Source organism: Lycium barbarum, chromosome 7 (genome assembly GCF_019175385.1).
Source record: "Lycium barbarum isolate Lr01 chromosome 7, ASM1917538v2, whole genome shotgun sequence".
Classification (NCBI taxonomy): domain Eukaryota; kingdom Viridiplantae; phylum Streptophyta; class Magnoliopsida; order Solanales; family Solanaceae; genus Lycium; species Lycium barbarum.
This window is the reverse complement of record NC_083343.1, coordinates 15626830-15698918: the sequence shown is the minus strand read 5'-3', so window position 1 is coordinate 15698918 and position 72089 is coordinate 15626830. Positions and strand designations below refer to the sequence as shown.

At 36.3% G+C, this 72089-nt stretch overlaps 5 protein-coding genes across 6 annotated transcripts; all 5 read left to right on the top strand.

Annotated features, from left to right (window-relative positions):
• Positions 1-16066: 16066 nt before the first annotated feature.
• LOC132603206 (uncharacterized membrane protein At1g16860-like) lies at positions 16067-21787 on the top strand. The gene is made up of 5 exons (XM_060316146.1): positions 16067-16238; positions 17857-18845; positions 19567-19722; positions 20668-20879; positions 21213-21787. Exons 2-5 carry the CDS (start codon positions 17988-17990, stop codon positions 21403-21405), a joined length of 1419 nt encoding a protein of 472 aa, XP_060172129.1. The 5' UTR covers positions 16067-16238; positions 17857-17987; the 3' UTR covers positions 21406-21787.
• A 7448-nt stretch (positions 21788-29235) lies between these two features.
• On the top strand, positions 29236-37726 carry LOC132603205 (RNA-binding KH domain-containing protein PEPPER-like). Its single transcript, XM_060316145.1, has 6 exons — positions 29236-29630; positions 33927-34185; positions 34272-34420; positions 34509-34892; positions 36646-36846; positions 37205-37726. The coding sequence occupies exons 1-6, from the start codon at positions 29289-29291 to the stop codon at positions 37394-37396; spliced, it is 1527 nt and encodes a 508-aa protein (XP_060172128.1). The 5' UTR covers positions 29236-29288; the 3' UTR covers positions 37397-37726.
• Positions 37727-39172: 1446 nt separating this feature from the next.
• Positions 39173-48466, top strand: LOC132603204 (pentatricopeptide repeat-containing protein At3g14730-like). 2 transcript variants are annotated; one of them, XM_060316144.1, is made up of 7 exons: positions 39173-41957; positions 43581-43656; positions 44524-44787; positions 44874-44924; positions 45110-45465; positions 47272-47464; positions 47821-48466. In XM_060316144.1, the coding sequence occupies exon 1, from the start codon at positions 39925-39927 to the stop codon at positions 41839-41841; it is 1917 nt and encodes a 638-aa protein (XP_060172127.1). In that variant the 5' UTR covers positions 39173-39924; the 3' UTR covers positions 41842-41957; positions 43581-43656; positions 44524-44787; positions 44874-44924; positions 45110-45465; positions 47272-47464; positions 47821-48466. The 2 variants fall into 2 exon arrangements, with proteins under 2 accessions (XP_060172127.1, XP_060172126.1); XM_060316143.1 differs by having other exon boundaries at positions 44435-44787.
• On the top strand, positions 44637-50645 carry LOC132601322 (RNA-binding KH domain-containing protein PEPPER-like). The gene is made up of 6 exons (XM_060314423.1): positions 44637-44787; positions 44874-45022; positions 45110-45191; positions 45401-45465; positions 47272-47464; positions 50602-50645. The coding sequence occupies exons 1-6, from the start codon at positions 44637-44639 to the stop codon at positions 50643-50645; spliced, it is 684 nt and encodes a 227-aa protein (XP_060170406.1).
• A 15783-nt stretch (positions 50646-66428) lies between these two features.
• LOC132601321 (uncharacterized) lies at positions 66429-66935 on the top strand. The gene has a single exon (XM_060314422.1). It carries the CDS (start codon positions 66429-66431, stop codon positions 66933-66935), a length of 507 nt encoding a protein of 168 aa, XP_060170405.1.
• Positions 66936-72089: the final 5154 nt, after the last annotated feature.

The following is a 72089-nucleotide window of genomic DNA, read 5'->3' as shown; positions in this document are numbered from 1 at the left end:
TTTTTCAATATTTGATTTTTGATTTAAAAAACTGACAAAAATAGAAACTAATCTAGAAAGCGAATGAAATGATCAATGGCCATAAGCTGGATATAAGGAACTCTCAAGTAATGATCCAATATATTTTATGATTTTACAACTAAGAGCGGGTTTATGTTAATAGATAATGGTTTCTAAAATCTCATTGAAAGTCTTCCAACCAAATTAATGAATTTCACTCTAAGATTTTCCAAGACTTAGAGTGTGATATCAAGCACAACCAATTGAACTCAAGTAACTTTCCTATTCCTAGCTCGAGTTATTAGATGGGTTTAATGACCCAAATTCTTGTTAATTAATCTTTCCCAACTTAGATTTCCTCTTCCGAAGATTAATTAAATCAACAAAGACCCACTTCAATAGCAATAAAAATCATTCAATACATAAGCAAAATAAGAGTTTCATCCAACACTTTAATCATAGAATATTTCCATAAACAAGATTCGAGTGAAGAAAATAACTACTACACACTTAGATATTCATTACAAAGCAAGGAATCAAAGAAATGGAAAAAAGTTTAAGAAAGTTCTCAACCCAATCTTCAAATCTTCAACCTCAAAGTGTGGTGTAAAAACCCTAGCATCCAATACTTGTAAAAATGGCCAAAGATAATGTTTTACAAACCCTAAAAGAGTATTTATAACATTAAAAAACGGGAACAAATTGTGGACAAAAATGCCCTGCGTGCACAACATGCTGCAGCAAGTGCTGCTCGCATGCACAACATGCTGCAGCAAGTGCCACTCGCAGTTGCTGCATGCATGACATGCTGCAGCAAGTGCTGCTCGCATGCACAACATGCTGCAGCAAGTGTTGCTAGCATGTGCTGCTAGAAAGTGTTGCTTGTTCTATTTTTGCTCTATTTTGCTCCGTTATGCTCTCCGGGCATCTTATCCTACAAAACAACATAAATACACAAAAAGTAACACCAAAAGTGCTTGAGGAGTCACAAAAGCTTAAGGAATTAGCATCGATTATCCCGTAATTTCACGGCATATCAGTTAAGTAGCCAAACCATACAATTTCCTTTCTTTTCTTATATTAGCCTGAGATCTGATCTAGATATTTAAATGTTGTATTTGCTATTCCGCCATGCCATTTATTTGTTATGTTTAGTAAATAAATATACTTAAAATAATTATATTTCTACAATAATATAGAATTTAATTAGTTTTTCATTTTTATTTTTACTCTAATAAATGTGAAAAGAGATTAATGTCATAAAAGAAAAAATAATATTAAATGGAAATCAAATAATTAATAAGGTAAATTAGTTAAATTATAATTCTAATTGACATTTCCTTAAAAAATCATGCAAAAGACAACATGACAAGTAAAATGAGCTTAACAAATATTTACCAAAAATTAAAAAATAGTAGTTTTTCGTTTAAATAGAAAATAAAATGTAAAATGAGCTAAACCAAGAATATTTACCAAAAAATAAAAAATAGTAGTTCTTCGTTTAAATAGAAATCAAATTTCTACTTTGTTTCGTTTTAAACATGCAAAATTAATATAATAATTTGAATTAGAATTATCCAAATCAAAATTTGATAAAAAAATAATAAGTATTGTTTAGGTCCAATCTACATACATTAACAATAAAATATTTTATATCTTTAAATTAATCGAATTAAAATTCAAAGTATCAATTGATGCTTAAATATTGTTATTGTTTTATCTCAAAGAGAGGAAAATAGCTTCCTTTTAAACAAGTCTTCTCTTTTAAAAAGTATTAATAAATTTTTGCCAACTTTGTATTCGTAGTAAATACTAATATAATAAAGTTTGAATACGGAGCGCAAACTACAATGTTATATTAATCGTGTTTTGAAAATAGTGTGTATATATATATATATATTATTACTACCCAAACACAACTATATACACATAAATACACTATAATCCAAAGTGCGCACGGACATACACCGTCTAGTCCTAAAATACAAGTTTTAGTTTTCAACGCAGGTATAAGGGTCATACTCTACGGTGTTCAGTACGGTGGAAAATGAAAAATATTTTCTTCGAAAATATTTCCATGAAAAATATTTTCTTAAAAAATGTTTTCCAGAAAAATATGTGGTTTGCTACTTATTTTCTTGTGTTTGGTATGTGAGCAAAAAATAAATCCTAAAACCATTATATAATCTAGAGAAAATACGTTAAAACCCCCCCAACGTATAGCCGGATTAATTATGACGCACCCAACCTTTGCGGGCGACCTATTACCCCCCCAGTCTTTTCGGCTGACGTGGCAAAAAAAAATAAATCTGGCGAGTGAAAATGAACCAAATGTAATATTTTAATAAAAATTATTCTTTAAAAATTTATTTCTATTAAAATATCTCACCCACTCCACCCTCCCTCTCTTTCTTCTTCTTTCTCCTTTTTGTCTTTCTTCTTCTTTCTCCTCAACCACCGCTGCCGCCGCCACGCCTCCGCCCTGCCGCCGCCGCCACCGCTGCCACTTCTGCCACCGCCGCCGCCAGCAGCAGCAGCAACGGGCGGAGACGTGGGGGTGGGGGTGGGTGAGATATTATTAATGTGTTATTTTAATGTGTTAATTTAATTATTAATGTGTTATTTTAATTATTAATGTGTTAATTTAATTATTAATGCGTTAATTTAATTATTAATGTGTTAATTTAATTATTAATGTGTTATTTTAATTTGAATTATTAAATGAAAAAAAAAAGTGGCAGTGACATGGCGGTGACGTGGCAGAGAGTGTGCAACACTCTCCACTGTGCAACTGGGATTCAATTTTTTTTTGCCACGTCAGCCAAAAAATGCTACTAAAATACTGAAAAATTAAGACTGGGGGGTAATAGGTCGCCCGCAAAGGTTGGGTGCGTCATAATTAATCCGGCTATACGTTGGGGGGGGGGGGTTTAATGTATTTTCCCTTTATGGAATGCCACTTGTAAAATTTATTTTCCCTACTTGCACTAGGAAAGTCATTTTCCTCATTTTTAAGGAACTTGTTTTCCTAGATAAAATATTTTTCAAAACTTTTGACCAACCGAAAATGAAATAATTGAAAAAAACATTTAATTTCATCCATACCAACACACCCTACAAGTACATAATTGTGTTAAGAAAATATGTCCTAATTTATGTGATTTTTTATTTTATTTTGACAAGTTAGATGTCGCAATATAATTTATCTAAGCTGCGATGACACTTAATCCGTACGCGCAATATGAACCAATCAACAATAAATAACCAATTAACAGGACATAACATAAATCAGAATAAATAGCTACCATACATGACAAAAGTCTAATACAATAATCTATGAATTGGCGTAACTAGTCATGAGCGGGTAGGAATGATGGTACAACTTTATCAGTATAATACAAGTCTGTCTCGAAAGAAAATACAACAAAGAAAGTTAGGAAGACTGTATAGCCACTACAGGAATAGGGCAAGCGATCATCACTCATTGGTACCCAGATCAGTATATGCACACACAATGTAGAAGTGTAGCATGAGTAAACCAACACGTACTTAGTAAATATTATCGACCGTCCACAATAAAGAAATAGCGAGATTTTGTATCGAAAAGACTCAATTTACAGCTTGTGTAGTATATAGATAGATATAACTGTATACGGTAAAAACCGGATGCGAGGCAAACCGGTGGAGCGAGGGGGCCGACTGATCTGCCTTCTTCGTCATTGGAACGACCAAGCCCGGTGACCCGAGCATTCGTGGCCGTTGGTCCGTATAGCCGTCGGTCCGTACGGCTGTTGGTCCGAGTAGCCGTTGGTCCGTGTGGCCGTTGGTCCGGGTAGCCATTGGTCCGGGTGGCCGTTGCACGCGGGTCACGCGCCAGTAACATCCTGTCCTGGTCAACTACCCACCATGCGTGTGTCAGACGGCGCCGTCAGTCTAATCCCACCAAATCCGTGGAGAGCTTTCGTTGTTGCTATTATTTTATTAGTTCACATCATATGAGACCCATGGAGGTCACACTATAAATAGAGCACATCCCACTCCTTTGTAAGGGTTGGCTTCTTCATCCTCCAAGAACACTTGTAATAGAAAAATATATATGCAATCTCTCTCTCAATATCTGATCCGGCCAAGGCCGTTTGTTTCCATTTACGTTGTGTTTCTTCCATTAAGTATTCAACATGGCTTCTAAACGTTCATGTCCGTAGCAAATTAAGCAAATCACCGTTACTAGCCGTTTTATCGCCAAATACTCACACGCTTATTTTCCGCTATCAAATATACATCAAGATCCAAGCACATATCCTATACCCGCGTACAAATTCAATTGATTTCCCAAATTCGGGGTAAACAGTTTGGCGCCCACCGTAGGGCTAGGATAATAGTGGTCTTTGATCTTGATCTCTATCTTACCCATCAAAATCAGAAACATCTGCTGTCCGTCTCTGAAAAAACGGACCAAATGGCTAACAGTGGGAAATCTCGTCACGTCAACAACAACGAGATCGTGGCCGAAAATGAAGGCAGCGGGCCACGAGGATTGCCAAACCACACTAACCCTTTAAATACTAACAATTCAATTACTTTGTCCGGGACACAAGTCCGGAAAGAACCGGATACCCCGAATGATAATATTGACTTGCGTTTAATTTTTGAAATGTTGCAGGAACAAAGAGCGGCGATTGTCGAACAAGGAATCGCAATAGCCCAGCTGCAGAACGGAGGAGATAAAACGACCCCGGAAAAGGCGAAGAGTGTTGCTGAACCCAGAAGAGATGAGGCACGGATGGTTGAAAGCAATGGCTCCGGAGCTCGTCCATCCACCGAGGTTCTGAAAATGCTCGAAACGTTGGCGAAGCGGGTGGACTCGACCGAAAAAAGGGTGGAGACATACAACTCCCGGGTGGATCAAATCCCGGGGGCTCCGCCTATTTTGAACGGGCCGGATTCAAAGAGGTACATCCAAAGGCCTTTTCCTCCGAGTGCCGCTCCGAAATTGATCCCGAAGAGGTTCAAAATGCCGGATATCCAAAAATATGACGGCACAACGGACCCTCACGAACACGTGACCTCATACGCCTGTGCTATAAAAGGCAATGATATGGAAGATGATGAAATCGAATCCGTGTTGCTGAAAAGGTTCGGGGAAACTCTGTCAAAAGGAGCATTGACTTGGTACGATCATCTGCCCGAGCATTCAATCACTTCTTTCGAAATGCTCGCCGATGCCTTCATAAAAGCACACGCCGGAGCCAAAAAGGTGCAGGCTCGAAAGACGGATATTTTCCGTATAGCCCAAAGAGACAAGGAGCTATTGCATGAATTTGTCAACCGGTTCCAAAGGGAACGAATGGAGCTCCCCCCGGTTCCGGAGGAATGGGCCGCACAAGTTTTCACAAAGGGGCTCAATGTTCAGAGCTCGACGGCTTCGTTCAAATTAAAGGAAAGCTTGCTGGAATACGAGGCTGTGACCTGGGCGGATGTCCATAACCGATACGAGTCAAAAATTCGGATAGAGGATGACCAATTCGATCTTCCCCCGGGGCCCGAAAAAATGGACAAAAGCTCGGAGGGATCACGAAAGAATTACGAACCGGGGGCCGAACCATCGAGGGAAAGGTATCGGCCATACTCTCGAAAACCAAGCTTCAGGTCGGAAAAATCAAGGGATGGCCCGAGTCATTTCTCCGGGCGGGGGTGATAAACGGGTCGAGTCCCCGGTTCAGGTATACCACCGAGGAGTCAAACGAGGAGGCCACGACTGTGAAACTCGATCTCACAGATGAACTTCGCGAAAACGCGTTGGTCCGTTTGGCAACCCAGAAGCAGAGAATGGGAAGGTACAACAATCGGAGAACCAATTTTTGACATTTCTAAGTTGGGGACTTGGTGCTTCGGAAAGATACCTTGAGCACCAAGAATCCCAACGGAGGAAAACTGGGTCCGAACTGGGAAAGACCGTACAAGATAACCAAGGTAACGAGCAAAGGTTCGTGTCAGCTGGAATCCGTGGACGGGCAGCGATTGTGCAACAACCGGAACGTGGCTCATTTGAAGGGATATTAGTGCTAAGGTATGGACACCTCATGTTTAACCTTTTTCTTTTTTGCAGGAAGTCAAGTACCGGATAAAGTTAGGATCTAGGTCTGAAAACGCGTGTTGCACTCTTTTCCTTAGTACAGTTTTGTCCCAAAATGGGTTTTTCGACAAGGTTTTTAATGAGGCAACAAGTACAACGTGTTACTTAACAAAATAAGGACAAACGGTCGGGAACTCGGGGTCATGGCCTACGAGTGAGGGCTTGATAGCGCTCGCCTGATCTTGCAGCTCGGATAAGCACTAGGGGACTTATACCCACATCGAGGTTTACCCCGGTTAATGGAAAACGGAGGAGCTTAACAAATCAAGACCGGACCTTCTGCATTAGGTTCCGATGTAAGGACCAAACGATCATAATGAATCGTGTCCCATTCAACATTTGCTACGGCAAAACTAAGGCCCGGCCACCGGCCACAGCCTCCGATGTAAGGACCAAACGATCATAATGAATCGTGTCCCATTCAACATTTGCTATGGCAAAACTAAGGCCCGGCCACAGCCTCCAATGTAAGGACCAAACGATCATAATGAATCGTGTCCCATTTTTCATTTACTACAACAAGGCAGAAAGAATTAAAATTCTCATATGTACAAACATTTTGCAAACGCAAAGTCATCAAAAACTGGTATAACAAAATCTTGGGTGTCTTTCTGTTAAAAAGACTTCGTCCCGATGGTAACCGCCGTATTCTGGCACTGCCCCACTCACATACTCTATATCGAGGATTGTGCCCGAAATTCGACAAGGTCACAATGACCCAAGCCAAAGCTCGGCAAATTCCCCCAAAACGGGGACTGCTACATCAAAAACTTTGCCAAGGTTGAAAAAATACCGACCCTGAAGAAAATGCCTATCGTAATTCGGAGACATCTGAACTTATGAAGCATCGGATAAGTCCCACGGGCACGGTGAATTAACGACTATGAGTCGACCTGTCCTAAAACGGACCAACGATCATGACCAAAATAAATGGCAAACATTCAAAACGAAGAAATAAGAAGGTAACAACGAGCTGACAGGGCCACCGGTTTCGGAAGTTATCCACTCCCCGTTACTCCGATAGATCGGAGATCCGGGAAGTGTGGGGCTATTTGTATACGGTAAAAACCGGATGCGAGGCAAACCGGTGGAGCGAGGGGGCCGACTGATCTGCCTTCTTCGTCATTGGAACGACCAAGCCCGGTGACCCGAGCATTCGTGGCCGTTGGTCCGTATAGCCGTCGGTCCGTACGGCTGTTGGTCCGAGTAGCCGTTGGTCCGTGTGGTCGTTGGTCCGGGTAGCCGTTGGTCCGGGTGGCCGTTGCACGCGGGTCACGCGCCAGTAACGTCCTGTCCTGGTCAATTACCCATCATGCGTGTGTCAGACGGCGCCGTCAGTCTAATCCCACCAAATCCGTGGAGAGCTTTCGTTGTTGCTATTATTTTATTAGTTCACATCATATGAGACCCATGGAGGTCACACTATAAATAGAGCACATTCCCCTCCTTTGTAAGGGTTGGCTTCTTCATCCTCCAAGAACACTTGTAATAGAAAAATATATATGCAATCTCTCTCTCAATATCTGATCCGGCCAAGGCCGTTTGTTTCCATTTACGTTGTGTTTCTTCCATTAAGTATTCAACATGGCTTCTAAACGTTCATGTCCGTAGCAAATTAAGCAAATCACCGTTACTAGCCGTTTTATCGCCAAATACTCACACGCTTATTTTCCGCTATCAAATATACATCAAGATCCAAGCACATATCCTATACCCGCGTGCAAATTCAATTGATTTCCCAAATTCGGGATAAACAATAACAAAAAATGATATGTACGAAAACAACATAGTCAGATATGCACAGATTTATCATTTAAATGTGTAGTATTTAATCGAAAATACTAGTCAGGAGACTTACAAGTTTCTTTTTGGCAGAAAAGGATTTACAACAATCATGACTCGTGTCATCACAAGATTCATGAATTCTTTCGTTTTCACAGTCTAGATATCCTCTAGGATATGCAGAGCGTATTTTGTGTGCAAACCCTAGCTGTTATAGTATGGTGTTTTTTCCAACGCTCATAATAGTGTATTAATACATTATAGGTAGGATTTAAGAGGACAAGCTAATAAGCCAACGGGCTAATTAGCATCCTTACGGGTAGACCGATGAAATAACTATTTTCAACGAAAATAAATGCATCAACAAGAGTCTACGTACGAATCAAATGCATGATGGAGACTCAAACATTACTCATAAACATGTATTTTCAAATGCCACAAACATAAAACTAGAAATTTGCCTGTTACGAATCAAACTTATGCGCACGCTGTCCGTAGAGATCGAAAATGTGACTGATGAGGAATGAATTCGTATCCACACGTTACATCCTGAGTCTATTGGACCCGCTCATCCAAACGTGGAGTACTCAACACATTTGTATCAATTCGCATGGATAACTCACGTGTGAAGTTGCATGGACAACTCATATGACAAAACCACATATGCAGATAGACATATATATGTATAATACATGACTAAAGAAGTTCAACCATGTAATCTGCTATGCGACAAATATATAATGTTAACTAGCATATGAGAGATGCTTATAACATTGTACTAGCATATGAAAATGCACAACTTAGTTATGGTGTGAAAATAGCAATTAAAACATAGAATAACACATATGAAACCCATATGTGTATACGGTAAAAATCGGACATATGTTAGAACTGGTAAGACCAGAGATCGAAGGAAAAGAGGGAATATCGTCATCTGGTCCGGTTCCTCCATAGCCGAATTGATCGTGGCCGTTGGTCCGAACTGATTGTGGCCGTTGGTCCGGGAAATCGTGGCCGTTAGTCCGGGAAATCCTGGCCGTTAGTCCGTTTTGGCCCGGTCTCTATGCCACCGATGGTTCGGAGACTCTTCCTGAGGGTTCATCACCGTTGATCCGGACAGTCGTTTGCCCGTGTATCCGTTGGTCCGTTATGACCGTTGCTGAAGCGCATCAGTGGTGTCACATCATGGTCGGCTACCAACTATGCGTGTGTCAGACGGCGCCGTCAGTCTAATCCCACCAAATCCGTGCAGAGCTGTCCTTGTTGATATTATTTTATTAGCTCACATCATATGAGACCCATGGAGATCACACTATAAATAGAGCACATCCCTCTCCTTTGTAGGGGCTGGCTGCCTGGGATCATCAACATTTTTGTACTAGAAGATATATACAAATCTCTCTCTCAATATTAGATTTTGGTCCGGAATCATTGTGTTCATCTCTATTACTTGTTCAAACAAATAATATTTATATGTTAGTAGGTGTATAAATCCACAGTGGTCCTCTAAGCATCATCGTTTTCTTCACATCTTAACCATACGAATCTTGTATCCATCAAATATATCGAGATTCAAACACATATCCTATACCCGCGTATAAATTCAATTGATTTACCAAATTCGGGGTAAACAGTTTGGCGCCCACCGTGGGGCTAGGATAATAGTGGTCTTTGATCTTGATCTCTATCTTACCCATCAAAATCGGAAACATCTGCTGTCCGTCTCGGAAGAAACGGACCAAATGGCTAACAGTGGGCAATCTGGTCACGTCAACAACAACGAGATCGTGGCCGAAAATGAAGGCAGCGGGCCGCGAGGATTGCCAAACCCCACTGACCCTTTAAATACTAACAATTCGATTACTTTGTCCGGGACACAAGTCCGGAAAGAACCGGATACCCCGAATGATAATATTGACTTGCGTTTAATTTTTGAAATGTTGCAGGAACAGAGAGCGGCGATTGCTGAACAGGGAATCGCAATAGCCCGGTTGCAAAATGGAGGAGATGAAGCAACCCCGGGGAAGACGAAGGGTGTTGTCGAAATTGGAAGAAACGAGCCACGGATGGTCGAGAGTAACGGTTCCGGAGCCGGTTCCTCCACCGAGGTTCTAAAGATGCTCGAAACTTTGGCGAAACGGGTAGACTCGACCGAAAAGAGGGTCGAGACGTATAACTCCCGGGTGGATCAAATACCGGGGGCTCCACCTTTGCTAAAAGGGCCAAACTCGAAAAGGTACATTCAAAGGCCTTTTCCTCCGAGTGCGGCCCCGAAATTGATCCCGAAGAGGTTCAAAATGCCGGAAATCCAAAAATATGACGGCACAACGGACCCTTGCGAACACGTGACCTCATATACCTGTGCTATAAAAGGCAATGATATGGAAGAGGATGAAATCGAATCCGTGTTGTTGAAAAAATTCGGGGAAACTCTGGCAAAAGGAGCATTGACTTGGTACGATCATCTGCCCGAGCATTCAATCACTTCTTTCGAAACGCTCGCCGATGCCTTCATAAAAGCACACGCCGGAGCCAAAAAGGTGCAGGCTCGGAAGGCGGATATTTTCCGTATTGCCCAAAGAAATGATGAGTTACTGCGTGAATTTGTCAGTCGGTTCCAAAGGGAACGAATGGAGCTTCCCCCGGTTCCGAAGGAATGGGCTGCACAAGCTTTCACAAAGGGGCTCAATGTTCGGAGCTCGACGACTTCGTTCAAATTAAAGGAAAGCTTGGTGGAATACGAGGCTGTGACATGGGCAGATGTCCATAACCGGTACGAGTCGAAGATTCGGGTGGAGGATGACCAACTCGAGCTTCCCCCGGGGCCCGTAAATATGAATAAAAGTCTGGAGAGACCAAGGAAGAATTACGAACCGGAGGCCAGATCGTCAAGGGAGAGGTATCGGCCATATTCTCATCCTGAGAAACCAAGCTTCAGGTCGGACTAAGGTATGGACTCCTCGTGTTTTTCTATTGACCTCTTTCTTTTTTTGCAGGAAGTCAAGTACTGGATAAAGTTAGAATCTAGGTCTGAAAACACGTGTTGCACTCTTTTCCTTAGTACGGTTTTGTCCCAAAATGGGTTTTCCAACTAGGTTTTTAATGAGGCAACAAGTACAACGTGTTACTCAACAAAGATAAGGGACCAGCACCCGGAAACTCGAGGTCACACCCTCCGAAGTGGGGGCTTGATAGCACTCACCCGACCTCGCAGCTCGGATAAATACTAGGGGACTTATACCCACATCGAGGTTTACCCCGGTTAGTGGAAAACGGAGGGGCTCAACAAGTCATGACCGGACCAAACGATCATAATGAATCGTGTCCCATTCAACATTTGCTACGGCAAAACTAAGGCCCGGCCACCGGCCATAGCCTTCGACGTAAGGACCAAACGATCATAACGAATCGTGTCCCATTCAACATTTGCTACGGCAAAACTAAGGCCCGGCCACCGGCCATAGCCTTCGACGTAAGGACCAAACGATCATAACGAATCGTGTCCCATTCAACATTTGCTACGGCAAAACTAAGGCCCGGCCACCGGCCACAGCCTCCGATGTAAGGACCAAACAATCATAATGAATCGTGTCCCATTCTTCATTTACTACAACAAGGCAGAAGAAATTAAAATTCCCATATGTACAAACATTTTGCAAACGCAAAAGCTGGTATAACAATATCTCGAGTGTCTTCTTGTTAAAATACTCTACCCCGATGATTATCGCCGTATTTCGGCATTACTTCATTCGTATACCCTATTCCGGGCACTACAGTCGAAATTCGACAAAGGCAACAAGGTCATAGTGAACCGAGCCAAAATCGTTAACCCCTCAAACGGGGACTATTACATCGAAATTTAGTTAAGGCTGAGATTCAGGTGTCCAAAAAATACCGGCCCTAAAAATGCCTGTCGTGATTCGGAGACGTCTGAATTCACAAAGCATAAGATAAGTCCCACGGGCAAAAACTCCATCAAATTTCCGGACAAAACATACCGGATGAAGAGAAAAGCCAATATTCAGGCACAGCGCGGAATAATGACTCCGAGTCTACTTGCCCTTAAATCGGACCGACAACTCGGGCGAAGGTCATAACAGATATTCAAGCAAAAGAATAAAGAAAATCAAGAAAAATGTGTGTTCCATTTATGCGAAGGTCTTTACACCGGAAACCCCTACAAAAGCAAAAAACAAAAGGCTAAGTACAGCCCCTGGTCTATCCGATATGGATGAATCTGGAGTGTTCGGACATTGTCCGCTCGGAGTCGCGGGAGTCAGTCTCGAGGACTCTCTTAGCTTCTTCCTCGACCCTCTTAGCCTCAAGTATCAGGGCCGGAAGATCCGCGAAACTATGCCCGGCTTGCTCAAGGGTGACCCTCCGAGACTTCCACCATTCATAATACAAGCGATGAACCAAAGGGGATAAACGGTTAAATCAGCAACAAACCTGAGATGGAAGATGATTAGAGGTGACGAAATGAAGAGAGAATAAAGTGAAGTGAAGAAAATAAAATGGAGGAAGAATGAAATGAAGCCGTGATTCATCCACTTCCCGTACTCCGATAAAACTACGGTCCGAAAAGTGTGGGGGCTATCTGTATACGGTAAAAATCGGACATATGTTAGAACTGGTAAGACCAGAGATCGAAGGAAAGAGGGAATATCGTCATCTGGTCCGGTTCCTCCATAGCCGAATTGATCGTGGCCGTTGGTCCGAACTGATTGTGGCCGTTGGTCCGGGAAATCGTGGCCGTTAGTCCGGGAAATCCTGGCCGTTAGTCCGTTTTGGCCCGGTCTCTATGCCACCGATGGTTCGGAGACTCTTCCTGAGGGTTCATCACCGTTGATCCGGACAGCCGTTTGCCCGTGTATCCGTTGGTCCGTTATGACCGTTGCTGAAGCGCATCAGTGGTGTCACATCATGGTCGGCTACCAACTATGCGTGTGTCAGACGGCGCCGTCAGTCTAATCCCACCAAATCCGTGCAGAGCTGTCCTTGTTGATATTATTTTATTAGCTCACATCATATGAGACCCATGGAGATCACACTATAAATAGAGCACATCCCTCTCCTTTGTAGGGGCTGGCTGCCTGGGATCATCAACATTTTTGTACTAGAAGATATATACAAATCTCTCTCTCAATATTAGATTTTGGTCCGGAATCATTGTGTTCATCTCTATTACTTGTTCAAACAAATAATATTTATATGTTAGTAGGTGTATAAATCCACAGTGGTCCTCTAAGCATCATCGTTTTCTTCACATCTTAACCATACGAATCTTGTATCCATCAAATATATCGAGATTCAAACACATATCCTATACCCGCGTATAAATTCAATTGATTTACCAAATTCGGGGTAAACAATATGTACAATTATGGTACCTGAACATATACTTATCACGCCTCATATATATGGGAGCTCCGAATACATAGTATGTGATAAACAATAAAAATTTGGAAAAAAATTTATTCATTGAGCTCAAAGTCTTAACTTATATCGGTCCAAACGTAATTCCATTCTTTTAGAACCGCTTTTCCACGTAAGGAACCCCTCCAAATGGTTCAAATCCATTCCAAAGAATTATTTAGGCCGTCAAATAATGCCACTAAACTCAAATCATATTTTACTACGCAATCAAGGTCAAAGTCAATCCAAAACTCAACTCCAAGCCCATATAATCAAGCCTAGAAATAAATTACAGTCCTGAATCACTCAAAACCCGAGTCCAAAGCTACAAGTAGATCTTTAGTTCGACTTTGTTTACTAGATCAAATCCTTAATTTTCAAATTTTAGGACTTAGTCCAAAAAATCCCTCAAATTCTCATTCAAATATGTGTAGTTCATTGGGCAAATTCGAGTTTAGAACACGCAGATATTTTTACTTTATCAAATTATTTAATTATAATAAATTAGCATGCTTTAACGTGACGTCTGAGGCAAAGGTGGAAGTGAAGATTGAGGCACTAGTCATTCCTAAGAGAGACAACTTCAAGTATCTTAGGTCCTTAATCCAAGGAGATGGGGAGATTGATGTTGACGTCGCATACCATATTGGGGTGGGGTGGGGTAGGCAAAATGGAGGCTCGCCTCTGGGATATTATGCGATAAGAAAATGTCGCCAAGGCTTAAAGGTAACTTCTACAGAGTGGTGGTTAGACCAACACTTTTGTATGGGGTAGAGTGTTGGACAGTCAGGAATGCCACGTTCAGGAGATGAATGTGGCGGAGATGAGGATGCTTAAATGGATGTGTGGGCGTTCTAGGAGGGATAGGATTAAGAATGAATTTATACGGGAAGGAGGGGGTTGCTTCTTTGGCGGACAAGATGAGGGAAATGAGGATGAGATGGTTTGCACATGTGAAGAGGAGGTGCGAGGATGTACCAGTGAGGAGGTGTGAGAGGTTGGCTATAGAAGGAGTTAGGAGAGGTAGAGGTAGACCGAAGAAGAATTGGGGGGAAGTGATTAGACGGGATATGACAGAGCTCTAATTGACTGGCGACATAACCTTGGATAGGAGGGTGTGGAGGTCGAGAATTAGGGTAGATGGTTAGCAGGTAATAGAGTTGTTATCGTATGATTTAGGGTGGTCGCGTAGTTTTTTTTCCGCTAATGTGTATTGATATATGTTACTGCATTTATTTTATTCATTTGACTATATTGCTGTCCCTTTTTTTTTTTCTACATTTCTGCATCGATTATATTTCTTTTTGAGTTGAGGGTCTATCGGAAAAAAGTCTCTCTATCACATAAAGGTAGAGGTATGGTCTGCGTACATCTTACCCTCCTTAGACCCAATTTGTGAAATTATACTGGGTATGTTGTTGTTGTTGTAGCATGCTTTAATGTAAATATCGAGTGCATATAATTATTTATTCAAATTAATATCATAATATGTCGGTAATTATATAGCGTCACACTCACATTCCTAATGCTTTGACCCGTATAATACCTTTCAAATGGTCTCTACTCTCTAGTAAGAACTTATTATACAAGTCTATTTTTTCAAAATATTCTGTAGTAACGATATAAAATATCCTCCGGTGAAACATGTTGAATATTTCAATTCTAAATATTAAAGAGGTACGTGTAATTATTCCATCAATTATTTGAAAATCAAAGCGCCTCCTAACGAAAATCATCCACCAAAATATTCAATAAACAAAAAAAGATGTTACTATATACCTCTTTATTCAAAATTTGATTTCTCTTCTATGGGTTGAATAATTTTCATCCCTCATTCATATTCTCTTAGAAACCCCACGATATGAGATTTCACTGGGTTGTTGTTGTTGTTGTTGTATTCATATTCTCTTAGAAGTTGGATCCTAGATTTTCTTTTCTAAATTTTTCTTCTTTGAAAAAAACTAAAATAAAAATGAGAAATCTTATAATTAATATAATATAAATAATTTACATGTTTAAAGTGTAGGAAAGTAATAGTAACAAATAGTTGGTATATCTTATTAAGTAATTTTTGTTCATTTCTTCTTATTTATAAGTTTTAGAAGATACATCTTTCAAAAACGTTTATTCTCTATTTCAATCAAATATGTGAATAAAAATATTTTAACAAAAATGTTTATTTTCTTTATTAAATTTCATAAAAGTAAATACGTAAAAACTTCTTATTTATAATTTTAATAATTATATATTAATATACATAGTTACGGTCTTAACTCTTACGGATAAACCTCATAGGTGCAAGTGTAGGATTTCTATATTATAAGGGGTTTAAGTGATTAATTTTCAAATACAAGGGATGCATCTGAAAATGACTCATATTACAGGGATGTTATTGTAACTAACTCAAAATTTATAAATGACAGATCCCTAAATTTCATCATCATTGATTCCCTTTTGGGAAGTTTTCCAAACTTAGAGCAAAAATCCAATGGCAAACAGAAATATAACTTTACTTTGAAGGGTAAAATTGTCATTTCACATCTCATTTGAGAGAACCACCAGAACGGAAAAGGAAGGTGGAGGGTCCATTTTCAGTTTCCACTTTTCATTTTTTTTTTTTTTTAATTTTTAATTTCAATTTGTTTTATTTTTTATTTTTAAGTTTTCCTCTCCTTAAACACTTTTCCCTCAGCAAACAAAACCACCAAAGACCACCATATACCCCCACCCCCCTTTTACCCCCACCCCCACTTTACCCCTTTTACTCAAACCCCACACCCACCAACACAACAACTACTCCTACTGCTTTATCATATCTCAAATCCCATGTTAAACAAACTGGTTTCTTGATCCAAACATCATGTTACAACTCCTTGCTATTATTACCAACTCATTTTGTCCAAAGGTACCCTTCACATTTTCTTGAAATGACAAGTGTTTTTGAGCTTTGTTTTGTGAAATGACCTTTTTGTTAGGAATGTGAGTGTGGGGTGTTTTTGCTTTCTTGATTAGTACAAAGGGTTGTTGATTTTATGGGGTGATTTGGGGTTACTTGGATTCTGATTGGGAACATTTTTTTTTTGTGTAAAAATGGAATCTTTATATCTTTTGAGCTTTGTGATCTGTTTCTTCTGTTTTGTGCAGTGATCTTTTTGTTAGGAATGTGAGTGTGGGCTGTTTTTGCTCTCTTGATTTAGTAGAATTTTCAGTATTTATGCTGATTTGGGGTTTCTTGGATCCTGATTTGGGACATTTTTTGAGGTTGAAAATGGAATCTTTATGTTGAGTTTTTGAGTTTGTGATCTGTTTCTTCTGTTTTGTGCATTAGCCTTTTTGTTAGGAATGTGAGTGTGGGCTGTTTTTGTTTTCTTGATTTTAGTACAAGGGGGGTTGATTTTATGGAGTGATTTTCAGTATTTTGGGTTTTCTTGGATCCTGATTTAGGACATTTTTTGTGTGTAAAAATGGAATGTTTATTTGAGTTTTGAGCTTTCTTGATCTGTTTCTCTGTTTTGTGCATTAACCTTTTTGTTAGGAATGTGATTGTGGGGTGTTTTTGTTTTCTTGATTTAGTACAATTTTATGGGTGATTTTCAGTATTTTTACCCATTTTGCTGATTTGGGACTTTTGTTTGTGTTTAAAAATGGAATCTTTATTTGAGTTTTGAGCTTTCTTGATCTCTGATCTCTTTTGGGTTGTTGAGTATATCTGCTTTTCTTGATTTAGTACAAGGGGTGTTGATTTTATGGGATGATTTTCAGTATTTCTATACATGGTAGATTCTTTTTGCCCATTTTGCTGATTTGGGTTTTCTTGGATCCTGATTTGAGACTTTTTCTTGAGTGTGAAAATTGAATCTTTATTTGGGTTTTGAACATTTTGGTCTTTGGGACTCTTATTTTGTGTGTAAAAATTGAATCTTTATTTGATTTTTGTAAATTTTGGTCTCTGCAGTCGGGTTGCTGTGTGAACACCCACCACATAGTTAGTTTAAGGATGTTAATAGCTTACTACTGTTATTCAAGGAGACCTTTTAATAGAACTGATTGAAAGAGATATATATACTTCAGATTTGCTTGTCTCCATTGATTGCAATTTGGAAAAGATATCCAGATCTGTATGTTGTGAATACTGTTTAAGGCCACTGCTCTATTGTATCTCCTTCTATCCCAGACTAAGTGGTTCAATTAAAAAAAAAAATTGAGAATACGGGTATTCTATAATGGTTTACAACATCTTCAGATCTCTTTTCATTTTCCCGCTTCTCATTCTTGTTAGTCATTTTCTCTTGCTCATTAGTTGCAAATTGGAAAATAGTTGATACTTCTATTGGTGTTTACTTCCTTTGTTAGTCAAACTACTCTTAATTTTGCCTAAATAATAATTTTTTTATTATTGAAGTTAAGCTTGAAGTATTTAAATTTGAAGTTAAGCATGAGATATAAAAGGCTGATCATACCTTTGATGCTTTTTGTTTTTATCTTATGCGATGAGATGCTTATATGGTGCTTCTGTTGAATAGGTATAACGTTACTGGTGAAATTGGTCCACTGAGGTGGTTTTAGAGCCTGTTATCAAGTTTCTATTCGTGAATAAACGCTGTTGTGTACGTGCATTGCAATTGGCATCTGCTGATATAGTTAGGTTGGCCTAATGGGTTCTCGGTTCCCATCTCATAAGTTGGGCAATGGCCTTTATGTATCTGGCCGGCCTGAACAGCCAAAAGAAAAGGCTCCAACTATGAGTTCAGTTGCCATGCCTTATACTGGTGGTGATATCAAAAAGTCCGGAGAACTCGGGAAAATGTTTGATATCCCAACTGGAGGGGCACGGAAATCCGGACCTATTAACAATGCCCCAACAAGAACGGGATCATTTGGTGGTGCTGCTTCTCATTCCGGTCAACTAAACTCAAGCAACCGCATGGTTTCTGGTGGTACTGGATCTGTTTCTTTGAAAAAGACAAACTCTGGGCCTCTAAATAAACACGGGGAGCCTATAAGGAAGTCGAGTGGGCCCCAACCTGGAGGGGCTCCTGTTGGTTCCCGCCAAAATTCTGGCCCGATTCCTCCAGTTCTACCTACCACGGGCCTCATTACATCCGGGCCCATTTCTTCAGGCCCACTAAATTCAGCTGGTGCTCCGCGGAAGGTGTCAGGTCCGTTGGATTCCACTGGCTCAATCAAGCTACAGAGTTCTATTGTTAATAACCAGGCGGTTACTAAGCTAAGCCATGGTGAAGAATATTCCTTCCGAAAGAGCTTCCCGAAGTCAATACTTTGGTCTATAATTCTTCTATTTGTGATGGGATTTATTGCTGGTGGATTTATTCTTGGTGCTGTTCACAATCCCATTCTGCTTGTCGTTGTTGTTATCCTCTTTGCCATTGTTGCTGCAGTATTCACATGGAATACTTGTTATGGAAGAAGTGCTATTGTTGGTTTCATTTCTCAGTACCCTGATGCTGAGCTTAGAACTGCAAAAGATGGTCAATTTGTTAAAGTATCTGGTGTAAGTATTTTCTTGATAATGCAAAATTCATTCTGCGCATTTTCAGTTATCACTATTCATATTCTAGACAATATTACTCACTTGAATATTATGGTTGCTGTATTTTAATGATACCGCTAATCATAGTCAGAAGTTATAGACACAAGCGCGCATACGTATAGGTATTTACCATTATCAGTATAAGGAAATTCTTCCTCTGAGTAGGTGGGAACCAACAAAGACCAATATTTGCGATAAGAAATTGAAGAGCTAAAAGTTTGGGGTAATAGGATTTTAAAATTCTGGACGTTCAATTTAGTTAGTTGGCCCAATACTTTGATGATATATTTTGGTCAATTGGCCCAATACTTTGATGATATATTTTGGTCAATGGAGACTTAAAAAAAGGAAATGACCATAAAGTTTGTCATGTCTGTTATGCAACTTTCACCTTTGCTGTGTATAGATAAATCATATACTAGAGAGGATCTGTAACACAGTTGTGCAAACATTTCTACTTGCTGTTTAGGACAATTATAGTTGGAGTCAATTCTGTGCTCTATTTCTATAAGCTTCTTTGTAGGTCAGTTCAGCTCCTTGAAAATTTTAAAATGCTCTCGCGAGTAGTTTATTAATGTTATTGTTGTTTGCATTTTCCATAACTCTAACCCTGTCTCTGTTGGATCCTGGAAATTAAACTCTCCGGATATTATGTCTTAACTATTACTTTATGGATTTACAGGTAGTTACATGTGGAAATGTTCCTCTGGAATCTGCATTCCAGAAGGTTCCTAGATGTGTTTATACATCCACTAGCTTATACGAATACCGGGGTTGGGATTCAAAAGCTGCCAATCCAGAACATCGTCGTTTCACTTGGGGCCTTCGTTCCCTGGAGGTGGGAAGATATATAACACGCCTTTTTATTCATTTGGAAATACTTTTTTTTTTTTTTGAGTGATCAGTTGGAACCATCTCGCTGTTACCTTCTAAGTGAGTGAAGTAAAAGAAGCTTCTATGAGTCAAGGTAAACTCTCCATTGTCAAAAAATGAGTCAAGATAGACTCATCTGCTGGCTTTGTCTAGAGAGTGTATCAAAGATATCATAGAACTACATTCCTTTTCGGGAAAAAAAGGGCATAGAACTACATGACATAACAAGTAATTTCTCACCTAACATGAAGCAGAATCCAGCTTAGGCGACTTCCTATTTCTTGATTTCAATGAAGTAGGTCTCCATAAATAGCAGGACGACTCCAAAGCCTTGCATAAAAGGCACTTGCCTTGATTTCCTGAAAATATATTTCAGAGTGGCAACTTACCAAGATACTCTCAACTCAAAAAGATTACTCCCTCCGTTTCAATTTGTTTTCCTTAGTTTGACTCAGCACGGCGTTTAAGAAAATAAATAAGACTTTTTTATTGTGTGGTCTTAAACTAATGAGTTGTATAATGTACTAAAATGCCCTCTGAATCTTGTGGTCTATGCCATGTAGGATGCTGGATGTGAAGAGTTACTAAATAGAGAAATTGGCATTATTTTTTAAACAGACTAAAAAGTAAAGTAAAACAAACAAATTGAAACAAAGGGAGTTATAATTTATAAATCTTACTACCCAGCATTTTATCTCCTATGAAATTATCGTGTTGATCTTCATTAATAAAAAACTATTGTGTTAATCATGTGAGGAAAGCGCGGTTTAATTTAATGTAAGCCTTACATGTTGGGGATGAAGCAAACATATGATTACAGTAAAACTAAAGGCTTGATATGCTTCTTAACATACGAGTAATCACAAAACTAAAGGCTTTATATGCTGCTTTTCTTCTTTTCTATGTGCAGAGGCATGTTACGGATTTCTACATCTCTGACTTCCAATCTGGATTAAGGGCATTGGTGAAAACTGGATATGGTGCAAGAGTGACCCCTTATGTTGATGAATCTGTTGTTGTGGACATCAATCCATCAAATAGGGACATGTCCCCCGATTTTATCAGGTGGCTAACTGCCAGAAATCTATCCAGTGATGACAGAATAATGCGATTGAAAGAAGGGTATGATTTTGACAATTTTAAACAATTGTGCATAATAATATGGGACAATTATATTTTTGGACCGCTCAAAAGAATAATAGTCAACAAATGTATAGTTTTGGTAAATTAAAAAAAAAAGATATAAATATACATATAATATACAGATTATATACACAAAATATACTATAACAGGGTATAGTTTTTGTATATTTTGGATAGTGCCCTTAATTTTGGCCGACGGGCCAAAAGTGAAAAAAGCCTTAATAACATCTAGATGCAGATCCCCACCTTATATTGTCTTTGTGAAAATGTAGTGTCACTCTTGACTCTTTTCTCATCTACATTTGCAATCAGGTATATAAAAGAAGGTAGCACGGTCAGTGTAATGGGAGTTGTCCAACGAAATGATAATGTCCTAATGATTGTTCCTCCGCCTGAGCCGTTTTCAACAGGATGTCAATGGGCTAAATGCATTCTTCCAGCCAGTCTGGATGGCGTTGTACTGAGATGCGAGGACAGTTCAAAGATTGATGTCATTCCAGTGTAGCCGATGAAGGCCCTACTGTTTTTGGTATGAAAGTTGTTGCAAAATCCTCTTTTCCGTAGTAATGAGGATGGCGTCTCCACTCGGTTAACAAGGTGTATAGTTTGTCAATCCTTTTTTTTTTTTTTTTTTCCTATTGCCCGTAATGGTGTTGGTGTGATTATTATTATTATAGAGGAAACGTGTCGATTAATGAGGATATTTTTGAGGGAGTTCTTATGGCTAGAGAACTTTTATATATTTTTATTCATGTGGGGGCTTGTCAAAATCTGTTTGTCCTGAAAAAAACAAGGTATGTTTATTTGGTTTGATGAATTCTTTTGTGGCCTCTTAGCCACTTTCAAGGCTGTTGTTCTAGCAATGAACTCACTCCCACTTGCAGAAATATGTTGTTGCTGCTAATTGCATATTGAAAAGTTGATGCTTTGAAGTTCAGACAAGGAAAAAAAAAAATTGACATTCTTGATACAATTGGAGTTTGATGCTAGATCAAGTTTAGTGCACCGGTACCCGTGCATAGCGGAAGCTTAGTGCACCCAAACTTGTGCATAGCAGGAGCTTAATGCATCGGGACCTGTGTATAGCGGGACCTTAGTGCACAGGTTTACTCGTTTTTCGAGCTTGATGCTAGATCAAGCTTAGTGTACCAGGCTCGTGCATAGCGAAAGCTTATGCACCCGACTGCACTGGAGTTTGATGCTAGATCAAGTATTTCTAGCTTCTCTCTATATGGTTTTCTATGTATAGCGGGAGCTTAGTGCACTGGACACCTCTTTTTTTGGAGTCGGATGCTAGATCAAGTATTTCTAGCTTTTACACTCTATGTATATGGTTTTCAATCGACCAAAATCACTTTGTCTTCTTGACTACTACTCCTGTCTCAAACTACTTGATTTTTGTATGTTATGAGGGTTTAATTTACTTGTTTAAATCAAACTCTTTAAATTCTCAAATAGCATGTTAGATGCTTGAAAATTGTCTTGCTCCATTTGGTGTGACACGATTCGGCTTTCTAACAATGAATGAACTCTCGGATGCGGTTATTTAGTTATTAATGTGTCAATAAACTGCAAATGTGATTTCAACTTACAATTTAGCAATCTTGACCTTAGAAGGAATTAATTAAGCAAAGCCGCAAAAATAGTAGAAGGTGGTTATTGGAATTTATTTAGACTATTATCGTAAACAGTTGCGTATTTACGTTGTTACTTAAGGATTAATAGCAAAATATTTAACTACTCCGAATTTTATGGCTTGCAATGGACATTAATTGAAAAATAGATAATAAGAATAATAATTATAGTAATAACAATAACAAGAATAACTATAACAATAATAATTGTTATTATAATGCAATTTAAACTAAAAAAGATTTGAGTCGATTAAACTAACGCAGTAACTAGTGTGGAAATCGTAAACCTTGTTACTTTCAAACAACAATAACAAGAATAATTATAACACTAATAATTGTTATTATAATGCAATTTAAACTAAAAAAGATTTGAGTCGATTAAACTAACGCAATAACTAGTGTGGAAATTGTAAACCTTGTTGCTTTCAAACAACAATAACAAGAATAATTATAACAATAAGAATTGTTATTATAATGCAATTTAAACTAAAAAAATTTGAGTCGATTAAACTAACGCAATAACTAGTGTGAAAATCGTAAACTTTGTTACTTTCAAACAACACATTAGTTTGCAAAATCCAAACTGAAATGTAATTCAACCTGTCAATCCTACATATGGGAACGGTGAATCTCGGACTTGCCGTTTGGACATAGTTTGAAACTCCAAATTATGCCTTTTTGGATGATTTGAGATTTCATCTCATGAGATGAAATCACATGTCCAAATGCTAATTTCAAACCGTGATTTCAAATTGCATGTACAAATGCCTACTAAATAGAAAACCAATCAGGTTTATCACAGCAAAGAAATCTTGGCAATGTCTCGAATTACCTTGCGAAGATTAAAAGTTATTCAAAGAACAAATGAGAAGATTTTTCCTCTCAATATTTCAAAATTATCACCAAAATGAGTAACTAATTAATGGAACAATTATAAGCATGTCCTGTAATGAACTAATGCCAAAAAAGCCCCTAATATCCTTAAAATAAAAGTTACAAGTTATAACATCAATATCAAAATACATGCATTACAATTATATTTTTTCCGTATTATGAATTATTTTACAATCTCTTCTTATGTCGTACACACTCAAATCTTGTGTTAATATAAAAAATAACTTGTTCGCAAATCAAATTACCAGGAGTGATAAATGTTTTGTAATTGACGTTTAAATATTTGTCACATTTCACTCTAGTATAATTTTGCTTACTATTGTCATTCAAAATATATTGTAATATATTTTTACTTACTATTGTTTACCGAAACATTTCAAGAATTTAGGTGAAACATCATTCCGAAAAATTGTTTGATTGGCCTCAGAATTCAGTTAGGGGTTGTTTGGTTACTCGTTAGAGTTATGCAGTTATTAGTAATGCAGAGATTAATATGAGAGAATCTATGTTATTTTATACATGGATTATACATGCAGGATTTAGTTATTCTATATTTTATTTGCATATAATAATAATTAGATTTCCTCTTAACTTGTACAAGTGCTCTTCTTAATTATGCGGATTTCTAAATTGCAAACTAAACACGATATTAGGCGTGTTGACTTTTATACATAGTAAAAGTATGCAACCAAACATGATTGCTTATGCAAAATTTAATTCCTATTACGCACTCAATTAGTGCGCAATATAGGTATAAAAACGGGGCAGACCGTCAACACCTCTATATAATCGAGATTTATTTTCAAATCACATGCTTTGGCCATTGTCTGCATAGTCGTCAGTTTGTCATCCGCAGGGTGAGCGGTCAGTTCGTGATCTGCAGGGTGACACGGAGCTGGACTTCGAGTCCTTATTTGAGGACTTCGACATGTTTCCAAGCCAAAGATGTAAGTGTTTAAAATAATTGTTTAAACAAATTAAAATATTATACTAATTATTATATAATTTTTTATTTCTTAGGTTCTAGCTCCAGCTCAAGCACCATCTACATCTCCGGTTTCGGGGCCTGCTCGGGAGACCGCTGAGGAGTCAGCTCAGGAGCCCTCTCACCATCCATCTCAAGAGTCCATCGACGCACATGTTTGATTTTTTACAACAAAATAATGTATTAATTAATTGATTATATGTTATTTCATGTTTAATTTAGAATAAATCTAAACTAAATTGTTTATATGTTATTTCAAGTTCATTCTTCTGTGCCTGTGGACTTGTCTCCTGCTGAAATTGAATCATCTCCTGAAACTGATGACATTTCGATCACCGTCATCTCCCATAGGAAGCATATTTTGAACAAGGGCTCAAGGAAAGGAAGGCAAGATGATCATGTCATAGAGCATATACGGATTAAGAGAAAGAAAAGGGATGGAGATGATGTTGAGGGTGGTAGGGGTGGTGGGGTGGGTTCGTCTTCGGCCTAAGGTTATTCTAAAGGCTTTCACATGTGGGACCTAGGAGGATGAAGATTGTGCATTTGGAAATAAAATGTACATTTTTTGTTAATATTATATATTTTTTTATATTATTTTCTTAATGATAATTAGTTATCTTAGTTTTTATTGTCGGTTAATAATAACTCATGCGATGTCCTAAATGAATCAAAACCTTATAGAAAAAACATTAAACCTAAAGATAACAAATTTCCAACAAAAAAACTTACTTGGGGCTACTTTACAACCCCTAAAACGACAATCCAAACGTATAGGTATACTTGATGGAGTCCAGAACCAAAATGACCCTAAAAAAAATCTTTTGAACCAAAATACCTCAACAAAAAAAAAAGGTCACATAACTACCTTTAGCACAGTATTTTACTGCGCTAAAGCACTTAACCATGACGGATCCGTTAAGTGCTTTAGCGCATTAAAATACTGCGCTAAACCAAATTCTCTCTCTCCTATAGCTCAGTATTTTACTGCGCTATAGGAGTCCACCATTTTCCCAGAACAACTCTTGTTACATTTTCACACTTCTTTACGTAGTTTAGCCGTACATTAATCATGCTTTGAGACTTCAGAACTTCAATATTTTATATAGAACCCTACTTATATTTGTACGATTAATAAGGTAAGCTCAATACTTCAAGGATACGCAAAAGTTTGGATTGTCGTTTTAGTGGTTGAAAAGTGCTCGGAGTCCTTTTTTGTTTGAAGACTTGTAGTCATTAGCTTTACGTTATTTATCTTTTAGGGTTTCGTGTTATTTTTAAATTAATGCTTAACTTTATTTCGAATGTGTCACGTTTTTTTTTATTATCAATTTAGGATGATTTTAAGTAAAAATCTTACTTGTGCCTCAGTAGTCTCATGAGAAGACACCTCTGCCTCGACAGGCTGATGAGAAGGCTCCTAAATGGGTCACTCATGTGGACCCACTGGCGTCGAATTCTAAAATATGAAAAAAAAATGAAATAATAAGTAACATACATATTTAAAATAAGTACTTTAAATAATCAAATATGTAATTTAAATATTGACCTTATATTGAATAAAACTAATTTTAATAAAAAGCTTACCTGTGGCTCGACAGTCACATGGGAAGACAGCGTTGGCTCGGCAAGCCCATGAGAAAATGCCTGAGTGGGTGGCTTTGCTAGACCCGCTGGCGCCGAATCCTAAAATATAAAATATTACTAAATAATGAGTAACATATATATTTAAAATAAGTCATTTAAATGAACAAATAAGTATTTTAAATACTAACCGGGATCAAAAACTCATCGAAGTCAAGAATCCTGGCTCCCTCTAAATTCTTCACAGGCCGCTCATTAGCTAATGAAGCGCGTAACGCCGCCCAATCGACGTTATCACGCTCCTCCACGTATGCATTTTGGCTCGGCTGTGATGAAGACCCAGGTATCTCAGCAAGTAGGAGCGCCGGCGTAAATGTAGGTGAGTCCCAAGGTGAGCTGCCACCGGCCTGGAACAGCTACGGATGGACTAGAAGGGGATCGACCTCTAAAATGGGATCGGCCTCATCTGCTTCATCTACCAAATGGTGTCCTCCACCACTAAGTCCTCTAGCAGCAGCACCGCGTCCTCTATGCGCACGACGTCCTCTAACAGCACGGCGTCCTCTGGTAGCACGACCTCCTTCTCTGGGAGCACCCGATCCTCCTCTTGGCGCTGGTTGATACCCAGCCTCATAAACAGGTTCCTGCATGCGCCTAATCTCTCCTGCCTGCCGGATACCATTCTCGGATACCCGTACCATCTCCGACGCAAGCCCCGCAAGCCCGGGGTAAGGTATATGTTCTAACCCTAATAGCGTAATCGTTGTACGACCACCAGCTGCATTTGTGTTCAACAGCAAAAAAAAAAGTTTAAAAATTAATGCAATTAAATAAATCTAAATACGATAAACTTACCAATGCCTCATACAAACTAGATTAGTCATTATTCTTGAAATGAAAAATAAATTATATTAACTAATTAATAATTTGTAGGGAATATGTGAATGATGTTGTATTATATCTTGTGAATAATTAACACGGGATAAACAATTTCACAAATAAATAAAATAACATTGGCATAATTAACATAATATGATATTACTATATGTTGGGGGTATGTAGTCTCTAGTCTTTTCCAAAAATAGTTTTCACTCTCCAACCAAATATTGGAAGAAAATAATTATAACTTTCGTCATATTAAATGTGCAGTAAATTTAATATGTGATAGTAAGGACACATATGTGATGGCAAATACTTTTAAGTTAATTAGTTTTGAATTATTTGATGGCAAAGACTTTTAAGTTAATTAGTTTGGGAATCGAAATTCAGCAGTAATATTTGTTTAGAACTCTATTTTGAATATGTGATATATTTTTAGTTGACCAAATAGCCAACACAACTATGATAAAGTTAGACTAAAAGAGTATATTCGTCGACGACATATTTTCCTACAAACTATACATTTTTATCGTTAACTTATGTATTTATGAAAAAAAGAACTTTAACTATTCTTTTTTAGATAATCTTTTTTTATTTAACACATATATATATATATATATATATATATATATATATATATATATATATATATATATATATATATATATATATATATTCATGCTTTAAAATAATAGAGATTTAACAATTCATAATCATTTACAACTTGTTTGGATGGTTGATTTAATTTTATTATATCGTATCATTAAATCTATCGTTTTGTAACGACGAAATGTCCTATTTTATATAACGACTGATTTGGTCCTATACGGTACAACACAATATGATACATTATGAAATAATACATATCAATCATCCAAACAAAGTCTTACCAAAATAATAATTCATTAACAATCAACTTCTTTCAATTCATAACCAATATTTAACAACTAATTAATTCATAATCAATATTTAACAAATATCAATTAACAAAATAATAATTCATTAACAATTAACCATTCATAAACAATTAAAAAATTAAAAACTCATAAACATATAACAACTTAACAATTCATAAACATTTAATAAATTAACAATTCATACACATTTAACAATTAATGAATTTGCCAAAAAAAAAAAAAAAGGGAACAGTGGCAAAAGCCACTGCCCTGCCGATCAAACCAAAAATAAATAAATGAAATTTGATTTTTTTTTGAAAATTAACGACGATTAAATGTTAAACATGCGTACAATATAATGTATATAACAAATTAATAACAAAAGTTCATAGTAGAAAATCTTAATCGAAGATTTTTTGTAGAATTGTGTTAATCGAGTTGTACGCCGCTTTTTTCCCACAATTCGAGCTTAGAATCTTGCTCCTTGACTTGAATATACCAAGAATCTAAACTTTCCCGACGAAAATTATAGAAAACGACATTTTATTTTATTTTATGTGGGGACCACCTAAAATCGCCTCCAATGGCATTTTTGAATTTTTTTAACGCCACTGGAGGGACCAGTGGTGGGGCCGATCGGGTTTTATGGTGGACTACTATAGCGCAGTAAAATACTACGCTATAGGAGAGAGACAATTTGGTTTAGCGCAGTAACAATAGTTATGTAACCTTTTTTTTGTTGGGTATTTCGGTTTAAAAGATTTTGTTTTGGGTCATTTTGGTTTCGGACTCTACTTGATGTGTTGAGCCTACATTATTGTTCACAGAAAAAGATATAAGGTTCTATATAAAATATTGATATTCCAGCGTTTTGAAACACGACTAATCTTTGGTTAAAGTACGAAAAAAACGTGAACAAAACTTTTGACCAATGAACAAAGGGTTGGGGCCTTTTTTTATACCTATATTGCACACTAATTTAGTTCGCAATAGGACTAAACTGTAAAATTTACAGTTTAGTCCTATTGACCGCTCAAAAGTACTTATGTCATTTTTTTTAATTGGTTATTTTGGTCTCAAATGTCATTTTTTGAGTCATTTAAGTTGCGGACTCCTGCTAAAACTATTTATTATTGAAAAAAAAAAAGTAAAAGTAACACTCTATATCTATTTGGAGAAAATATTTACCAAAAGGACTCATATTACCAATATTACATGAAATGACCCTTTTATACAATGTTTGATATATTGTCTATAGTAAGCATACAATGTTGTACATCAAGTGTATAAACACTGTTACAAAAAAAGTTGGCTATATGGATGTAAATTAAAAATATGACAACGTGAATTTAATATTTTATGTTAGATCGTATATTATTGAAATTATCTCCAAAAAAAAAAAAAAAAAACACGTGTTATGCACGTGAGAATCTCCACCACTATAAAATCCTCCATATCCTCCTATTCTCTTTCTCTTTTCCAAAAACTTTACCCTAAACCCTAGTACTTCCCTACAATGGCTTCCACAGAAGAACAAACCCAAAATGGCTCTGTGCAAGAACAAGAAACCCTTATTACAACAACCTTGGAAACAAACCAAGAACCTCAAAATCCTCAAATAATACAAGAAGAAACACTAAAGGATGAACCAGCTACTACTACTACTACAGAGGTTGTTTCAGTAGAGAAACCAAAGTGGCCTGGTTGGCCTGGTAGTTGTGTTTTTAGGTTGGTTGTACCTGTGCTTAAAGTTGGTAGTATTATTGGGAGAAAAGGTGAGCTTGTTAAGAAGATGTGTGAAGAAACTGGGGCGAAGATTCGCGTTCTTGATGGGCCTGTTTCTTCGCCTGATCGCATTGTAAGTTACCCTTTTCGTCGCGTATCCTTACACTTTGTTTCATAATGTGTTGTATTGTATTGTTTTGATGTATGCAATATTTGGATAGATTGTATCGTTAATGCCACACATAAGTAGGGTACGGGATAAAGCTATTATAAAAAAGGGAGGGTAAAGGGTAAAATAGGATTATAAGGTAATAAGCAAAGACAAAATGAGAAAAATATAGTTGACTGCGCACAAAGTGTAAGAAAAAAGAGAAGACTTTTGAACTTGGGGTGTAAAATGAGGCACGTATATTTTGTGTGGCTATAAATCATTGCATAAAGGTAATTTGTTTCCAAACATGGAAATGAGTTATTCTTTTTGGTATGGACTGAAAAAGAAATAGGTTCACATAAATTGAAACGGAGGGAGTATAATCTTTTTGAGTTCCCTTGACATAGGAGTGGCAAACGGGCGGCTGGCATTGGATATGGGTGGTCGAAATTGGGTTAAACAAAAACGGATAAAATATTCGACAATACATGATTTCAGGAATAGTGAGGTGAGAACACAAGCTAAAAGCCAAAATAAGCTTAGACTCTCAGAAAGCAAGAACTTTTGAAAAATTACGAGCAGACAAGTGGGTATTGATGATATGAATAACCATACTGTCCATCTGGATATGCATTTTTTTAGTGGATAATATGGATAGTATCCTCAGGGGTTGGCCTGGTGGTAATTGGCTTGAGCCTTGGGGTGCTCCCTTTCAAGGTCTCAAGTTCGAAACCCACTGGGTGCAAACAATTTCTGAGGGCCATCAGACTGGGGTAAAACCCTGAATTACCCGTGGTGCACTTGCGGGAAACTCCTTGCCGAGGGCCTGTGCACCCCCGGGATTAGTCGGGGCTCAAAGAGACCCGGACACCCGGTGCTTAATCAAAAAAAAATATGGATAGTATCCATATTTGATCCATTTTAAGAAGTCAGTTATCCAACCATGTCTAATGGGATTGGATGGTTACTTTCTAATTTTAACCATTAGCCAGCCCTACCTTGCCATAAGTGAAATTCTAATGGAATATGTTGTAGGTAAGATATTCAAATTTAAGGTGCAATCTTGCATATGTTTGTATCTCCTTGCTAGAATCCTTGCTCTGCCACTGCCATTGATATATTACACTAGTTGAATGAACTTCTTAAACTAGTTAAAAGGAAGAGAGGAAGTATGACACCAGATTGGAAGTAGGGGAAGGGAAGGATGGGACAAAGATCAAATTTTGCAACTCAAGATGAAAAGTAGGATTTTTACCATACAATTCTCAAGTTCAGGCTTCTTGAATATTAAATTTTGACTGGTTTCCTTTGCTGGGCTATACATTTGATTTTTATGCCTTAATAAGCATTAAGGGTTTAGAAAGTTTGAGTCGCGTGACTGGAGTACAACTTAGTACACAAGTTAATCCCTCTATGTAGATCTGCCTATTTTTCGTGGCATGACTCCTCTATGGGACCCTCCATCCCGTGCCCCCGACACCTGCCACACAAAAGGAAGAAGAGAAAATGCTAGATGTAAGGAACTGGCTCAACTGTTTTTTTCATGTTGAATATGATCTGGTTTTAGTGATGAAGTTTCTCAGAATGATAATGAAGAGAGGCCTAAGTATTACACCAACGAGTTATTGGAAGTACTTGGTGGAGATTTTTAAAACGTTAAGCTAATGGAAGTTCACGAAAATAAAACCAGCCAATAGAGAGTTTAAAAATGAGGAGAAGCTTTGCCAAGGTGTGAAATTTCAGATTCGCTATTCGCTCCACTTTCAAACCTTCGGTAAAACATCCATTTGAAGCAGGGGCGGAGCTAGCTCATCTGGTGTGGGTTCGGCCAAACCCAGTAGCTTTAGTCAAAACCTTATATTTGTATTAAAAATCTATTGAACATATATAAATTATTAATTAAGAACTCAAGAACTCTAAAAAACTAAAATTCCAAACCCATAAACATCAAATCCTGGCTCCGCCTCTGATTTGAAGTGCAATGAATGTCTTTGAAGATGAATGTCAAAGGCTAATTCTGAGGTAAGATTTAGATGGAAAACTGAAATAACGAAAAAACAAAAAGATTGAGGGAGCGAGTGGTGAAGCAAAAGGCAGAGCAATGATCGTGAACATTTGGTTTCTTAATCTTACTGTGAGAAGAGAAACCACACGCATTATACAAGTCAGCTAAAGTAACATCACATAAGCCTGGTCAAACATGTGCTCTAACCAACTTGAGGTATTTAGCTGGGAAACTGTGAAGTTAGGGTATCGTCTTTACAAAACCTTGCATTTCTGTATAATGGGTAGATGTTGCATGCTTGCTCTTTAGAAGAATAGATTACCTGAAATTTGGTAGATATTAAGGAAACAGTTATCTAGTCAAAGCAATCTATAGATGACCAAAAAAAAAAAAGGAAATTCTAGGTCAGACAGAAGATATTTTTGATGTGTTAGATCTCTTGTAAGAATAGAAAACTGTAGAGATCAATCCTGTAAATGTAACCTTTTGTTGGGGGAGTACATATTTTGATGTGGCACACCTGTGGATATATAGATTAACTGTTACAAGTCTCAAAAACAAAAAAATGCTTTGACAAGATAGAATTCTTGTCACTAGTTTGAATCTTGCTGCAAACAAAAGTTTGGTATTTAAGTGGAGAAGATTGGAGGGATGGACCCATTATTCACTGAGCTTCGAACCATGCGCCTCTGGTCCCGGTGGATTTCTCTCGCTTATCAAAGAAAAAAGATAGATTTGCTCTCATTGTAACATTAATGTTTTCTTGGATTCTTTTGTAATTCTTATTATAAAAACATAGCCATTGCCAACTGCTTTGTTTGCTAGTCAGATGGTGTTATTTATGTGTAGTATTTGCTTTCTGCATCTTCAAAATGCTGTCCTGATATGTACTTGCTTTTATATCTTGATTCAATAGAACCGATCAAAATAAAAATAATAATCTTGAGTCATTAGACTTCCTTGATTTGTGCCAACTTGTATATGCAATCAAAACATCATCCACAAACAGACACTTCTTTTAGACTATGCAAATTTTAATGGTTGGGTCAATGGACGACCACTCCAAGAGTTCTTTTGAATTGTTTTCCTCTGCTATGGCTGCAAAAATGAGACTACTATGAGCCCATTTGGCTTAGCTTAAAAAAGTGGCTTATAAGCTGGTTTGACCAAAAAACAGCTTATAAGCCAAAAAAAATAAGTTGGGTCACCCCAACTTTTTTTTTTTTTGGTTTATTCTAAGCACTTTTTTAGCTTATAAGCTGGTTTGCCAAACACCTAAAAAACCAAAAAACAGCTTATAAGCTGGTCTGTGTGATCTATGATCTGTGTTTTGATGTTGAAGTAAGAACTTTCCTGTATCTGCATGATCTGTCATAAATCCTTTTGGGTAAGTTGTAATAATGTTATCCCAGAAAGAAACGAAGGGAAGAATCAATAGAACTTCTCTTCATGGCAAAAGGGGTGGACACTTCTTTTTCTCAAGTGAGGTATTTTGATAAACTCTATCCTAATTCTAGATATCATATGAATCACTTGAAGTAGCGACCTGATACAAAAAAAGTAACTGGAAGCAGCGTGAACAGCCAATTACAGTAGATCCATTAACCTTCTAATTATCCTTTCCGACTTCAAGAAGTATTGAGTTTTCAAAAAAAGGAATAACAAGTCTTCACATAGGAGAACCAAAAGTTCTGTTCGAAGTGATTTGTTTAGTGCAAACACGTGTCATGACATGGAATACATCTTGGTTTTAAGGAGATGACAGAACTGTTGCGCATGAGAAACTAATTCTTACATATCTTACATATGTACCACCATAAATTAGTTCCAAGCTCAAAAGAAAGTCAGTTTCTTGCAGCATATTTTGTGATGCCGCTTGAGCTACAAGAAAGATTATTGATCTTTTGTACTTATTAAAAAAAAAGATTTATTGACCTTTTGTGTTTTCTCTTTTTTACTTTAAGGGGCTAATGGTGTGGAACAATTAAGGGGTTGAAGATATGTGTGACAGACGTAGGTTTTAGATTTAAAAATTACTGTCCATCCCTGTAATAGGACTAATTGAAAGGGGAAAAGTGATTGTTACTTATTTTCTTGTGAAGTTTGCATTTTATTCTTTGTTTCTCGCTCTTAAGATGCTTCATTGGCTATCATTCTTTCCAGCTATCATTATTCAATATTTGCTGTTGTGAAGGCTTCCGACCTACTTATTCTGTTCTGCCCTCTCTTTGATTAAGTAGTCTTTATGATAGTCTCCATAAACAATGTCATAGGTTCTAATATCGGGGAAAGAAGAACCCGAGGCAGCATTATCCCCTGCGATGGATGCTGTAATAAGAATATTCAGACGTGTCAGTGGACTGTCCGAAGGTGAAGGTGATGGCGACCTACCTGGAGCTGCTGGGGCTGCATTCTGCTCCATCAGACTACTTGTAGCATCAACACAAGCTGTGAACTTAATAGGAAAGCAAGGGTCTTTAATCAAGCCTATCCAGCAAAACACTGGTGCCTCCATTCGAGTTCTTTCCAATGGTATTTCTTTGCAGTCTTTATTCTATTACTCCTTTAATTACTAGAATTAGTAAGTTAATAGGGTTTGCTTTAATCTATGTACGCAGATGAGATGTCAATCTATGCGACTCCGGATGAGAAAATTGTGGAAATTCAAGGTGAAGCTCTTAAGGTTCTTAAAGCTTTGGAATCAGTGATTGGGCACCTTAGAAAGTTCTTGGTGGATCATAGCGTTCTTCCTTTGTTTGAAAAGAGCGTAAGTTTATGTCTGTTTCTTTTGTCAGTTTGTTAGGATATCAATGTTCTTTGATGTGCTTATCCTTGTTAACCTGTTCTTTCTGCAGTACAATGCACCTGCCGTTCAGGAGCGCGAAGCTGAGCCTTGGTCCGAGAGGACGATGCTTAGCACCTCACGAGCGGGACTTGGTGATTATCCTCCTCGACAAGGACTTGGTGATTATCCTCCTCGACAAGGACTTGGTGACTATCCTCCTCGACAAGGACTTGGTGATTATCCACCCCGACAAGGACTTGGTGATTATCCACCTCCAACAAAGAGGGATTCTCAATTTTCTGAACGCGAAAGCCAGTTGGACTCACACTATCATCCTGCTGGACTTTCACTGTATGGGAAAGACCCTGCACTTTCATTGTATGGACAAGATCCTGCACTTTCTGGAACTCGCACTTCAGGTGTTGGTCGTGCTGGGAATTCTGTTATTACTCAGGTTTGTGGCTTTAGCATTTGACTTTACATTATGGAGCTGTTGTATATGTTTTTAACCAAAAACATTTCTCCTCGTCTATTTTCACATGGTATGATAGAAACATTTCTCCTCGTCTATTTTCACATGGTATTATAGCTTATACAATCTTTATGGAGACTTAATTAGTTTTTGCCTATGGTCGGGGGAATCAGACTGTCTGATCCAACATTTATCTTTCCTTTAATAAGTTATTCTCGTCTTACTTTTTTTGGTGACTGTTCCCGTGGGTCTGTGGCACCATCTCTTTGGCGACTTTTCGAGCAAAACAGTTTTCAAAACCTTTTGTTGTCTTTTTTCGTTGTGGTATTAGTGTGTGAATATTAGATTCTTCCTTTGGACATCAAATTTCTGTTCCAAAAGAATCCTGCTCTGGTCTTTTCTTTATGGGCATCTTGTCCAAGTATAAGTACCTCTGTTGATCATTGAATTTTCACTCGCTGTTTCAAGAGGTCCTCTTTTCTTCCTTTTTGTCGGGGTCGGAAAGTCAGGCAGTGAGTCCCTCTTCTCCCTGAGCATTGTGTTTCCGGTCATTGTTACATTAACTTTCGATTTCCCTTCTGGTGCCAATTCAAGCTAAACGGATGAAGTCCTAGATATTTGCATTCCTGTACCTCTTTTATGAGAATGGATTCCTCTCCGTGTTTATAACAATAAGCGCTTATCTTTGTACAGCGCGCAATTGCTATTGACTTTCTGGGGAAAAGAATCTTAGCACCATCTTTCTTTGCAGTGATCTTTTAGTATTTCTTCTTCAAAGTAAAAAAGAAAAGAACTCAAAGTTAATTCATTATTTAGTTTGTGTGGAGTGTTGAAAGTAAAGCGAAACGTTAAAGTTTTTGTCGGAAAGTAATCTTTTTCTTTTCATCTTATCTTCAAACGTGTTCTGAAAAATGATTTTTTTGAGCCGAGGATCTGTTGGTAACAACCTCTCTACCCTATCTTTCATCACGACTATTTAAAAAAAAGAAAAAAAAAAGATAAACTGATAATGTCTTGGATGTTTGCATTCACGTAGCTTCTTTTTGTGAATAGATTCTTTTCCATGTTTATGATAGCACTTTTTTTCTACTTTTGTTGTTTGACTTTCTTGGGAAATTATTCTTAGCACCCTTTTTCTTTCCGGTGATTTTTTTGTAATTCTTGTTCAAAATAAGCAAACTCAAGTCAAGTCATTCAAACAACCAAATATTCTTTTCAAAAATTATAACCAAACACAACTCGGGTTCCCATGTCATAAAAAAAAAAAAAACACAACTTGAGCTTCAAATTTCCACATAAAGTGAAAATATTTGATTTTCATGGCCAAACGCCTACTTAAACTAATAAGATAAATAGTGACATTTATACAATCCAAAATATTAATAGTGACGTTGTTAAGTGAGACTCTACATTTGGTGAAATACACACTGATGGTGACTTTTATGGTTTTATTCGGAAGGGTGAAGTGCTAGCAAATTAGTAATTTTCTTTGCTACACTTAACTAATCATCACAAGTTGATTATATGCAGTAGTATGTTGTCTTAACTGGGGTCATAAGTTGTGATTAGTTGCATATGTTTTCTGGTCTATAAACCCTAGATCTGTAAAATCGTAATTACTCTTCACCGGCTTCTTATGCTAAATATAAGTTTTCTTCAATGTGTGAAATGTTACTCTGTTATGTCAAAAACAATATACTATTCTTTGGTGACCTTATCTTGTTTTTCCTTCCAGATTTCCCAAACCGTTCAAATGCAAATACCACTAGCTTTTGCAGAAGATATCATTGGCATTGGGGGAGCTAATATTGCTTATATACGACGTACTAGTGGTGCCATTCTTACAGTTCAAGAAAGTAGGGGCTTAGCTGATGAAATCACGGTGGAAATAAAAGGGTCGTCATCACAGGTTCAGACAGCCCAGCAACTTATGCAGGTAAATCTCAATTTCCTCTTTTTATGAAGAAAATATCAAAAAGAAATCAAATCGATATGTAAATACTCCACACATCTTTTATGCATGCATTTAAAACCTGTAAATAATAGTGCTTTTTTCATTTTTGGCCCGTTGACCAAAATTAATTACGGGCGCTAGCCTAAATATACAAAACCTATACACTGGCTATGTATATCATATGTATATTTATACTTAATATACAAGGCATATACATTTACTGGCCATTATTTTTTGGAGTGGTCCAAATATGTAATAATTTCTAAATAATATGAGATTGAGGCATTCCATAGTGTTCTTCCGAATTGCAAAGCAACTGATGAATGAATCCTCATTATAGGAATTTATGGGTAGCCACAAAGAATCACTTCCGAGCAGTTATGGCCAGTTAGATACAGGCTCAAGGCAGTCTTCTTACTCTAACCTAGGCAGTGGGTCCTACCCCTCATCTTCATACGGCGGACAGCAATATGGCGGTGGCTATGGATCATCATTCGGTGCAGGAGGAGGGTACAATAGCTACAGGTCATGAACGGAATAGGCTGAGTCTTAGCACTTGTACTTCCCGTCCTGTTTGGTGCCAGAGCAAACACTGAAGCAACTGCATGTGGTTCATGATGCTTTGTTAATCTGATGTCGATTACAGCAATGTATTGATAGCTTTTCAGTAGCTTACCATAGCTTGTAGTCTTACATGTGTGTCGATATGATACCATTGAATTTTGCTAGTGTAATATGGTCAAGTACTGTATGGTTCTCTCAAAGTATTATCTTTAGTTTATTTAATTTTTTTAAACCTTTGTTTTGTAAATGATATTGCAACTTGCCACTTCACAAAAAATGATCAGTTGACATTGCCTCGCGTGAGTGGTGTTAGTTTTTCACAAATTTTCCCATGAATGAACCTTGTCAAATTTTGTTCTGTATAGTGTTTGGAAAAGGCAGCTATGCTCTTTGTTTCTATTTTTTTCCTTCTTTTAAATGTCCGGTATTCGGAATTTATTAACTTGAGAATACTTGACTAATCAGAAATCGCGCTAATAGGTCTACTAAGGGATAAAACGCTTCCTACTGAGAGCTTTTTCTTCAATAAGCTCAAATTTTGGGTGAGGACATGAGAAAAATCTTGATAATTATAAATTAACCCTTGAAATAGTTTTCTTTTGTTTGCTTCCTGCAATAGCACTTTAATATGCCTTTTGCCTTTAATCAGTTAGATATTCTTGGAGCTTTTCGTTTGAACGCCTAAACTTATTTTCAAATGTTATGGTCATTCTGCAACATATGACCCCCCAAAAGGCGGTAAACCACTATTGTTTTGGAAGTAAATTTATTTTGTGAAACAATAAATGTGGAAAATTATTGATCAATATAAATTTCAAGAGTTGATGATGATCATTGCTTTAAGACCTTTTGGCGAGGAGAAGCTTGCTAGCATAACCACTTAATAACAAAAGTGGAAGAAAAAGAGGACATGTACATAAAGCATATAATCACTTTTTTATTTTTTTTAATATTCCTCCAAATAATGTTTAATTCTTGTAATTTGACATGTGCATATCATTTATTTTGATACAATAGTTGAAGCGTTTGACACCGAAAAGAAGCTTTAGAATATAAAGCACTTTATATTCGAAGTTAAACTTTAATTGCAGTTCACCGGTAAATTAATTGCTTTCGAACCATATTTTTAAATTTTGACTGTTACGCTCTAAATTTTACATTACCAATAGTAACTTTTCGGCTTAATCCCTAATTTGAAATGACCATGAAACTCTTTTAAGGGTATAACTCTGACTTTACTCAAACAAGTCTACAATTTATTTTCTTATTGGGTATAAATTGGGCGGACTTTTATTTATGTCTAAAGGTAAAGTTTTCTGCACAAGGCGGACTTTTTTGCAAAGTCTTACCCTGCCAATTTTATTTTATTTTTATAACTAAGTTAGGGTTCGAACTCAGAACCTTGGGGTATTTTAGGCGAATGATAAAAATTAACAACCAGCAATTTGAGGGACAAAAATTAAAGACCACCCTCAAAGAAGGACTATCGTGCAAATTTCCCGACGGCAAACAGCACTAGTAGTACTAACAAGTTTGCCCGAATTGTCCTTCAAACGCAATGGTCTTTAATTTTTGTCCCTTATATATGTGGTCTTTAATTTTGCTCCTGCTGCATATTCTTACTCGACATACTTTATGTAATATTTTTATCTCAAGTTATACGTGAAATAGCCGAGCAAAATTTAGAATTATGGTGCGCCATCAATGTTGAAGGCCAAAAATTAAATACCACAAATTTGAGGGATAAAAATTAAAGATTTTGATATCTAAACCTTCCTTAAACCTCAAAACTCTTCCTACATTTATCACTCCCAAGCCCCTTCTTGACTTCCCATTAGCAAACAACGAAAGTCAATTCATTATATTCATTCCTTCAAATCAATGGCAAGTACTAGTATTCAACACCCATTTTGATTTTTTTTTTTTCCTTTCCCCCCTCACTCTCTTGACTAATTAAAACATCATAGTTTTTGGGTTTCCTTAAAATATATCAAGAGTTTCACTGGAAAAAAAATGTTAGTTTCTCACTAATTACATATACATATACATATATAGAAAAATAGGTTGAGATACAAAAAGGGTATACAGAAAATTAATAAATTCAATACCCATGTTTGCATAATTTTCTGGTGTTTGGGGTGGTCTGTAGTGTAGAGCTGACTGTTGTATGCATTTCCCTTTTCCGTTTAACCTTTTTTTTGGCACTGCATCGTTGAGCCGAGGGTCTATCGGAAACAAACATCTCTACCTTATGAGCCGAGGGTCTATCATAATTTTCTGTGTTTGGGGTGATCTATAATTATAGGCGTGTTTTGATAATTAGTTGGTGATAGTTGAGCTAGGAAATGCAAACACCTGATAATTCGGGTAGGAAACGCGAACACCTGATAATTCAGGTAGGAAACGCAGACACCTGATGCTTCAGGTGGGAAACTCAAAAAATGTGACACTTCAGGTGTGTTTTTGAGCATTATATCTTTTCTTTTTCACTCCTAAATGAGCCAAAGGACCTTCCTTATGAAATCTTTGTCAATATTTAAAGCAAAATGCCAATATTCAGTCAATTTTTCATCCATTGCTTACAAGTCTTTTGATATCAAGACTTTAATTGTATCACTTCAATCAAGTGCTAATGAAAAAAACATCATAGGAGGGAAACAAATTCATTGCCACATGCTTAGATGTGGCCATTTGAATTTATCTCCAATGCCTACCACTAGCCTTATTAACATGTACTCGAAATGCAACTCGATATCCAATGCGTTATCGGTATTCTTTACTTCACCACTTGATCATAATATGTTTGCTTATAATGCTATAATAGCAGGGTTAATTGCCAATGACTTGCCTAAAAGAGTTTTTGAATTCTATTTCCAAATGAGGGTTGTTGGTGTCATGCCTGATAAATTCACTTTCCCTTGTGTGCTTAAGGCTTGTAGAAATGAAGTAGATGTGAAAAAGATTCACGCGTTAGTTTTTAAACTCGGGCTAGAGGATGATTTGTTCATCGGTAGTGCGTTGTTGCATAGTTATTTGATGTATGGGTTGGTGGATTTTGCGTTAGATGTGTTTGAGGATTTACCGGAGAGGGAAGATGTTGTGCTCTGGAATGCCATGATAAATGGCTATGCACAAACGGGTGAGTTTGGTAGTGCTTTGATGGTTTTTAGGTGGATGATTGAGGATGGGGTTGTTCCGAACAAGTTTAGCATAACGGGCATACTTTCAGCTCTGGCAAATTATGGGGAATTTTATAATGGAAAGGTGATACATGGGTTTGTGATAAAAATGGGATTTGATTTGGGGGTTGCTATTTCAAATGCACTAATAGACATGTATGGTAAATGTAGTTGTGTTGCTGATGCTTTCGAGGTTTTCGAGATGATGGATGATAAGGATATATTTTCATGGAACTCGATAATTTGTGTGCATGAACAATGTGGTGATCACGACGGAACACTGAGGGTTTTCAAAAGGATGTTGTCCACTGGAGTTCGTCCTGATTTGGTGTCTGTCACCACTACACTTCCTGCTTGTGCTCATTTAGCTGCATTGAGGCATGGTAGGGAGATGCATGCATACATGATAGTTAACGGTCTGAGGAAAGATGCCGCTGACAAAGAATACAATGATACTTACATTGACAATGCAATTTTGGACATGTATGCCAAATGTGGAAGCATGCGTGAAGCTCAGCTGATCTTTGATACGATGAATTTCAAAGATGTAGCGTCGTGGAACATTATGATTAAGGGGTATGGCATGCACGGATTTGGCGTCAAGGTGTTAGAATTGTTTTCTGATATGTGTAGTAAGGCAGAATTGAGGCCTGATGATGTCACATTTGTTGGGGTTTTGTCAGCTTGCAGCCATTCAGGTCTTGTGAAACAGGGGAGAGAATTTCTTGCACAAATGCAGCCGAAGTATGGCGTGGTGCCTTCTATTGAACATTACACCTCTGTGATTGACATGCTAGGTCGTGCTGGGCAGCTTGAAGCTGCTTATGAGTTGTTATTAACAATGCCCATTAAGGCCAATTCTGTAGTATGGAGAGCATTCTTGGCTGCCTGCCGTCTCCATGGTAATTCCGATCTAGCTGAGGTTGCTGCTAATCAGGTACTTGATCTTGAACCAGAGCATTGTGGAAGTTATGTCATATTATCAAATGTTTATGGACAGACTGGTCGCTATGAAGAGGTATTAGAGGTACGAGATGCAATGAAGCTACAAAATGTAAGGAAGACACCTGGTTGCAGTTGGATTGAACTTCATAATGGTGTCCATGTCTTTATCACTGCTGATAAGTCACATCCCGAAGGCAACCTTATTTATGCTGGATTGAATTCTTTAACTGCTCGATTGTGTGAGCATGGTTATACACCAGAATCTGATGCCTTGGAAAGCAGTCCATGAAATTCCAGACTTATTTTCCATCGTCCTAGATGAAGATTCCTGAAGAACTGATTGAAATATTTATGCTGATGCTGTGAAAACAGCCCGAGTTATCTGTGTGCTATGAAAAATGAAAAGTATGTTTTCTTCACTTCTGGAGCATAAGTTACAGTATTTTTATTTTTTTTGATATTCAAGTCCCATGTGCACTGTAGATTTCCATCCGGATCTTGCAACCGGAACTTTTGCTTAAACCTCTAAAATAATATCTTAGCCAAAGTTAAAATTGTGGTAACCCCAAAATTCTGTTGTTCAACTTTAGTAACTGCCTTCATCTTCGAATACATACATGACAATGATATGAAACTTTAGTCCTACTTTATAAATAATAACAAAAACAAGTACGCCCCAGTTTCAAACAAGTGTTGGCTCCATGAATCCTCACTGACCGTATCTTAGGCCCACTTTTTTTTTTTTTTTTTTTTTGACGACATGCGAACCCGCAGAGCGCAGGGTAAACCCAGCTCCTGTGCAATAGCTCGCAAACCACACAAGAGAGGTAACCCGCACTAGGCAAGCCCCCCGTGCGATGAGCTCGACCTAAAAGGCAAATCCCCTGCTGTCATAGGCAGGGGGTTTCGAACTTGAGACCTCCATTATGAAAGCCCCATGCTCAACCAACTGAGCCACCCTTGCGGGGATCTCAGGCCTACTTTATCAATTTAAAAAAAAAAGGAGGAAACTTGTAGGCCTACCCAGATTAGCACTTTTTGATCAAGGCCTCTCTGATGCCTCTTTTAGGATATGTAAATTTCTTCTTTTGTTAGTCGTAATGAAACCTTGCTGATATCAAATTCTTTTTCCTGATTAATAATTTGTAATTGAACAGCCAGGCTTTGATTTTCAAGGTTCCAAAAATCACACAGAAAAGAGATAAGCAATGGAAAGAAAAGAAAGGACCTTGCTTGATTTGAACCTTTCTTGATATCATCATTTGTTATGTTTGAGAATTCAGTTGTCTTTACAGCAAACTTTAAGTTACTGAAAATAGCATCTGCAACCAAGTGCCTTGAGTTTTCTAATTAACAGGCATACAACTCCTATTGCGGCAGGGAACTATGGGATCCCCGTTATTGTAGCTGGACATAACTTTTGGAAATGCTAGTGAAATGGCTCTCCATTCACAGTAACAAATCTAAAGTTAATTTTTATTTTCATGTTTGATTTACCAAGATCAACCTCAGAGGTGATACCCTTTACATGCAGATGAGCTTCCAACAATGTAGCTATTCATCACTAATAACTTAGTGTAGTTTTGCAATCAACTTATGCATTAGTTTTTTTCCATCCCTTCTATAAGCTATTTCTATATGTATCTTGTGGGCCTGAATGGAAATGTGCAGACAAGTAGATTTTCATTGAGAGTGGAGAACTTTCAAAGGAAAAGAATAAAGAGAAGGTTGGGAAAGGAGAAAGAAATACTGCGGATGTTGGGAAAATGTCACATCAAGTTACAGTACCATAAAATAGTAGGAGTAGCATATACTACTAGTTTAGATTTGAATTGTTGGAAGGTGAAAAAAGTTTAATTTACAGAAATAGGTCTAATATTTGGGACTAGAATAGAATGGAAAGCAGGTCAAGTTTATTCATTTTTCCGTCATGTTTAGGACGCATTTACTGCTATTTCACAGAAGAAAAAGAGAAAACTGAAAAATATAATTCCTCAGTGCTGATACTTGTCTGTTTACAATTTATAGGTAGCCCAGGATGGTGTGGACATAGTCGGACATAATCAATTTATCAATCACTCCAAACAGACGTCCTCCTGGTTTGGTGAGTTTCTTTAATCCGATAGACATGGCCTTGCTGTCAGCAGTAAAAGCTGGCGTTTTTGTGGTACAAGCAGCTGGTACTACTGGACCATCACCTCAGAGTCTTGCTTCCTTCTAATTATCCCTTCCGACTTCAAGAAGTATTGAGTTTTCAAAAAAAGGAATAACAAGTCTTCACATAGGAGTACCAAAAGTTCTGTCATGACTTGTTTAGTGCAAACACGTGTCATGACATGGAATACAGCTTGGTTTTAAGGAGATGACTGAACTTTTGCGCATGAAACAAATTCTTACATATCTTACATATGTACCACCATAAATTAGTTCCAAGCTCAAAAGAAATCGGTTTCTTGCAGCATATTTGGGATGCCGCTTGAGCTACAAGAAAGATTATTGATTTTTTTTTTTGATGACATGGGAACCCGCAGCCGCTACCCTTCGGGTGCGCATTGATCTTTTGTACTTATTAAAAAAGGATTTATTGACCTTTTGTACTTGTTAAAAAAAGAATTATTGACCTTTTGTACTTGTTAAAAAAAGAATTATTGACCTTTTGTGTTTTCTCTTTATTACTTTAAGGGGCTAGTGGTGTGGAACAATTAAGGGGTTGAAGATATGTGTGACAGACGTAGGTTTTAGATTTAAAAATTACTGTCTATCCCCTGTAATAGGACTAATTGAAAGGGTAAAGGTGATTGTTAATTATTTTCTTGTGAAGTTTGCATTTTATTCTTCGTTTCTCACTCTTAAGATGCTTCATTGGCTATCATTCCTTCCAGCTATCATTATTCAACATTTGCTGTTGTGAAGGCTTCCGACCTCCTTATTCTGTTCTGCCCTCTCTTTGATAAAGTAGTCTTTATGACAGTCTCCATAATCTAATATCGGGGAAAGAAGAACCCGAGGCAGCATTATCCCCTGTGATGGATGCTGTAATAAGAATATTCAAACGTGTCAGTGGACTGTCTGAAGGTGAAGGTGATGGCGACTTACCTGTGGGCTGGGGCTGCATTCTGCTCCATCAGACTGCTTGTAGCATCAACACAAGCTGTGAACTTAATAGGAAAGCAAGGGTCTTTAATCAAGCCTATCCAGCAAAACACTGGTGCCTCCATTCGAGTTCTTTCCAATGGTATTTCTTTGCAGTCTTTATTCTATTACTGCTTTGGTTACTAGAATTAGTAAGTTACTAGGGTTTTCTTTAATCTATGTACGCAGATGAGATGTCAATCTATGCGACTCCGGATGAGAAAGTTGTGGAAATTCAAGGTGAAGCTCTTAAGTTTCTTAAAGCTTTAGAATCAGTGATTGGGCACCTCCGAAAGTTCTTGGTGGATCATAGCGTTCTTCCTTTGTTTGAAAAGAGCGTAGGTTTATGTCTGTTTCTTTTGTCAGTGTTAGGATATCAATGTTCTTTGATGTGCTTATCCTTGTTAACCTTGTTCTTTCCGCAGTACAATGCACCTGCCGTTCAGGAGCGTGAATCTGAGCCTTGGTCCGAGAGGACGATGCTTAGCACCTCACGAGCAGAACTTGGTGATTATCCTCCGTGACAAGGACTTGGTGATTATCCTCCGCGACAAGGACTTGGTGATTATCCTCGTCGACAAGGACTTAGTGATTATCCACCTCCAACAAAAGAGGGATTCTCAATTTTCTGAACGCGAAAGCCAGCTGGACTCACACTATCATCCTGCTGGACTTTCACTGTATGGGAAAGACCTGACTTTCATTGTATGGACAAGATCCTGCACTTTCTGGAACTCGCACTTCAGGTGGTGGTCGTGTTGGGAATTCTGTTATTACTCAGGTTTGTGGCTTTAGCATTTGACTTTACATTATGGAGCTGTTGTGTATGTTTTTAACCGAAAACATACACATGGTATGATAGTTTATACAATTTTTAAAAAAGGGCAGCCCGGTACACTAAGCTCCCGCTATGTGCGGGGTCCGGGGAAGGGCCGGACCACAAGGGTCTATTGTACGCAGCCTTACCTTGCATTTCTGCAAGAGGCTGTTTCCACGGCTCGAACCCGTGACCTCCTATAGTTTATAAAATTTTTATGGAGACTTAATTAGTATTTGCTTTTAATAAGTTATTCTTATCTCTCACTTTTTTCGGTGACTTTTCCTGTGGGCCTGTGGCACTGGCTCTTTGGCGACTTTTCAAAAAAAAAAACAGTTTTCAAAATCTTTTGTTGTCTTTTTTCGTTGTGGTATTAGTGTGTGGATATTAGATTCTTCCTTTGGACATCAAATTTCTGTTCCAAAAGAATCCTAATCTGGTCTTTTCTTTATGGCATCTTGTCCAAGTATAAGTACCTCTGTTGATCATTGAATTTTCAATCGCTTTTTCAAGAGGTCCTCTTTTCTTCCTTTTTGTCGGGGTAGTAAAGTCAGGCAGTGAGTCCCTCTTCTCCCCTGAGCATTGTGTTTCCGGTCATTGTTATAGCAACTTTCGATTTCCCATGTGGTGCCAATTCTAGCTAAATTGATGAAGTCCTGAACATTTGCATTCCTGTAGCTCTTTTATTTGAATAGATTCCTCTCCGTGTTTATAATGATAAGCGCTGTACAAATAAGCGCTTATCTTTGTACAGCGCGCAATTGCTATTGACTTTCTAGGGAAAAGAATCTCAGCACCATCTTTCTTTGCAGTGATCTTTTAGTAATTGTTCGTCAAAGTAAAAAGAAAAGAACTCAAGTTAACTCATTATTTTAGTTTGTGTGAAGTGTTGAAAGTAAAGCGAAACATTAAAGTTTTTGTAGGAAAGTAATCTTTCTCTTTCATCTTATCTTCAAACGTGTTCTGAAAAACGATTTTTTGAGCCGAGGGTCTATTGGTAACAACCTCTCTACCCTACCTCTCATCACGATTATTTTAAAAAAATAAAAATAAAAAAAATAAAGAGAAAAGAAAAAAAAAGATAAACTGATAATGTCTTGGATGTTTGCATCGACATAGCTTCTTTTTGTGAATAGATTCCTTTCCATGTTTATTATAATATGCACTTTTTTTTCTACTTCTGTTGTTTTACTTTCTTGGGAAATTATTCTTAGCACCCTTTTTCTTTCCGGTGATTTTTTTGTAATTCTTGTTCAAAATAAGCAAACTCAAGTTAAGTCATTCAAACAACCACATATTCTTTTCAAAACCTATAACCAAACACAACTCGGGTTCCCATGTAAAAAAAAAAAAATCTAACTTCAAAGTTCCAAATAAAGTGAAAATATTTGATTTGGCGAAACGCCTACTTAAACTAATAAGATGAATAGTGACATTTTTACAATCCAAAAGATAAATACACACTGATGGTGACTTTTATGGTTTTATTCGGAAGGATGAATTGCTAGCAAATTAGTAATTTTCTTTGCTACACTTTCCAATCATTATAAGTTGAGTATATGTAGTAGTATGTTGTCTTAACTGGGGTCGTAAGTTGTGATTAGTTGCATATGTTTTCTGGTCTAAAAAGCCTAGATCTGTAAAATCATAATTACTCTCTACCGGCTACTTATGCTAAATTCAAGTTTTCTTCAATGTGTGAAATGCTACTCTGTTATGTCAAAAACAATATACTATTCTTTGGTGACCTTATCTTGTTTTTCCTTCCAGATTTCCCAAACCGTTCAAATGAAAATACCACTAGCTTTGGCAAAAGATATCATTGGCATTGGGGGAGCTAATATTGCTTATATACGACGTACTAGTGGTGCCATTCTTACAGTTCAAGAAAGCAGGGGCTTACATCACGGTGGAAATAAAAGGGTCGTCATCACAAGTTCAGACAGCCCAGCAACTTATGCAGGTAAATCTCAATTTCCTCTTTATGAAGAAAATATCAAAAAGACATCAAATTGATATGTAAATACTCCACACATATTTTATGCATGCATTTAAAACCTGTAAATAATAGGGCTTTTTGCATTTTTGGCCCGTTGACCAAAATTAATTACGGGCGCTAGCCAAAATATACAAAACCTATACACTGGCTATGTATATCATATGTATATTTATACTTAGTATACAACGCATATACATTAACTGGCGATTATTTTTTGGAGCGGAGTAAATATGTAATAATTTCTAAATAATATGCAATTGAGGGGTTCCACAGTATTCTTCCGAATTGCAAAGCAACTGATGAATGAATCCTCATTATAGGAATTTATGGGGTGGCCACAAAGAATCACTTCCGAGCAGTTATGGCCAGTTAGATACAGGCTCGAGGCAGTCTTCTTACTCTAACCTAGGCAGTGGGTCCTACCCCTCATCTTCATACGGCGGACAGCAATATGGCAGTGGCTATGGATCATCATTCGGTGCAGGAGGAGCGTACAATAGTTACAGGTCATGAACAGAATAGGCCGAGTCTTAGCACTCAATACTTCCCATCCTGTTTGGTGCCAGAGCAAACACTAAAGCAACTGCATGTGGTTGACGATGCTTTGTTAATCTGATGTCGATTACAGCAATGTATTGATAGCTTTTCAGTAGCTCACCATAGCTTGTAGTCTTACATGTGTGTCGATATGATACCATTGAATTTTGTAAGTGTAATATGGTCAAGTGCTGTATGGTTCTCTGAGTATTTTTTTTTTTTTTTAAAAAAAATTGTTTTTATTACATAGGGGGTAGGGAAAGGGGAAATGGGGAGGGGATTACAATGTGGGTAGCCACTGAGCTACTAGATCCCTACTCTTTCTCAAAGTATTATCTTTAGTTTTTTTTTTTTTTTTAACCTTTGTTTTGTAAAATGATATTGCAACTTGCCACTTCACAAAAAATGATCAGTTGCAATTGCCTCGCCTGAGTGGGAGTGGATATTTTGATCTTAGGAAAAGGCAGACGCTATGCTCTCTGATTCTTTTTTTTTCTTTTTCTTTCTTTTACATGTCCGGTATTCGGAATTTATTAACTTGAGAGTACTTGACTTATCAGAAATCGCGCTAATAGGTCTACTGAAACGCTTCTTACTGAGAGCTTTTTCTTCAATAAGCTCAAATTTTGGGGGAGGACATGAGAAAAATCTTGATAATTTACATGGCTGTTAAATAAACCCTTGAAATAGTTTTCTTTTGTTTGGTTCCTTCAATAGCACTTTCATATGCCTTTTGCATTTAATCAGTTAGCAGTCTTGGAGCTTTTCATTTGAATGCCTAAACTTACTTTCAAATGTTATGGTCCTTCTGCAACATATGACCCCCCCAAAAAGGCGGTAAAATTCACTATTGTTTTGGAAGTAAGTTTATTTTGTGAAGCAATAAATGTGGAAAATTATTTATCAATATAAATCTCGAGAGTTGATGATGATCATTGCTTTAAGACCTTTAGCGTAACCACTCAATAACAAAAGTGGACAAAAAAAAAGAGGACATGTACACAAAGCATATAATTGTTATAAAATAATATTAAAAGTACACGACACAAGAGATATAGTCAAAGAAGTTGGGAGAGAGAGAGAGAGAGAGAGAGAGAGAGAGAGAGATTTTATTGTCATTCAATTCATCTAATGAACCTCCTATTATAGGAGGAAAATGGTGGCCAAAAACATGATAATAGCTTGGAGGCCATGAATACTTGGTCACCAAGTTATTCATGGTTTTCAAGTATATTAAATGAATATCCATTACTAATATTTACAACACTCCCCCTTGAATGTCCATTAATAGATGATGCGCCTCGTTAAAATCTTATTAGGAAAAACCCTATGGGAAAAAGTCTTAATGAAGGCAAAAGAGTACACATATCTAGTAATACGCTTTGAGAGCTGCCTCACTAAAAATCTTACAAAGAAAACTCAATGGGACAAAACTTTGGTTAAGGGAAAAAGAGTACAACACGTATTTCACTCCCCCTGACGAAGACTAAAATTCAGATGTCGGAGTCTTCGTATTCCAATCTTGAATATCATCTTCTTAAGAGTTGAAGTTGGCAAAGATTTAGTGAGCAAATTTGCAGGATTGTCACTTGAACGGATTTGTTGCACATTAATATCACCATTATTGAAGATAATGTACTCCGATCTTGTATACCAACTTATCATATGTTGAGGTTGGTAGAGCCTTTGTGATCAGATCTGTCAAATGAGCATTTGACGAACTAGTTGATCATCTACATCTTCATTCCTTAGATAGAGTTACATCATTGTCAAGTACTTTCTTGACTTGCTTCATAAACCGTTGTTGTCTTTTTATAATTCGACTGTCATGTAAAACAACATGGTTTGACAGAAATCCTTCATGGAAAGAGATGACATATTTGGATCGAACTCTTATGTCGATCAGATGAATGTCCTGTCTATCCAAAACACTTGACCATATTTGTTAGGATAAACACATGCATGCCACACTTTCATTAGCAGTATGCAATTGATCTTATTTCAACATCTCCATATAGGAGTAAATTATATCATGCTCGTAGTTACACTACTAAAAAACTGCCAAAAACCGACCAAAAAAAATCGACGGACCGCATCGGTTTTTTCAATGAAATCGACGGGAAACCGACCCTTTACGGTCCGTCGGTTTACATCGCCTCGCTTTTTGAAAACTGAGGGACCGCGTCAGTTTTTTGAGACGGACTGTGTCGCTTACGTGGTCCGTCGGTTTTTATCCAATAATTTAAAAAAATTAAAAAAATCGACGGACTGAGTCAGTTTTTTTAATTTCTGATTTTTTATCTTAATAAAAAAATATAAATTTTATGAAAAAACCGATGCAGTGCGTCAGTTTTTTATTTTTATTTTTTATTTTAAATAAAAAACCGACACTGTGTCGGTTTTCTGTCCGTCGGTTATCTTGAAAATTTTAAGAATTAATTTCCAGAAAATCGACGGACTGAGTCGGTTTTCTGAAAAATTTCCAAAATTAATTTCTAGAAAAGCGATGGACTGCGTTGGTTTTCTGAAAAATTTCCTGCATGCAATTGCTGCATTTTCTGCAGCCACACCTGCTCAAAAACCATTACCAAAAGCTGCTCAAAACTAGCATTAAAATGCTCCAAATCAATTCTAAAAGAGCTACAACACATAAAATCACTATAAGTAACAATCAAACACATCAAACACTATCTAAACACATTAAATACTATCTAAATAGACCTTCAAAGTTCAAAAATATTTAAATGTCCAACCAAAAGTACCATTAACTAGTTCTACATAGTTTTAACATAAGTCCATAAAGCATAAAACATAAGTCCATTATGAAATCCAAACTAAAACATAAGCCCCACGACTATATAAATGAACCCTAACCGCTTCCGGTTTCAAATACTTCTTACACCGGAAACGAGAACAAGCACATCTAATTACCCCTTCATTTTAAAAAGGGTGAAGTGACATTGCATGTGTGTAAACTTGCCAACAAATTCATCGAGTACACCCACACGATCACTATTATTTATATTATACACCCACATACGATCCATTTACAAAAATATACCCACAAATTATTGAGGTTATAGAAATATATTTTAACTTAAGAATTCTAACTTAAAATATAACTTAAGAAAACACAATCCCAACCAATTCTAACTTTGAATTCTCAATAACAATTCTAACTTTAATAACTTATGGATTCTAACTTTAATATAACTTTTAAAAGCACAATCCCAACCCATTCTAACTTTGAATTCTCAATAACAAATCTAACTTTAATAACTTATGGATTCTAACTTTAATATAACTTTTAAAAGCACAATGCCAACCAATTCTAACTTTCAATTCTCAATAACAATTCTAACTTTAATAACTTATGGATTCTAACTTTAACAACTTATGATTATAACTTCAATATAACTTTGAAAAGCACAATCCCAACCAATTCTAAAAATTGAAAATAAATCTAGCCAAATAAAGTCTACATTTTAGTTTTGAGGTTATAGAAATATTATGATTTAACAATTCTAACTTTGAAAAGCACAATCACAGCCAATTCTAACTTTGAATTCTCAATAACAATTCTAACTTTAACAACTTATGGATTCTAACTTTAATATAACTTGGAAAAGCACAATCCCAACCAATTCTAACTAAGCTAACACAAATACATTGACAATGAACATAAAAAATAGCACAATCTCAAGCATATATATATATATAAAGTTTATGAAAAGTAAACTAGTCAAATAAAGTTTACATTTTTTCACAAATTCAACATCAATAATTTTTAAAAGCACAATCCCAACCAATTATAACTTTGAATTCTCAATAGCAATTCTAACTTTAATAACTTATGGATTCTAACTTTAATATAATTTTTAAAAGCACAGTCTCAACTAATTCTAACTTTCAATTCTCAATAACAATTCTAACTTTAATAACTTATGGATTCTAACTTTAATTCTAAAAATTGAAAAGTAAATCTAGTTAAATAAAGTCTACATTTTAGTTTAGAGGTTATAGAAATATTATGACTTAACAATTCTAACTTTGAAAAGCACAATCACAATCAATTCTAACTTTGAATTCGCAATAACAATTCTAACTTTAATAACTTATGGATTCTAACTTTAATATAACTTGAAAAAGCACAATCCCAACCAATTCTAACTAAGCTAACACAAATACATTGACAATGAACATAAAAAATAGCACAATCTCAAGCAAATATATATATATATATATATATATATATATATATATATATATATGAAAAGTAAACTAGTCAAATAAAGTTTACATTTTTTCACAAATTTAACAATAATTTAAGAAAGCACAACACCAACTAACTCTAACTTTCAATTCTCAATAACAATTCTAACTTTAACAACTTATGGATTCTAACTTTAACAACTTATGGATTATAACTTCAATATAATTTTGAAAAGCACAATCCCAACCAATTCTAAAAATTGAAAAGTAAATCTAGCCAAATAAAGTCTACATTTTAGTTTTGAGGTTATAGAAATATTATAACTTAACATTCTAAACTTGAAAAGCGTAATCCTAACCAATTCTAACTTTGAATTCTCAATAACAATTATAACTTTAATAACTTATGAATTCTAACTTTAATATAACTTTGAAAAGCACAATCCCAACCAATTTCAAAAATTGAAAAGTAAATCTAGTCAAATAAAGTCTACACTTTAGTTTTGAGGTTATAGAAATACTATAACTTAACAATTCTAACTTTGAAAAGCACAATCTCAACCAATTCTAATTTTGAATGCTCAATAAAAATTCTACTAACTTATGGATTCTAACAAAAAGCACAATCCCAACAAAAAAAAAAAATTAGTCAAATAAAGTATACATTTTTGCACGAATTCAACATCAATAATATTACAAACAATGATAACTAAGCTAACACAAATACATTGACAATGAACATAAAATATAGCACAATCTCAAGCTAAAAAAAAAAATGAAAAGTAAACTAGTCAAATAAAGTTTACATTTTTTCACAAGTTCAACATTAATAACATTACAAATGATGTTTAACAAAGCTAAATAGACTAACATTAGGCCTAAAATCTACAAATAAAACTAAAATTGAAAGAATTTTAAAAGCCCTAATTTAAAAGAAACTACCTCAAATTACAATTGTTAAAAACGGGGCTGGGGTAGGTGGGGTTGGGCTGCGTAGGTAGTGGCGGGTGGGCGGCAGCTAGCAGTAGGTGGCGGGCGTGGGCAGAGGGGGGTAGGCGGTGGGTTAGGGTTTTTTATTTTAGAGAGAAGTGGGTTTTTTTTGAGGAAGATGGAAAATGATATGCCAAACTCGTTTCTATCATCTTGTTAAAAAAACAAAAACAGGACGGAAGAACCAACAGGACGGAAGAACCAACGCGGTCCGTCGGTTTTTTAAAATGTTGACCAGCCTTTGATAAAAAAATAAATAATTAAAAACCGACGTAGTCCGTCGATTTCTTTAAAAAAAAATCGTTTATTAATATTTTACAAAACAAAATGAATTATAAATTATTTAATATATTTTTAAAAAATTAATTAATTATTTTTTTTTAATAAAACCTACGTGGGACGTCGGTTTTTGTAAAAAAAATTTGGCGGAAATATAATTTCAAAAAATTTTGTGGAAAAAACCGACGTTGTCCGTCGGTTTTTTAATTAAAAAAAAATAGAAATCATTTTTTCAAAGCGACGCAGTCCGTCGGTTTTTTGTCCGTCGAATTTTGCTAAGTTTTTAGTAGTGTTATATCAAGATATATAAATGCATCAATTGCATAAAGATATGGTACTTCAGGACCAATTCAATTTTCTTATTTCAAATTCTTTCAGCAGATAATGTACTGCTTTTGTAAACTCTTCAAGAGCTCCAACAATATTCATATGAAAGATTTTGACTATCATAAAGAGACAAGGGTAAACATAGTATATTTGTACCATTCGTCAATGAATATACATTAAGGCGATTTCAGTATATCAACCTTGATTCATTTAATCCATTTAAGGATTATAAACAAGTTTCCCAGGAATTTGTATATGCTTCAGGCATTTTGAATCCTTCAGAAATTTTCATATAATTTTTTTCAAATAAGCCATATAGGCTGTGACAACTTCCATCAATATAAATTGTGACATCTTCTGATGTCTGATGTGTGGACTACAGGTCCAATTGCTTACCAAGATGCATCATTTCACTTGCTAATTATTTCTATGTCAACATGCTTTAAGAGACGTAGAATTTTGATCCTCACAGCCTTATACTATATTGCACGCTATATAGTATCAAAGATATCGTCGACGATATATCATTTGTATCGGTTCGCAATTCGACATAACTTACTGAAATCTCATCACTTCATTATTTTCAGGTACCTGAACCTTTCATAAGGTTTATGAAGTGTTATGTCGTAGCTCTTCAAGAGCACGTTGCCTCCTTATTATGATCATTTGCTCCTCCCTTTTTCAAAGATTATTATATTTGAAACCGATTGGTCTAACATGCTCCATGCATGATGTAGACTCTGTCCTTCAGGGACTTTAGGAGCATTTTGCTGATGAAATATGAAATAGTTGGGTCAGCATATGCTTCCAGCATTTGACTTGAATTATCTGAGGAACATACTGATGATAATTCACAATATATTTCTTAGCTGCTTATTCTTTCCCCCTTATGTTAGTGACATATATCACCATTTTCTTTGGGAAAATCCATCTGTGTGCATCATGGTATATCCATTAATCATATACCGTACATCAAACGCTATAAGATGAAAATATCTAGTTCCTGACCCTGAACCAAATATGAGGGGATAGTTTTTCAAAATTTATTGATCTGAAGCATACAAGTGCTGTTATATGCAATATATCATATCTCAGACCAATCTGAAGCTCTGTTCTCATAAGCAATGTTTTAGCTATATTATGGAGGCATCTAATGCCAAATCAGCTTAGATATAAACCAACATTATCTAGATGATTGTCTTGATTACATATTCTGAAAATTGTGCTTGCAACTCAATTATTTTCAGCAAGCAACTTCATAAATGTCAAACTGCTAGTTGATAATAAACATACATGTGACCGTCTCATACATGCATCTATTTAAGACATCACATTGCAGGTGAAGGGGCCCACATTCAAATTTTATATTTTTCAGAATTTCAGGGATTCAGTCCTAACATAAGCTGGTGTAATCAACTTATCATTAGAACAAGCAACACAAACAAATTCTTGAAGAATCTTCTAGTTCTTCAATATGTTTTTAATACTCAATTAGCACATCAGATTTAAATCAGGACGACCAAATGGTCTTGTCAACTGGCAAATTTATCTGTACCCGTACTTCAAGTTTACCATGACGAGTGCTATTTATTTTAATAAACTTCTGGTTTACTATTGCATGAAATTGTATATCAATAAACTTCTGGTTTATAATGGTATGTGATCTCATCATGCTCGGGTAACATTTTACATATGTACTTCTTACCTGTAGTAACTTGAAGATATTTAATATTCCAATCATTTTTAGTCTCAATATGATAACCATTTTTATTGTTAGTAAACTTCAGGTCCACTACAGTGTTCCGATCGTACCAATTACGATCTACGATGAATGGTATTATCATGTGTAACATCTTCAAGAGACTTTAATTTATTTATCATAATCAGATATTATTTGGACACTGCTAGTGTCATGATAGTTGTAAATAAATAATTAACTCTTTTGGAGCCTTTGATCATTAATTTCTATTACCATATATTTTTTAGATGCTTCTGGTACCAAGAAGAAAATTTGGTTAGATACTACTGGTGTCACGAAAGAAACATTGAACTCTAAACTTCAATATTTCAAACATCTCCTTCAGGGAGATTCATCATTAACTGAATATTTTGTATCTAAGCGTCAACCACATAATAATCACATCCTTCATAAAAGATACATTAATTGTTATTTCCTTCAAGAAAATCAATAATAACTAACCATAATGTATCAATGTGGTTATAGTAGAAAGCATTTTACTTTGCTTCCTTTTTCTTTACAATGATACGTTAATAAAATTATTCAAGATGTTTCTACGTACGACTGATACATGTTGCTATGTCTTAATTTCATACCACAAAAATAACATATACATTCCTTGTATTTTATCTCTCCAGGAGATAAGTTGTGGTATTTGTTCATTCACTTTGGGGAATGAAACCTGATTATTCAAATGTGCTTGAAATACGACGCTCATCAATAGCTCGTTATTTTGCTCAAACACAAGAAGACATTGCTTTAGAGTATTTCTCAGATATTTTGTTAATTCTTTCTGCTTCAGGAGTAAAGTTTCAGAGTTTTAATGCTTCGAGAGTAACCTTTCAAGTTTTACCACTTCGGGAATAAAGCTTAAAGTTTTACTACTTCAGGAGTAAAGTTTAATGTTTTACTACTTCGGGAGTAAAGTTTAAAGATTTACTACTTTGAGAGTAAAATTTATAGTCTTACTCCTTTAAGAGTAAGTTTCAAAGTTCTACTACTTCGGGAGTAGATTTTAGAGTTATTTACTACTTCAGGAGTAAACTTCAGAGTTCTACTACTTCAGGAGTAGAATTCACAGTTTGCTACTCGGGGAGCAAATTTTTGAGTTTACTACTTTAGAGTAAATCATCGAATATTTAGAATATTTCCTTTTAGTTATTCTATCTCTTCTAGAGATGAGTTGTGATATATCGATAACTAAACGCACGCCCATTTTTCTAAGCTTTACTACATACTGACACATTCACTTCAGAAAATGGATATGTATTTGTAACCTTTTTCAAAAGTTTACATTCTTCAGGAATGAATTATAATTATTTGAACGTGCCATAAGCATATCAAATCGGGATAGCTTTGAACCTTTTTAAGATATTGCTACTTCAGGAGCAAATCGAGACATACATATGATGTAGAGAATTTTTCCCTAACACATCTTCAGTTGTAATTACAACAAGCCCATGAAAATATTACCACTTCCGGTGGTTATAGACATAAATGAATTTAATCATAATGAGACTTGGAAAATATTATCACTTCTGGAGATCCTATATTTCTTGTAAAATCTCATTCTTAGCCATTTAACGAATATGAAATTAATATCATAATTAAGCCATCTCATTAGATTGCTTCGGGAACAATTTTAGGCACGACCCACCAAGTGAATCAATTAAGTTTCGGTTATTCAATAATCAAAATCATTACCTGTCCCCTGGATATTTGATATTCATTATTGTGAGACTTGTAATTGATGTAGAGCTGAATCAAGCAATTTCTCTACTGTTTTTCAATTCCACATCCTACGTCCAAGAACTTTTGTCTTGATTTCAATTCCAAGCGTAAGGCAAGGAAGTGCTCATGCCTTAATGCTCTCCTGGAGTGATTCTCCTTTCCACCATATATATTCATACATGGATAAGGAAAAACAAGTCGAAATATTGGTTAACATAGAAAGGAAATAGTAAGCCAACTTCTCTGTCTAATTAATACATATGTAACAAGTACTTACTTTGGTGTTTCTTAATATTAAAACACATAGGAACCTAATACTTGTTATAACAGGAAAAACGATTACTGTTCTTCACATCAAAAGTCCTTATATGACTTGGAGAAGTTTCAAGAAACACTTCTTTTCCGTAAAGCAATTTTGCTTATGGCAAAATAGATGCCAAAGTTTTAAAAGAGACTTGAAAATTGATTAGAATAGCAAACTTTGATGGCCGCAAATATGCGTATCTTAATCTGTTTTTGTTAAACGGGGGTAAATATCTCAAAAGGTCATTGAACTTTGAGAAACTATGTAGTAAAGTCATTGAACTTTGCTACATATCAATAAGATCACTCAACTTTGGCCTATTATCTCATAAAATCACTCAACTACATATGTCATTAAAAGAATTTGACATGACAATATTAATTAATTATTTTGTGCCATGTAGACGTGGGCCTCACAATAAAATAAAATAAATTCATATCTTTATACCCACACCTACTCACCAACCCTTCATCCAAAACCCATTTTTCCACAATAATAGACAATGAATATTATAAAATATTGAAATTAAGATTTATTTATACAAAAAACTGTAAAAAAGTACCATAAACTGTAAATTTTTCACATAAGATAATTAAGAATGTTAAAAAGTTCACTTAGTTTATATTGTGAGAAGTATAAGTGAAAAATATCACTTTGATCTCTCTCTCTCACACACACACAAATAAAAGACACTTTATTTGTTTTGACAAGTGTCTAATTAAGTACAGCACGGTGTAAAAAAAGATTATGAAAAAGGAGAACTTCTTGTAGGTTTCAAAAGTTCCATGTGAAAGCATCGACTCAAATGCTAAATTATTTAAGCAACACATAACAATTTTGAAACAAAAAAGAAGAGCACTAATCACAGCTGATTCATTGAAATTAAAACAATTTTAAACTATTTTAGTGCTTGAAGTTTGTAAGGGCACGACAATAATCTATCTTATGGTACAACAAATCATCCGTGTAACTAAGACATAATGTCAGTACAAAATTGAACAAATATGTATATAGATCTTGATGGCGAGAGTTTCATAATTAATCTACATTAATTTTAACACCAATAAAATTCGTTAATAGTGAAACCGATAAACATGAAAAGAGAAAAAACAAAAAAAGAGAGAAAAAAAAAAGAACAACTTAAAATTGCACATAGCTAGTCCGCCAAAAACCAAGAGGAGAGGATGCAAAATAGTGACGATATGACTTTGAAGTATTGGGAATACAGGCAATGTATTTAATCAAAATAAGTTGTTTTTTCATCTAAAACAAAGAGTTATTAGCCCCACTGATTATAACAAATGTTGACTCATAGACACAGTCGGATTTAATCAAGGACTTGCAGGTTCGATAAAAATCCAATGCTTTGAACGTTGATTTATATGTTTGTGAAAAAACAAGTTTAATAAATACATATTTATATATTTCAAAATTCACTTTCTCATTTTATAATTTACGATGTTTAAATTATGAATTCGCCCATCTAAAGAGATGGATTTATTTTATTTTATTGTGGATTTGGATGAAGGGTTGGTGAATGGGTGTGGGTATAAAGATATAGATTTATTTTATTTTATTGTGGGGCCCACGTTTACATGACACATGTCATGTCATATTTTTTAATGACATATGTAATTGAGTGATTTTATGAGATAACATGCCAAAGTTGAGTGATTTTATTAATATGTAGCAAAATTTAATTATTTTACTACATAGTTTCTTAAAGTTTAATGACCTTTTGAGATATTTATCCTGTTAAACGGCAGTAGCATATCAAGTAAGCTACTCAAACAAGGTCTCTAAGTGAATATAAAAAGAAAGATACTACCTGGCATATTTTGCTTTTTCCGTAGGTTTGCAACACTTAATCTTTTTAAAATAAGTGTTCAAGGTAGAATCTCGTGCTGATAACGAGTTATAAAATAATATTAAAAGTACATGACACAAGAGATATAGCCAAAGAAGTTGGGGGGTGGGGGGGGGGGGGGGGGGAGAGAGAGAGATATTTTATTGTCATTCAATTCATCTAATGGACCTCCTATTTATAGGAGGAAAATGGTGGCAAAAAACATGATAATAGCTTGGAAGCCATGAATACTTGGTCACCAAGTTATTCATGGTTTTCAAGTATATTAAATGGATATCCGTTACTAATATTTACAACAATAATCACTTCTTTTTTTTTATATTCCTCCAAATAATGTTTAATTCTTGTAATTTGACATGTGCATATCATTTATTTTGATACAAAAGTTGAAGCGTTTGACACTGAAAAGAAGGTTTAGGATATAAAGCACTTTATATTCGAAGTTAAACTTTAATTGTAGTTCACCGGTAAAATTTAATTGCTTTCTAACGATATTTTTAAATTTTGACTGTGAAGCTCTAAACTTTACATTACTAATAGTAACTTTTTGGCTTAATCCCTAATTTGAAATGACCATGAAACTCTTTTAAGGGTATAACTCTGACTTTGCTCAAACAAGTCTACAGTTTATTTTCTTATTGAGTATTTGAAGTGGTTCTTATGAAACCCTTTTGGTGTTAGCACTAGGCCGTACTTGGGACGGAAAACAATTTTTTGCGCGGATTGTCCTTCAAAGGCACTGGTCTTAATTTTTGAAGGTGGCCGAAAATTTTCTAAGGTTCTCGGGTCTTCGGTCAAAAAAAATGAAATTCGCAAGGCAAGACTATGCAAAAAGTTTGCTTTATGCGGCAAAATTTATCTTAAGGCATAACTAAAGTTACTTATGTGGCATAACTAAAAGTTGGCCTTATATATCCGGCAGATTTTTAGTTATGTCTTAAGGTTGGTCTTCCGCATAAGGTAGGCTTTTCGCGAAATCTTGCCTTGCGAGTTTTATTTTATTTTTATGACTAAGCCGGGATTCGAACCCAAAATCTCGGAATATTTTAGGCGAAGACAAAATTAAAGACACCCCTAAAGAAAGGCAATCGTGCAAATTGCCCGACGGTAAACAGCACTAGTAGTACTAACAAGTTTGCACGAATTGTCCTTCAAACGCAATGGTGTCTTTAATTTTTATCCTTGATAGATGTGGTCTTTAATTTTGTCCCTGCTGCATATCCTTGCTCGGCATACTTTCTGTAATATTTTTATGTCAAGTTAAACGCGAAATACCCGAGAAAAATTTAGAATTATGCTGCGCCAAGTGCCAATGACAACTAGTACTAAAATGTCCTAAACCGGACATCCGCAGTTCCACGAGTGCCAAGTAGAGAACTGTTTTGTGTCTGAGGAAAATAATGATTTTGAAATCTAAACCCTCCTTAAACCTCAACCCTTCCTACATTTATCACTCTCAAACCCCTTCTTGACTTCCCATTGTCCCGGAGGTGCCTATGATGATCCTTTTGTGTACAATTGTAGATGTCATCTCATAGAGGCTCGTAGATACTCGATGTGGGTCGTATGGTTTTATGGCAGGATCTTTATGCATGTATATGTATATATGAATTGTTTTGCTAGCCTAAGAGCTCATGTGTATAAAAGTATTTTGTTCTAAATGAAACGATTTATTTTTATAAATCGAGCATGAATTGGATAATTGATTGTTAATAAGCCCAAGAAGTAATAACACGAGTGGTGCTCGGTGGTTAGCCCTGGGTACCCGTCGCGGCCCCTAGTCGGGTCGTGACACAATACATTTTATAAATGTAAAGAAATAATAATCAGAGAATGCAAAGGAGAGTAAGATAAGTAAAGCATTGACAAAGAAGGAAAATGGGGATAAAAGTAATTGTCTAAGTTAACATATCAAGAGAAAGGAATTTTCGTCTTATTTTACTCTTTATATTAATTACTTATTTTCAAATCATTTTTTAAGGCTATTGAAACTACACATCAATAAATATGAAATATATACTTCATTTATTAATTCTTAAAGAACGTGATAAGGAGGAGTGACTTTTATCCTCGTTTTCCCTCTTTCTCAATACTTTAAACGTGAAAAGAGAACGAACAATAGCAATGCAAATTTGTATCAAAAGTTATGGATATATGCATGAGAAGAGAATAAATGTTTAGCAAAAAAGTGAAAAGTGAACAAGTAAAAGTTCACGGAGGAAATAAATATGCGTCGGAGAATTAAAATTGAAATGCATACGTGTATACATGAGAAGAGAATAAATATTCAGTATTATCAAAAGTGAACAAATTAAAGTGCACGGAGGAAATAAATTTGTGTAGGAGAATTAAAATTGAACTGCATATATCTATGTATGGGAAGAGAATAAATATTCAGCAAGAACACGAAAAGTCAAAAGTGAACAAGTAAAAGTGCACAGAGGAAATAAATGTGACTGAGAATTAAAATTGAAGTGCATGCGTCTATACATGAGAAGAGAATAAATATTAAGTAATATGACATATGTCTACGTGGGATATAAAAATAATTGGATAAAATGTACAAGTTATCTAGTTTATGGTACAAACGTTCATTGCCTGTACAATTTGTGAAGCTCGTGGTACAAGTTGGAGGAGCGGTGTTCGTCAATAGAAAAGAGAATAAATATTCAGTACTATGATATATATTTACGTGAGATTTATTAATTCTTAAAAAATGTGAAAAGTCAAAAGTGAAAAATTAAAGTGCACGGAGGAAATAAATTTATGTAGGAGAATTAAAATTGAACTACGTATGTCTATGCATGAAAAGAGAATAAATATTCAGCTAGAACACGAAAAGTCAAAAGTGAGCAGAGGAAATAAATGTGTCGGAGTATTAAATTTGAAGTGCATACGTCTATACGTGAGAAGAGAATAAATATTAAATATTATGACATATGTCTACGTAGGATATAAAAATAGTTGGATAAAGTGTACAAGTTATATAGCTTATGGTACAAACATTCATTGTGTGTACAATTTGTGAAGCTCATGGTACATGCTGGAGGAGCGGTGTTCGTCCCTCCTCCATGCTTATATATAATAGAAAAATATATTTTTTTAGTAATGTGTCCAAGTAATGTGGGACGAAGGGAGTACTTCATTTTTATTAATTCTTAAAGAATGTGAGAAGTCAAGTATAGTAATGTGGCCAAGTAATATGAGACGAAGGGAGTACTTCATTTATTAATTTTTAAAGAACGTGAAAAGCCAAGTAATGTGGCCAACTAATATGGGATGGAGGGAGTACTTCATTTATTAATTCTTAAATAACATGAAAAGTCAAAAGTACACAAATAAAAGTACATGGGGGAAATAAACATGTGTCGGAAAATTAAAATTGGAGTGCATACATGTATACATGAGAAGAGAATAAATATTCAGCAAGAACGTGAAAAGTCAAAAGTGAACAAGTAAAAGTGCACGGAGAAAATAAATTTGTGAACGAGAATTAAAATTGAACTGCATACGTCTAAGTAAAAGTGCACGAAAAAAATAAATGTGTTGGAAAATTAAAATTTAAGTGCATACGTCTATACATGAGAAGATAATAAATATTAAGTATTATGACATATGTCTACGCATGATATAAAAATAGTTGGATAAAGTGTACAAGTTATATAGCTTATGATACGAACATTCATTTCCTGTACAAATTATGAAGTTTATGGTACAACTATTGAAAGCTATGTTCTACCCCCATGGCACTTATATTGTAAATTGGGCGTTTTTCTGGTCTCTGTAGTAACTATTTTATCTTCTGATCATTGCACGTGCGTTGATGTTTCTGTAAGAGATAATAAAATCGTAACATATAAATATGTGGTCATACTATATTCTTTTAATAAAAATTAACATTTGAATTATAGAATTATCAAAGAGAGATTTTTTGTAGTTAAAATTGTTTAAAATTCTATATTGAAAAGCTACTAGATTTTAATAATGAAGCGTCGTAAGTAGTGTAAACGGATTGCACACTCCTGTTAAAGAAAGTGTAAAGCTTGAGTGGTAAGTGGGGTCCACAGTGAAGATTCAGTAGCTTAGGACACATCATCAGGCGTTAGCACAATTTAGGAAAAGCATCGTGACCGAATTGCCCTCGACTGGAGAGAAGACATGCCTGATTCAGCTACTCACTGCAATGATTTCAGAAATAATCTGGAAAGCTTAATACAAAATTAGTACTCTCATTTCATAATAAGTGTCATTTTAGTAAAAAAAAAACGCATATTAAGAAATCAATAATGTAATATAAAGTTTATTAAATTACTCCTATATAATAAAAATAAATTACTTTTACCTTTTGATTAGAGCATGCACAAGAAGCAAATCTTTTGACATTGAGAATCCAATAATACCAAGTTACTATGTGGCTTTTTCAATCATCATCTAGATGTTACTTTATTATCTAAGGGTAGAATTTGAAAAATCTAGTCAATTTATGTCTTGATTTCCTAAAGTGACACTTATTATGAGATCAAAAAATTTGACCAAGGTGACATTTATTATGGGACGGAGGGAGTACATACTACTTAAAAAAAAAAAAACGAAACAGAGTGAGAAATGTCAAATTGAGACATCAATGCGGGACCCACATGGTCATGATGCAGAACTTCGGATGTTGCAAAGTCAGTGTGTGAAGTTCAAAATAGAAGTGGACCTACAACAACAATAACAACCCAGTAAAATCTCACAACGTGAGGTCTGGGGACAAGTGAACCTAGTGTATAGCAAAGTAATGCCCACGTGAACAAGTGATAAGGCATCAAGTACAACATTTTAAGGCATACATATCTTGAAGTTCCAAAATTACCCTTAAAAGAAGCTGGCATGTCAACGAAGTGATGGCTGCTTCAACAGCTCGCTCCCACTTCTTATACAGGAGAAAGAAAGAATGAGCAAGTCCTATTGGAGCCATAGTTGAAAGTTACTTCCTCCGTCCCATAATAAGTATTATCTTAGTAAAAAATACGCATATTAAGAAATTAATGATGAAGTGTAAAGTTTACAAATTACCCTTATGTAAAAAAAAAATTACTTTTTTCCTCTTGATGATTAGAGAATGCATAAGTAGTTCATCTTTTGATATTGGAATCCAACCATCATCATTTAGAGTACTACTACTTCTTTTGCCTCCTACTAATCCTATCTTCCATAGGCCAAAATTTTCATTTTCACGTGAAACTCAAAATTTGACATTGTGAATCCAATTTTTAGCCTTGAATAAAGAAACTTGTCATTTTTTCTCCAAGAGCAAAAATGAAAAAAACTAGTCAATATATGCATTGGTATCCTAAGGTGACACTATTATGGGACAAAACAAAATTGGTTAAAGTGACGCTTATTATGAGACGGAAGGAGTACTCTTCTAGCTAGGCTCTGTAATACTTTGTTAAACTTTATGTTGTGGGTGAGATACACGTATGACATGGCATGTGAGGGTGATTATTTTTTTAAAAGTATACTATGGGTCCCACTTCTCTTTCTCCGGCCACAGTAAAACTCCGCCTTTTTCTCCACCCACCAGATCCCCCCTACCCCCCACCCTCTCTAATCTTTTTCTTCTTACTCTACTGATGAAGGCACCGTTTATGTTAGATTTCAAGCATGGTTTTCTCACTTTTCTAAGTTTTTTTCGCCAATATTTTATTTATTTCATGCATATATTAATTTATCTGCTCCATTTGATATACAAATACTCTCCGTACAAATAAGAATGTTTTTCTAATAACGGTCACTTTTCCCCACAATTCTCGGCGCGTAAGCTCACGCTCAGTCCCATGGGGACTCCGACGAGGCCGGAAATGGCGCGTCCGACTGAGAATCACAATCCTCTGGCCACTGCGAGTAATGAAAACAAATCAATTCATGGAAAAGAAAATTATGCCAAAGTAATTCAAACCAATCCTACTCTAATCCCTAACAAAAAGCATGGAAACCCTGATGTGAAAGCTCTATATGCAAATCACGACGGGAAGACGGTTGTGCTATTCAAAACAAGGGAATTCTATGGAGTCATGGCGGAAGAATGTAAACTTACCCTTGTGGGCAAATTTATTAAGACTCGACCTTAAATGGATAAGATCAGAACCAGATTCTCAGAGAAGATTACAGTTCGAGGTAAGGTCCAAATTGGGGTTTTCGATTATCGTACTGTTTTCTTAGATTTTGAAAATGAGATCGATTGTAAAACGGTTGGGTATAAGAGGTCGATCGAAATTGAAGGGCAGGTGATGTGGTTGGAGAAGTGGTCAGCGGATTTTAGACCGGAGGAAGATTCCCCGATTGTCCCAATATGGGTACCGGAACTGCCATTCCATTGCCACTCATGGCATTACATCAAGCAGATTGTTGCACCACTAGGAACCCCTTTAATGTTGGATTTAGCTACTGAGAATAGAACAAGGCCTAGCATGGCAAAAGTGAGAGTAGAGATTGACTTGACCAAGCCTAAATTGAATTCTATCTGGATAGGATCTGAGGATGAGACTTGTCCAAGAAAAGGGTTCACACAAAAACTAGAATATGAAAACCCTCCTAAATTTTCACTAACTGTAAGATCTTGGGGCATTCTGTCCTACAATGTAGGAGGGTGGAGCAAAAGAATAATGAAGAAAAATAGGTGTATGGGAATCCAAATATTGATAAAACAGAAACAAACGAAAAGGGAACAAAGGAGGAGGAGAAAGAGAAGGGTAATGGAAACAAAGGTGAGAATGAAGAGAAAGGTGAAAAGACTGCGGGAAAGAACCATGCAAAAGACAATGATCAACATCAAGAGAGTGAGAACAAAGAAGAGGTGAATCAGTAGGAGAAAAAGATACAGTTTACAGCTGGTACAACACAACAAAGAAGGAATATGAAAAAAGGAACAAAAAAGAAGAAGTACAAAGAAAAAAGAATGCCAAAAAAGAAAAATGTTGTGCTGCTGTCAGCTGCATTGCCGCAGAACATTACTAGGAAAAAAAGGAAGACTATAGATGAGGAGCTAGGCACACATGAGGAAGGGGAGAAGAATGGTATGGAAAACCAAGCTACTAAAGGTGACAACTATGAGAAAGATAGTCAAAAGAATAGCAAAAAAGATGGAAAAAAAGAGAAAGAACAAAAGAAACATGAAAAAGGTGCTAATAGTGGAGAATCAACTGAACTGGAGAACAAGGAAGAAGGGGAGGATGAACAGAAAAACAACAACAATGAGGAAGTGCAGAGCAAAAGAAATAGAGAAGTAGGGGGTGAAACTTCTGATATCCTACTAATGGAAAGCAACAATATGAAGTCCATTGAACTATTTGTGGAGTTAAATTGCGAGCAGAATGACCAAACTGAACAGACCCAAGGTGAAAATCAAGAGAGGGATGAGCAACAATATTTACAATCCAGGACACATAGTAGTAACAAAGAGTAAAACCAAAACAGTGAGGAGAACAATAGTAGAAGAAGTAGAAGCAGGCAAAGAAGTAAAACAAGGAAACAGAAGGTTGATGACAATGATCAAGAACTCGACAAGGAGGATCATGAGAAGGGTAAGAAGGATTTTCCAAAAGGGGGAAGCAGAAATGAAAAAGGAGGAAAAAAATATAATGACAAGGCTATTTATACTTTCAAAAGTAAGAATAGTACACAAAAATCTACACCTACTAATTTCCAATGATTAATACTCTATTTTGGAATATTAGGGGGGTGAGATCCAAGAAAGCTATTCACAGACTCAAACTACTTGCTAGAATCAACAAACTGTTTTTTATTGCTATATTTGAACCTTTTGTCGATAAGAGCAAAATAGAAGGTTACAAAAAGTTCCTTGGGTACCAGCACTGTGTTTACAACTCTAATGGGAAACTTTGGTGTTTTTGAAATTACATGGATCATACTGAATTGGTGGAGGATAATGAACAGCATATCACTCTCAATATGAAGGATAAAAATGATGACTCAGGTTCCTATATTACTGTTTTTTTATGCAAAATGCACTACTATAGAAAGGAGAGATCTTTGGGACAACATAGTTAACATGAACAATACTGTAGATGGCCCTTGGTGCATTGGGGGTGACTTTAATGTTATCATGGACCCTGCTGAAAAAATAGAAGGTAAACATTACAGGGCTAATAAAAGTTTAGATTTTATTAGCACTATGGAAGCTTGTGGTCTTGTGGACCTTGGTTATAGTGGTCCCAACTTCACTTGGTGCAATAATAGAAGACCTAGTAAGAGGATATGGAAGAGATTGGATAGCATTATGATTAATGATCAATAGACTCAATTTTTTAATCACAATGAAGTCAATCATCTGGCCAGAACTGGCTCTGGTCATAGACCTTTGTTAATGAAATCCCACAAGGATCAACAACAACACATCAAATACTTCATATTTCTGAATTTTTGGTCCAAACAGCCTGATTTTCAGGAGGTAGTTCAACAAAGTTGGGATACCACTGTCCAGAGGAATCCCATGTGGATTCTGCAAAGTAAGTTGAAGACTTTGAGTGCTGGACTTAGCCAATGGTCCAAAGAGAACATTGGGGATATTCATGAAGAAGTTGGCAACGAGGAAGCTAAGATGCTCAGTCTAGAGGATATGGATTTGCAAAATAACAATGGACATCACAGAGAGGAGCTCAACAAAGGCCATGCTGAGTATGTAAAATGGTTGGGAATGCAGGATAATCTCCTTAGACAGAAAACCAAGACTAATTGTTTTAAAGAAGGAGATTACAATTCAAAATACTTTCATAGTCTGTTAAGAGAAAGAAGAAGGAAGATGCAGATTCTCTCTATCAAAAATCATAGGGGAACTTGGTTACAAGGGAAAGAAGAGATAGCAGATGCTGCTGTTAGACACTATAAAAACTTCTTCAATCTGAATCAGCTTGTTAAGGGTAATAATGTGCTCAATTGCATTCCATCTATTATTATCCCGGAGGAAAATCAAAACCTTATCAAAATGCCTGATGAAGAGGTGATTAAGGGTGCAATTTTTAGTATCAGCACTGAAAGCGGTGCTGGCCCAGATGGTTTCAATGGGATGTTCTATCAACAGTGTTGGAATATTATTAAGAAGGAAGTCATTGACTTTGTGATGGAATAAAAGGGATTATTAAGTTCTATACTCATACATGTCTGGGACTTATTCCTAAAATAGACTCCCCTGCATCCTTTAATGATTTCAGACCTATCAGCTTAAGCAATGTATCTAACAAGATAATATCTAAGATACTTGTTTCAAGACTGAACCCTCTTCTTGATAAGCCTGTTTCAAAAAATCAGAGTGGTTTTGTTGCTGGTAGATTGATCACAGAAAATGTCATGCTGGCCCAAGAGATTATCCATGATATCTCAAAGCCTAATCAGGGAGGTATATTGTAATAAATATTGACATGTGTTGACACCCAATTTTGTCCCGCCTCTCCTCCTGAAATACCTATTTGTGCTTCTAATATTTTTGAGAAAATAAAATAAATATATATTATGTTTACTATAATTATTAGCCTATTATCAATACCGTCATTGCATTATTCTATCAATTATTATTATTACTATTATCGCATTTATTATTATTATTATTATTATTATTATTATTATTATTATTATTATTATTATTATTATTATTATTATTATTATTATTACTATTATTATAATTCGCAATTTTTTATCATTTCGGCATTTTACCAGCTCAGGCACACGCATCGCATTTATCTTTGCATAATTAAATAATAGTGTTTATTTTATTACGGATTTTTCGAAATATTATTGCACGACTATTGCAACGCCATTTTTTTATCTGAGCATTAAGGATTGCATATTTCATATTGAGCAATATTTCAACACAAGTTGTTTAAACAGACCTTTTATTTAAATTTAGAAGCCAAACTATTTCGTGCACTCGGTCCGTATTTTGACTTACCGCACCCCAAATCAAAGTCCGACTAACTCCTAAATATTTTGGACTAGCCCATAATTTTGTCCCAAAATTTTAGATCAGTCATTTTTTTAATTCACTAGCCCATTCTTTCGATACCCGGTCTAAAAATCGACCCGGTCCACAAATAGACCGGGTCCAGCCCATTTTCGTTGGTGATAAGGAAACCCTAAAAGGTTTCCCATTTTTTTTTTGTTCCTCATTTCCGCCGCACCTTCATCATTCTCCTCCTCTCTCCTCCTCATCTTCTCCGTCGCCACCCACTTCCTCACCACCGCCTCCATCTCCGGCCATCCCCCTCATCCCCTTTCGCCTACGCTTCCTTCCTTCCCCTTCCCTTTCCCTTTACCCCCAAACCCTAAAGCCGTCGCCCATCCTCCCATCGCCACCCCACTGTTTCTCTCTCCCATACCCCCCACGTGACCTCCCACTCACCTCTGACACACACCCACGTTACCCTTGTTCCCCACGCTCCCTTCTTCTGCAACCCCCACTTCCCCTATTCGTCTTGTCCCCCCCGCTCCTCTCTCTCTTCCTTTTCGGACGAAAACCCTAGTTCAAACCTAAGATTGATGTTATAAATAATGTTTTCCCAAGTCAGTAGGAGGGAGGAAGAGATTCCGGAGGAGGAAATTCGGAGCCATACAAAATCCCTTGAAAAATTGAGTTCTTTAGCCCCCAAAAAATCTATAGAAATTGAAGCTTTCGTTTTTGTCGCTAAAAAAACCTCCTAAGCAAAATTTCAGTTCTATCAGTCCTTTTATCTTTGGGAATCGAGTTTTGAAGTGTTCGAGTGTGAATCGAAGACCCCGCTCCCGCTTCGCTGCACCCGCGAGAGGTAAACCCAATACCTTTATTCGCTCTGTCTTCCGTTTGAGATTGTGGCAAAAAAAAATGAAATATGACTACTGTTTTTTAGTTTGGTTAATTTGGGATTCTGTTTTCTTTTGTGTTGCGTTTGAATCATGCTGTTGAAGTATTATGAGGAAGCTCTGCTTATGTGATTCGTATTCTCGGATATTGTAAAAATCATATTCGTTTGTTTAAATTCGAGGTCATATTTTCTGGCTGCATGTCGTCTAAAGTATGAGTTCGTGAGTGTTCTATGTGTTCCAGAATTTTTGCCTTATGCATTGAGAGATTAATTCACATTCCCTTCGTGTATTTACTGGTCAAAACCTTATTCTGTGTTATGTGGTAGAATAGTCTAAACTCGTGTTGGAAGTCTGTTAAATGCGTGAGTGTATCCCATGAGTTGGAAATTCTGTTAAGGTTAAGTTTTCTGTCAATCTGCTTCTCTAAGTCTTTTAATGTGTCTTGTTTGATATGCCTAACTATCCATGTATGTTTGATAGTAGCTAAGCAATAATATCACCTTGGTTAACTCAGCTTAGCTTCTTCCCTTCATTGTGTGATCAGGCAGTTTGGTTTATTGTCGAAAATATATGGTCTGGCTTTAGTCATTGATGTTAGTTTGATGATGTTTTTTTGGGAATTGAAATCTGAAGTTTGAGAGGGATGTGGTAAAGAAGTGCTACCTGTTAAAAAGAAAAACAAAAAAGGTAGAGAAAATTTTCTAGTGTTATATATCATAAGGTGTTGGTTAATCAGTTAACAACATATAGTATTGTCACGTTTGTAGATGTAGCAACTCCTGGCAAGAAAAAGCTTTAAATTGAATAGTTCACACTTAATGGAGAATATAGGATATTGAGAAGTTAGCAATCCTATATGATCCAATCAGACGTGATTCGACCTTCATGACACTACTCTGTTATGCCATGTTTTCATATTCTCTCTAGGTTCAAGTGGTGATAGTACCAGCCTTTGTTGTGTGTTCTTTGAATTAAGCTCAGTAGTGTTGTTGTAGAATGGGTGTAGATTGAGGAATGCTTAGGTTCTAATTACCCGACGATATATGACATCCTAGATCTTAAATTCTTTTCAACCCCAGTACTGAAACTGTCTTTTGCCCCTTTCTTTGCTTTGCCTATGATCCTCAATTTTTTACAAACCAACAGCCCCCTTGGAAAAGGATACGGGCAGAACATATTTCAGTTTCTGGTTTTGTTCTTTTTGCGTTTTGACCCTGCATACACAACCCACTGGCCACTGGTCTGCTTTAAATTTTACATCATATATGGCTTGCCTCTCTCTATGTTCTGTTATTGGGCTGGGATTTATTCCGTTAGTCATTTAAATTTATCTAGGCTGCCATTATTTACGTGATGCTTTTTTTTATCTAAGTTTCGGTTGTTGCTTTTTTTTCTTTTTTTATATATACTTGAAGTATAGGTCTCATAAATCCTCACCATACTAATCTTTTTCTTTCATTTTTTATGCATGACCATCGCATACGAGTCCGAGAGACTCGCCTCCTTCCGCGTTCGGCGTTGGGCTAAAAGCCCAACGAAACCTCTTCCGTGTCAGCCCAACAGCAGTCCAGAACAATATAAAAGGAGACTGCTGGGCCGAAGCCCAGCAGTGACCCAGAGCAGCAGCAGCCCGACAAAAAAATAAAACTGCTGGGCCGAAACCCAACAGTGGCCCAGATCCAAATAGAATTCTGGGCCGAGCCCGATGCAGTCTGTCTCTTAAAAATGGGCTGATCCCATTTAACTCTCTCCTCTATTTTATCTT

Bases quoted from the DNA above. Each gene is read 5' to 3' on its own strand.
- LOC132601321 (XM_060314422.1), top strand. From the start codon at position 66,429: ATGCCAAAAAAGAAAAATGTTGTGCTGCTGTCAGCTGCATTGCCGCAG.
- LOC132601322 (XM_060314423.1), top strand. From the start codon at position 44,637: ATGGCGACTTACCTGTGGGCTGGGGCTGCATTCTGCTCCATCAGACTG. The intron at 45,192-45,400 runs GTGATTATCCTC...TGTATGGACAAG, and splicing joins CACCTCACGAGCAGAACTTG to ATCCTGCACTTTCTGGAACT. The intron at 45,466-47,271 runs GTTTGTGGCTTT...TTTTCCTTCCAG, and splicing joins GGAATTCTGTTATTACTCAG to ATTTCCCAAACCGTTCAAAT.
- LOC132603205 (XM_060316145.1), top strand. From the start codon at position 29,289: ATGGCTTCCACAGAAGAACAAACCCAAAATGGCTCTGTGCAAGAACAA. The intron at 29,631-33,926 runs GTAAGTTACCCT...ACAATGTCATAG, and splicing joins TTTCTTCGCCTGATCGCATT to GTTCTAATATCGGGGAAAGA. The intron at 34,893-36,645 runs GTTTGTGGCTTT...TTTTCCTTCCAG, and splicing joins GGAATTCTGTTATTACTCAG to ATTTCCCAAACCGTTCAAAT.
- LOC132603206 (XM_060316146.1), top strand. From the start codon at position 17,988: ATGGGTTCTCGGTTCCCATCTCATAAGTTGGGCAATGGCCTTTATGTA. The intron at 18,846-19,566 runs GTAAGTATTTTC...ATGGATTTACAG, and splicing joins AATTTGTTAAAGTATCTGGT to GTAGTTACATGTGGAAATGT. The intron at 19,723-20,667 runs GTGGGAAGATAT...TTCTATGTGCAG, and splicing joins GGGGCCTTCGTTCCCTGGAG to AGGCATGTTACGGATTTCTA.
- LOC132603204 (XM_060316144.1), top strand. From the start codon at position 39,925: ATGAGCCAAAGGACCTTCCTTATGAAATCTTTGTCAATATTTAAAGCA.